This window comes from Macrotis lagotis, chromosome 7, assembly GCF_037893015.1.
Source record: "Macrotis lagotis isolate mMagLag1 chromosome 7, bilby.v1.9.chrom.fasta, whole genome shotgun sequence".
Classification (NCBI taxonomy): Eukaryota; Metazoa; Chordata; class Mammalia; order Peramelemorphia; family Peramelidae; genus Macrotis; species Macrotis lagotis.
In genome coordinates, this window is record NC_133664.1 from 76,636,000 (window position 1) to 76,708,088 (window position 72,089).

A 72,089-nucleotide genomic window follows, 5' to 3' on the forward strand; every position below is an offset into this window, starting at 1 on the left:
TCAGAGTAAGTTCTAGATCCAAATAACATAAGAAGAACTCTGTTCACGTCTCAAAGAACTGTTTAGAACATACCCTTTTCTAATTAATCAAAAGCAAGTTATCAAAAGCTTAAAGTTTTATAAGTACTTTATAATATATTCACTGACTTATCTACTTGCTTTTTACAATGGAGAATTATTTCCGCACAGACTCTCTCAAAGTCTATTAATATTTCAGTTGATTTTGAAAGACAGTACATTCTGCTTTTTCCTTGTGTGACTGGGGTTGATCTATTTGACTGGGAGATAGGTGGATATATATATATATATATATATATATATATATATATATATATATATATATATGCAACAGTAGAGTTTCTTATTCATGATTTTAAAAGGGATATAGTGAAACAGAGATTCCAGGCCTCAATAAAAACATAAATAAGTGTAACTGGCACACATGAAAGATAACAGAAAGGTAACTATTTACCAAAATTCTTCACTGTTAAGGCTCAGTGATTTTTATCAGGAACAATATACCTTGAGTGAAAACATATCTTCTATACCTTAGAAACATGATTTGAAGTTGCTATTTACAGAAAATTAATCACTTTGAATCCTTGAACTTAGGTTAGTGCTAGGACTACTAGCTCACACTACTGCATATGGATTGAAACCTTTTTAATTTGACAGAACTTACTATGATTTCAGGGCCATTGGTGCAAGCTTTTAGCACTCATATTCAATTCTAAAAAGAATTTTTAAAAAAGGATAAGAATATGAGTATATAAAAATATTTGGACCAGTTGTTTTTGTGGGGGCCCAGAAGTGGAAAATAAATAACATGATACAGAAGCAAGAAAATAATTGAAAATTTCATTTAATATGACAATGGAATTTATAGAGATATAATTAACAAATATGACTGTGGTAAAATCCTGTAGGATAATTGTAAAGTAATACACTTCCAAGTACAAGTCAGAAAGAAGTAGACAGGGCTAGGAAATTCAAGCTAAAAAAAAGATCAAGGAATGGTAGTAGAAGATAAGCTCAAAATGAGCAAGTCAATAGTTTAATTTGGCAGCCAAGAATAGCTAATTAACTCTTAAAAGTAAATAGAAAGGCCTAATATCTTAAAGGAAAGAGTTGGCAGTCCTTTTGTACTCTGTACTTGAGTCCACTTCTGAGAGACAGGTTTTAGGAAAGGCATCAATAAACATTTGAGAAACCAGACAAAGACATCAAGCGAAATGAAGGGCCTCAAGAGCATGTCATGAAGAATGACTGAAGGAATTGTGGATATTTATTCCGGAAAAGTAAAATTTTAGAAGGCATGTGACAATTGCCTTCAAGTCTTTGAAAGATTGCCACATGGAAAAGGGCCTAGACTTTTTTTTTTCTTTTTCACACAGAGAGAAGAACTAGGAACAAAATGTATAAATTTCAGATTAAAATTTGATGCTCGAAATAAGAAAATATTTGTGATGAGATGAACCATAAAATAATAATGGTAAAGTTTGCCTTATAGACAGTGAGTTCCCTGTCATTTCACATATATTCCCTTAAAAGAAGGGTGATTAGTTATTATATAAGTTGTAGGTGGGTTTTTGTTAGGTATTGGTCACTAAACTCCTTGTGACTTCCATTCCAATTCTGAAATTCTATTAAATGTAACTTGACCAAGGTCATAAAACTAGTAAATGGCCTTGAAATCAGATCTCTTGCCTCCAGGACAAGGTTTTTTCCTTCAATAGAACCAGAGGATCTCTGAAATTATAAAGTTAAAAACTCACATCTTCATTTCAATATAATTGATTTCTTTAAAGTCCTGTATGTTTTGTTTTATGCATTTTGAAACATTATTAAGAAAAAGAATTTATATGATTAGTCACACTGCCAAAAGGACCTATAATACCCAGAAAAGGTCAAGAATATCTACAAGATAGACTATCATAATTCTCATGCCCAGATTTTGTATTATCCTATGGGCAATTTTCAGTTTTTAGCTGACTTCCTCTGCCTCACAACATTTCAACATTTGACCTGATCATAATAAAGTGTGCCAGATTTCCTTACTGTAAGAAAATATAAAGAAGGAAGCATCCCACTAATGGTACTTTCTTAGAGGATGAGTTAGTTCCATAGAGGTCATCTCCCCCTACAAACCCATCTTATTCAAATGTCTGACTCAAGGGTTAGTGATGGCGTATTAATATGGGAGACAAATCCCTATGGACATTCTATAATCCTTACTATTCCATGTGGACCATTCCAGAGGAGCTCATGCTATAGATGAATAAAAAGGAAAAGATGATGGTTGCTCTGGTGGCAATGAAACTCTATATTAAAAGCAAGATACAATTGTGGGATTTGACTCAAAGAAACTTGTCAGATTTCTTTGCATGCTCTCAGCTTGTTGATTAATATTCTCTCTTAAAAGTGGTTCTAAGAACTTAGTTTCATATTTCAGCTTGGATCTGTTGAGATTAGAATATACTAGGATAAAACCTTGATAATTCTGTGCATAATATTCATGTTAATACAGCCTCTGCTCAAGTTACCTGTGAAATTCTTGGGAATAACAAGGGTCTTCTTCTTTTCTTTCTCTACCCCTTTACAATGAAGATAGCTCTTGGAATAAACAGATGTTTAATAAAGTTTTATTTACTTACTGATGGACACACTCTTGACTTGTGTTGAAATCATATGCCTTTAAAACCTGGTACTTTTTTCTATATGACTTTTTTTCTCTCACTCTCTACTTCTGCCTATTTGTGCCTAAGTATAGAACTTTTTAAAAAATCTTTATTGTTTTAAATTGTTAGATAAAAATCTTCATCCTAGCTTTTCAAGATTTTGATTATGATATGTTATAGGTTGGTTATCATTTTGACTGTAGCTGCCATTAGCATAAGACAAAAAGTTGAGTCAGGAACCCACTTGGTATAAGCCACCTAAACTACCTCAACACAACTTAGGTCATGTATGATTTCATTTCTATAAAGTGAGAACAGAAGGCCAGGCCTGCTTCCAAGTCAGTTATGATTGAGCAGATTTTTATAGAGGGTAAGGACTCTTGATACCCAAGTAATCATAGAAATGAACTAATAAAAAAAATATAACTCAAAGATTTGATAATTCAACAGGAGTTATACAAATGATCAGATCATTGCTACTCACTGAATTTTTGTTTCCTCATCAGGTATTTCATCACTCTGATACATTGCTTCTGAAATTGTTTCCCATTCACCTCTGTATCTTAGGTCTCAGTTTTCTGAAGATGCCTTCATGCTAAACCAGTTTAGCTTCATCAGGTTATATTTTCTCTCCTTGGATTCTGTTTGCTGGGTAGGGATGAGGAACAAGTAGCATTGACTTTTCTTTACATATAAATTTCCTTAATCATTAGCAAATGTTGGCTTTGTTCAAGCTACTCTGAATTCACTAACTTTTACCACATCTCTTATATTGAACAATTTCTTTCTAAAGGAGTTCTAAAATTTTGACTTTCATTCATTCATTTATTAAATATTTATTGAGGAACTACTCTATATACCTAAAAAGATATGTCTACTGCAGTGTCTGGATAACCTGGAAGCCCTGCCTGGGGCAAATTCTATCCATGTAACTCTGTTCAAACTATTTTAACTTCTGAGTGTCACTAGCAAATTTCTAGGATTATACAATGTGGAGCATTTGTTGATCTGTACTAGTAAAGAGAATTTCTTTATCAAGAAAATTATAGGGCCAGATACATACTTTATTCATGATACTCTTATGTGCCTTTTTAATAGGAATAAGTTCAGAAACTTTGGCATGTCAGATATTTAATTTAATATAGGAGATTATGAATCCTAATTTATTCCTAATGTTCTGTAGAACTTTGAGAAAGTAAATGAACTTTACTTCCTATATTAGTTTTTCAAAAAGAGAGGAATTTGGGGTAAGGGTGACAAACAAAGTAATAGACCTTAGTAGATATGATGAAAGCTTCCTTTGAAGATGCCCCTTATGAACCCTTGATAGATCAGATATTTGTACCTAGCAGTCCAGGAACTTGATTTGTATAAAAATGTAATTAATGATAACTGAATTTTAATATAATTGGTTTTATTAGAAATCCTATATATATTTTGTTTTCTGTTTTTAAATGTTTCAATTCTTAGAAGGGGTCCACAGGTTTCATTAGATTCCCAAAGCAATTTGTAGCACAATAAAGATTAAAAACTCTCTTTATTAGTCCCTGAAAGGGAATTGTTCTAAGTTATTCCTGTTATTTCCAGTTGAGGTTCTTTACTGATGTCTTTCCCTTATTTGGATTGTGACACTGGGGCTATTACTAACTTTTCTGTGAATAGTAAAATGATAAACTTATTAATGTTATTGGCCTGATGGAATAAAACTGGCATGCCCTTATTAAAATCTTTCAAATGAACTTGGTTAGTTCCCAGCTGATTTAGTGGATGCAAATGAAAGAGACTTCTCTATTACATGGTCAACTGCCTGTTCACCCTCAATTGCTTAAACAGTATAAAGCAATGAATCAGAGCAGTGGACAATTAAAAAATCTTTACTTGATATAGGTAAACCCATATTTGGGTTTGAGAAGTGGGCAGGGAATTACTACTGCAAATCATTTTTTTAAAAGGGAAAAACATCCATTTAGATTCTTAGGCAGCTATGTGTTTTAAGTCTTATCAGTATTATCAAGCAAAGAGTTCAAGTAAAACCAAAGGCTTGTAATGCTAGAAAGAACAAAGGTCAACAATCAGTAACAGAGCATATAAATGTGAAAAGTGAAGGCACAAGTAGGATTCATGTCATTACAGAATATGGTGTGTGTGTGTGTGTGTGTGTGTGGTGTGTGGGGGGGGGTTAGAGAGAGAGAGGAGAGACACAGAAACAGAGACATCTTCTTTTAGTAATTATTTTCAAAGTAACTGTACATACGAAGCCAAAACTAGGTCTTATAAATAATGGATTAAGTTTTAAGTGGTATTCAGTAAACTGCAGGCCTGAGGAAGACAAATGGATTTTCAAGATCATTTAAAAGCCAAATAGTCTTCTTCACTGTGTTCTAAACACAACAGACAAAATAACAAAGAATTTATAATATATTTCAAGAAAGATTGCAGTAGAAGAATTAGGTTAGAAGGATAAACTAAGAAAGAAAAAATACAAATAATGGATTTTTTTCTTTCTTATTTAAAATTTTTCTCTATTTTTAAGACAAAAAGTTAGATTTGAACAAGTCTTTCTGAAATTCCCCCATTTCACTTACTTTGATTTTATAGTTCCTCTGATTTTATATGTCAGAACAAATACTTCCTGGATACAAAAAAGACATTAATTTCTTTTTTTTTTTAAAACAAGAACATACTATTTTGTTCACTAAGTAAAAAAAGAGCAAATTTATAATGTTACATTTGTATGAAATATTTTTAACTTCTATAAGACGATTGACCAGATGTCCTTGAGTTTAATTTATTGAAGCTGCCTGTCTTGTGACTGTTCAATAATTTATATGGACTCCACTGTGGAATTTTGCATTCAATGACTTATCGAATCATTTCTTATTAATATGGAATTTTAAATATTAAAATCTTTGTAACCACGGACAACTTCTCTTGATAAAAATATAATGTAATCAATATGTTCAGTAAATTCTTTTCGTAATCAATACCTAAAACACAAGTAATGAATGTGATGTCCATTATGGTTTCTGCCAGGTTTCAAAATGTAGAGAGATCATTTAAGTAATATTAAAATAGGAAAGATTTTATTAACTAAAAATATAAATTTGGTTCATTTAGTTAATATATGTAAGAAATATAAAATATTGAGACCTGAAAATAAAGTTGAAAAACTTTTATTTTTGACAGTAAAATGAAAGAAGAATTCTTAAGAATAAAAAATAGGGACACTTAGGTAGCACAGTGCATTAGATAGAGCACTAGTCCTGGAATCAGGAGGTTCTGAAGTTCAAATCCTTGACTGTGTGACTTTGGGCAAGTCACTTAATCCCATTTCCTTGAAAAAAAAGAAAAGAAAAGATAAAAGAAATAAGATTAAAATAAAGAAGATAGAAGAATTAAAAAGGACCTTTCTTAATGTATGAAGAAATATACAGAAAGTTAGAATGATTAAAAACGTTGAAAAAATGAATATGAATCCTCTAGAAGATTAAGCAGAAAGCAATTATGAACATTAGACAAAGTTTGACAAGTGACAAACAGTTTTTCTCACTGAAAGTCCACTAAACTCACCATGCTATTCTGCCAGCCTTGTGTTTTTTTATTTTGAGACTGTGTCTTCTTAGATGACAGAGAAAAGTTAGGGACTTGCCAGAACTTTCCCACAAACCACTCCAAATGCTTTAAATAATGAGTCAAATCAGATTCTAGAGTGGTAGAACCCACAAAAAAGACAGAGTGAAGCAATTTCCAGCCCAAGACAACTTAGAAGATCAGATGGGAAGGGTCTTCTGCAGCAGGGTGAGAGAGCACAGAGCAATGTGCCCACACCAGAATGAACCTGCTCCAGCAATCCAGGAACAGACCCCAAGGCTCCTGGGACAGTGACAGAAGGGGCAGTTGCCAGACCTCTCAGTCCAGAGTTTGCCAAGGAAAACTCTGCTGCATAGGGATGAGAGGGGAGTACAGTCCAGTGCATGTCTCAACAGCATAGACCTAAACCCAGCAGATGAGAAACAGCTTCAGTAGACATTGATTCAGCAGCAGCAGCTACTTACAGAGCTCTCAGCTCAGGGGCATCACTATCTACTGAGGTAGCACTTTGCTTGCTACTTTGCCCATACATAGATTTGGACTGCACTGTGGGACCCCAGTTCCAGGAAGAGGAGTTAAAAGCTAGGATAGAGTTTCTTGCCTTAGCAGGGCAGGGATCCTCCTTACAGTTCAGGGCAGAAACGAATACTTGTGGTCACCCAAAGAACAGAGCCCAGGCCAGAAGAGTAGCACACATTTTTCTTTAGATCAGAAAATTTTGGAAGAATTGAAAAATTGCAGGTCCCTAGAAGTATCTCTGAAAACATCTGCAAAAACTCCCCAAAACTTGGGACAGTGGGTTCTCCACCCAGGAAATAGAGCTCAAACTAAACAAAGAGTTAAGAACAAGTCATAGGATGTAGAAATGAGCAAACACAGAAGGAAAAAATATCTGACCATAGACTTCTGTGGTCATGAAAAAAAATTCAAAAAGACAGTCAGAGGAAGAAAACAAAGTGAAAGTTTTTATATACAAAGTATTTAAGAAAAATATGAATTGGCTTCAAGCCATGGAAGAGGTCAAAAAAGAATTTGAAAATCAAGTAAGGGAGGATTTTGAAAATCAAGCAAGAGGGAAAATTGCAAAGAGAAATGAGAATGATGTGGTAAAATCATGAAAACTGTGTCAGCAGCTAGATGAAGGAGAGACAAAAAAAGTGAATAAAATAACATTTTAAAAAACCAGATTGGATCAAATGGGAAGTGCAGTTCAAAAAGAAGAATAATGATTTCCCCAACTGATAAGTGTTTAAAGGATATAAATAGTTATCTAATGAAGAAATTACAGTTAAATATAATCATATGAAAAAGTTTCAAATTATTATTGATTAGAGAAATGTAAATGAAAAAAACTATGATGAATCAACTCATACTTATATTGACTAAGATGAGAAAAAAGGAAAATGATCAATGTTGGAGAGGTTGTGGGAGAACTGGGACATAGATGCATTGCGGGTGGAATTGTGAACAGAACCAACTATTCTAGAGCAATATGGAACTATGCCCAAAGAGCAATAAAACTGTACATACCCTTTCACTGAGCAATTACAATTCTAGGCCTTTATCAAGAAGAAAACATAAAAAATAGGAAACTCCCACATGTTCCAAAATATTCATAGCAGCTCTTTTTGTAGAAGCAAAAAACACTGGAAATTAAGGGAATGCTTATCAATTGAGGAATGGCTAAACAAATTACGTTATATGAATAGTATGGAACATTATTGTTCTATAAGAAACCAAAAATGGTTGGTCTCTAGAGAAGCATGGAATGACTTATGGGATCTGATGCTGGGAGAAGGGAGCAGAACCAAGAAAACAAAATACACATTAACAACAACATTGTGAGACAATCAACCCTGATGGAAGCAGCTCCTTTCAGCAGTCCAGAGAGCTAGGACAACTGTATGAGACTGGCTGTGGACAATTTTATCCCTATCCAAAGGAGGAAAAGCAAAATAAAACAAATCAAAAGAAAAATCCTTCAGTATATGATGAACACTTTGTAAAAATTACCTCTTATATATCTCTTTTCCTTAATCCTAATTCCTCATACCAAAAGTGACTAATCTGTAAGCATGTATATCAAAAATATGTTTGGGGGTGGCTAGGTTGCACAGTAGATAAAGCACCAGCTCTGGATTCAGGAGTACCTGGGTTCAAATCCGGTCTCAAACATTTAATAATTACCCAGCTGTGTGGCCTTGGGCAAGTCACTTAAACCCCATTTGCCTTGCAAAAAAACCCTAAAAACAAATTAAAAAAATATGTTTGTATAATGTTAACCACTGAGGGGAGGGTGGATGGAAATTTTGTAGCTTAAACAGAAAAATTAAATATCAATTACAGAGAAATAAGAACAAACAACAATAAAGCATGAAGAAATTGTTGGATGTTAAAAAAAAGAAGAATGCCTTAATAGCAGAATTGGTCAAATGAAAATGAAGTTTCAAAAGAAAATAATTCCTTAAAATCAAGAAACAATATAACAATGTGAGGAATCAAGAAACAATATCACAAAAGCAAAATAAAGAAAAACTAGAAAATAATATGAAATATTTCATTGGAAAAACAACTGACCTGGAAAACAGATCCAGGAATGATAATTTTAAAATTAGAGGACTATCTGATCAGGGTCAAAAAAACAAAATGAAACAAAGCTCTAGACTCATCTTTCAAGAATTTATAAAGGTAAATTGTCCTGATGGTTTAGAAGAAGAAGAGAACATATAAATTGGTAGACTCCACTAATCACCTCCTGAAAGAGATCCCAAAATGTAAACTGCCAGGAATGTTAAAGACAAATTTCAGAGCTCCTAGATCAAAGAGAAAATATTGCAAGTAGCTAGAAAGAAACAATTCAAATATGGAGCCACAGTCAGTATAACATAAGATTTAGCAGCTTGTACATTAAAGGATCATAGATCTTGGAATATGATATCCCAGAAGGCACAAGAGAATGGCTTTCAACAAATCAACTACTCAACAAAACAAAGTACTCTTTCAGTGCAAAAGATAGACATTCAATAAAATAGGGGACTTTTGAACTTTCCTAATGAAATGATAAGTGTTGTTCAGAAAATTTGATCTTCAAATATGAGACTCAAGTGAAGCATAAAAAGACAAACAAGGAAAGGCACATCATAAGGGACTTAATGATGTTGAATTATATATTCCTGTATGGGAAGATTATGTTGATAATTCATATGAACTTTATTATTTATTAGGAAAGTTAGAAAGCACATATATTAACAAAGCATAGAAGGAAGTTGAATTTACAGGAATAATATATCAAAAAGGGAATTAAAGGAAGAGAGAGGAATGAACTGGGAGAAAGGAGAAGAAGAAGGTAGAATGGCATAAGTTATTTTATATAAAAGAGACAAGAAAATGCTTTTGCAGTGCAGTAGAAGAGGGAGTTAAGGGAAAGTGAATGATCCTTGTTCTCATCAAAATTGGCTCAGAGAGAGAAAACAACATACAAACTCAAATGGGAATAGAAATCTATTTTAACCTAGAGCAAAGTAGGAGAGGAAAGTGTTGGGTGGAGGGAGGTGATAGAAGGGAGGGAAGATTGTGGGGGGTGTAGTCACGCTTTTGAACAGAAACAGGGTGAAAAAAAGAGAGAGTATAAATGTGGGTGGGGGAATAGGATGGAAGGAAATAAAGTTAGCAAGAGAAGCTGTGGGAAAAATATTGAAACTAGTTTCTCTGATAAAGATCTCATTTTTCTTTTTTTAATTTAAATTTATTTTTATTAAAGATATTATTCGAGTTTTGCATTTTTCCCCCAATCTTGCTTCCCTCCCCCCTCCCCCCCACAGAGAGCACTTTACTTTGTTTCCATGTTGTACCTTGATCCAAATTGGGTGTGATAAAGAGAAATCATATCCTTAAAGAGAAGAGAAGTCTAAGGGATAACAAGATCAGACAATAAGCTGTTTTTTTCTAAATTAAAAGAAATAGTCCTTGCACTTTGTTCAAACTCCATAGCTCCTTATCTGGATACAGATGGCACTCTCCTTTGCAGACAGCCCAAAATTGTTTCTGATTGGTGCACTGATGGAATGAGCGAGTCCTTCAAGGTTGATCATCACTCCCATGTTGCTGTTAGGGTGTACAGTGTTTTTCTGGTTCTGCTCATCTCACTCAGCATCAGTTCATGCAAATCCCTCCAGGTTTCCCTGAAATCCTGTCCCTCCTGGTTTCTAATAGAACAATAGTGTTCCATGACATACATATACCACAGTTTGCTAAGCCATTCCACAATTGAAGGACATTTACTGGATTTCCAATTCTTTGCCACCACAAACAGGGCTGCTATAAATATTTTTGTACAAGTAATTTTTTTACCCCTTTTCCTCATCTCTTCAGGTTATAGACCCAGTAGTGGTATTGCTGGGTCAAAGGGTATGCACATTTTTATTGACCTTTGCGCATAGTTTGAAATAGCTCTCCAGAAGGGTTGGATGGGTTCACAGCTCCACCAACAGTGTAATAGTGTTCCATATTTCCCACATCCCTTCCAACAATGATCATTATCCTTCCTGGTCATACTGGCCAGTCTGAGAGTTATGAGGTGGTACCTCAGAGAAGCTTTCATTTGCATTTCTTTAATAATTAATGATTTAGAACATTTTTTCATATGGCTATAGATTACGTTGATCTCCTCATCTGTAAATTGCCTTTGCATATCCTTTGACCATTTGTCAATTGGGGAATGGCTTTTTGTTTTAACAATATGACTCAGTTCTCTGTATATTTTCGAAATGAGTCCTTTGTCAAAATCATTAGTTGTAAAGATTGTTTCCCAATTTACTACATTTCTTTTGTTCTTGGTTACATTGGTTTTATCTGTGCAATAACCTTTTAATTTAATGTAATTGAAATCATCTAATTGGATTTTCGTGATGTTCTCCAACTCTTCCTTAGTCATAAACTATTCCCCTTTCCATAGATCTGACAGGAAGACGAGTCCTCGATCTTATAATAAGATCTCATTTTTCAAACATAGAGAAGTGAGTCAAATTTATAAAAAAATAAAAGCCATTCCACAATTGATAAATGAACAAAAGATATAAACAATTTTCAGATGTAGTAATCAATGTTATCTATTTAAATCATTTTTAAATGTCCTAAGTCACTCTTGATAAGAGAAATGTGGATTGGAACAATTCTGAGACACTACTTTATTCCTATTATTTTTGTAATAGGTCAGAAAGAGGTGATAAATTGGTGGATGGGAAGGGAAAATGATATTAATTTACTATTGGGGGGGCAGCTAGGTGGTGCAGTGGATAAGAGCACTGGTCTTGTAGTCAGGAATACCTGAGTTCAAATCCAACCTCAGACACTTGATAATTACCTAGCCGCGTGGCCTTGGGCAAGCCACTTAGCCCTATTGCCTTGAAAAATCTAAAAAAAAAAATTACTATTGGAGGAGGGCAATTAATTCAATGTAGTGATACACAATTTTGTAGATCAATTTGGAACTACGCCAAAAATTTGTCAAACAATGGCTACCTTTGATCTAGGCAATGCCACTACTAGATATATGTACCATAAAAGATAAAAAGCAGGAAGGAAAAATATCTATATGTATAAGGATATTTATAGCAGCTCTTTTCTAGTGACAGAGAACAGAGTTGAAGGGGATGGCCATCTGTTTAGAAATGGCTAAATAAATTGTTGTATGTGATTATGATGAAATGTTATTCAGTTATAAGAAATGATGAACAGCATGTCCCCAGTAAAACATTTATGTGAGAAGATTCAATGGGAAATGTACTATATACAAAGTAAAAGAAATATTGTAGGAAGGTCATTTATGAATGACTTACCTTTTCTGAACAATGCTGTGACCCAAAACAAATCTGATGGACTTATGGTAAAGAATACCATCCATCCCAAACACAGAACTCGTGGTATGTGAATACAGATTGAAACATATCTTTTTTTGTATTATTCTTATGGGTTTTTTTAGGGTTTTTTTGGAAGGTAAATGGGGTTAAGTGGCTTGCTCAAGACCACGCGGCTAGGTAATTACTAAGTGTCTGAGACCGGATTTGAACCCAGGTACTCCTCACTCCAAGGCCGGTGCTTTATCCACTACACCACCTAGCCTCCCCTTTTTTGTATTATTCTTGAATTTTCTTTTTAACTGGAGTGTTATGTTTACTCCAACAGCAAGATAATTGTGGAATTGTTTTTCATATGAAATATGAAATAACTTGCTTTCTAAGTGAGGGGGAGTGTGGTGGGAGGAAGGGAGAGAGTTGGGAAATCAAACTTTTAAAAAGTGGATGTTGAAGCTTGTTTTTTGCATATAACTGGAGAAAGTAAAATTAAATTGAGAAAAAAGAAAGAAAGAGTCTTAGTCTTCTTCCCTTTTTCAAGTTGGAAGTAAAGCAGCCCTTTATGGAATCATTGTACCATGCATAGAAGAGGAGCTTTTATCTGTTATATTTCTGAATTGGGATAGTTTGCACTTCCTCTGGAAACACTTTGTTCCTATGCCCCAAGGGTTTGCCACATCGATGCTAGGGCTATTGCAGACACATTATCATTATAGTTGACTGCATCTAAGTACCTTAGCTTAACGAATTCACTAGTTTCAGCATCATAAACAGCAGAGATTAGAGTTATGTGAAACCATACCTAATAACTACCAGAGGTTTTATTCCTTCCATAAATCATGATTTTAATAAAGACACATAAATTTTAGTACCCTGGAATCAAAATAGGTGAATGTAAAGAAAACTTATTAACAGATGAAATCTTGTGTTCAGTAGGATGTTGTGATCTATGTGGTAGCTTGTCTAGGTCTAGTTCTGGTTTTGATCTTAAATTTATTTTTCAATTACTTTAAAACTTTTAAGTATAGATCCTTCCTCCAACATGGGATATCAGTACCTCTCAAACATTTAATAGAGGATATTTGAGATAACCTTGGTCCAAAATTTCATCATTAAGCTACTATCCTAATCATGGGTCTCTATATTTACCTCAGCTGCTTCTCAGATGATAGGTAATATATAGCTAATCCCTCAAAACACTGCTAACTTGTTAGACCAGGCAAAAGCTTACATTCCACATGCTCCTGTCATGATGAATTCTGACTTAGATCTAAACCTCAATAATGCTTTTAGAAAATTTTTAGTTTTACAGCAGTCACACCTGGATAAAACTAAAGAGATGAACTAAAGTAGATTGAGAGTATCTGGCAGACCTCAAATGTTCTTGTGGGATAGATGGATATCTATCTCAAACCAGTGATCATTCCTGGTGGAATAGGTTGATTAGAACAATTTGTTCCAACAGTCAAGTTCCTTGGCATGCTCAAAGCTTATTCAGATATGTAAGACACCAATCATGTACCCATGTCACTGCCAGTCTTTTACTGACTTTTGTCTTGCCACTGATCATGGATGACTCTGGAAGAAATATTAAGGTTGATGACTTTGTACAGTTATGCATCATTTAAATCTAGTCTATCACCATGTGATGTTATTGATCCTTTTCAAACAATGAAAACGGAACAACAAAATTTGTAATATTTTTCATTGCATAGTTTGGAGATTATGCATATTTGATATTGCAGCGTCAATTAAAAATATTTTCTTAAGTTTATAGAGGTGTTATGCCAAGGCATTTGTAAATGAACTCTATACAATAATGGTTTCAGTATTTCTTATAGGCTGAGATGTGAGGATATTTTTTAGGCCTGTATCTGTAGTATTGGGGAATTGTAATCTGTCAGTCTCCAAACAATATTGACCATCTGATGTATAATTCTAGCCACTAAGTCATTTATAGCTAGGAATTCAATATTTATTGAATTTTTTCACCCAACAGGGATGTGTGACACTTTCTAACATTTCTTTACCTAATCGAATGTATGAACTTAGTCAGGAGTACTAAGGTGTTGACCTAGAATACCTTCACAAAACCCTATCATTTTTACAAAGAAATAAAAAACGTGACTAGATACAAATATAGATAACTATATATGCAAATAGCTTTATTTTTATATATCCACAAGGACACATGTAGATATATTTATATATAAAAATATGCAAATTCACCCGTGTGTGTGTGTATATGTGTGTGTGTGTGTGTGTGTGTGTATGCACCCTGCATACAAATAAATACAAAGTTGTTGAATAAAAAGTATTGGAAGGGAGGCACTTGTTTTTGGTGAATCAAGAAAAGTTTCCTGTAGTTCATTCATTTTAGTTGGTTGTTGTTAAATTTAGAATTTAAAAAAAAATAGTAAAACAACAGGAAAAGAGAAAGAACTCTCAAGTTGAAGGGAAACAAAGCAACAAAGCAGTGAGATGACTGACAATTTGCCATGTTATGCTTGAAACTAAGAGGATTCCATTATTCTGGACTGTCATATGTTGGCCATGTGCCTGGAAGAGGTGACACTGTCAGATCTAGTACACAAAGACCGGTCAGGAGGGACTTGAAGCAGAGATAAAAGCAAAAGAATTTGCTGACCAATTTGCTGTGCGCGACAAGAAAGACTAATTCCAACATTAGCAGATGAGTGATAAAGAAAATGAAGGAGGGGGGGGTACCTTTACATATAAGTTAGCTATTTGTGGCTAAAGTAGATAGACTGTTTGTCAGGTTAACATCTCAAAATCATTTATTCTTACATTGTGGAAATCTCATTTTATCTAAAGAAAATTCAAGAGACCTAATTCAAGTTAGTATAGAAATGAACAAAAAAAATAGAATTTTGTCCCATTAACTATTAAGAATTTGATAGTTAACTTTACATTCACCTATTTTGATGCCAGGATACTAAAATTCATGTGTCTTTATTAAAATCATGATTTATGAAAGGAATAAATTACCTTAGGTAGTTTGCTTTTATAATGAGTAGGATTATTTCATCAGTGTGAAGCTATTCTAGCTATGTATCTCCATATGTTTAGCCAGGCTGTTTCTTGGATTATAGGTAATATGCAGCTAATCCCTCAGAACACTGCTAACTTGGTAGAACAGGTAAAAGCTTGCATTCCACATTATCTTATCATGATGAATTTTGACTTTGATCCTTATTCAGTGAACCTAGGCAAGTGATGTATTCTTTCTGAGCCTCAATTTCCTTTTATGAAAAAAATAATATGAAGAATAACACCTATGGACTGTTTTGCAGGGTTGTTTTAGGGAATGAATGCCATAATATACTTTAAATACTTTGCACTCCAAAACGTATCAGCTATTTTCACTATTTTCTTTTCATTCAGTATAAAAATTGGCATTTACTACAAAATAATCACCAAGATTATTTTGTAAAATAATAGTTTGGAGAATCAGAGAACTATTCCATTTTTGCTTTTATTATTGTATTGTTTCATCTAATTATCATTTTCCTTGCCTCTTTTTTGCAACTCTTAATTTTCCTGTTTGATTATTTATCTTATCTGATTATTTTTTCTTTGTTTTTTCTTATATGCCATTCTTAAATGACTCTTCAAATCCCTTCTTCACTTTCTTTTATCTTCCCAGATACCTAGTTTTCTATTTTCAAATTCCTTCCTAAAACATATTTATTTCATTTAGTTGTTTTTGTCTTTTTTCTTTTTTTGTAAGATGGTCCCCACTCCGAAATGACCTATTTAAAAAAAAAGGAGGAAAAAAATCCAACTCAGATCTCTGATGTTTTAAACTTTGTGCTATTATCTTCAAAGTGTCTTCTTGTTAGTTATTTTAAAATAACGTATAACAACAATGACAGCAGAGTATTTTTCACTCATTGTTATTAATCTTGGAAAAAGAGTCCAGAGAAAATAAAATAGACAACAAATGAAAGTACATTTGTATTTAGGTTAAGACAGACTCTTTTGATATTACATATCTGAAATATGACTAATTTTCTTTTTTTGTTTCCTTCTTGTATAACATCATAGGCTTGGCAATGTCTTTTATCCTTATACTTGGAATTCATTCCAACTTGCCTGCCTATTAAAAACCATTCTCTTCTTTTGGGTACTAAACTTGAGTACTGATTCTCCAATAGTACATAAACTTATTGAAGGCAAGTATTATTGTTTTGGTCCTAGAGTCTAGAACAGTTTATGCATAAAGTATATTCTTAATAAAAGTTGGCTGATTGAATTATTATTCTGCCTCATACATATTTCTTTCATCTTTACAGGTACTCCATGTTTTCTGAATCTCTATGTTCCTTTTAATTTATGCCTTTCATCCTTTTATTCTCCTTTATTATCCAACTGGATTGTAAAATACTTGATGAAATGCTTTTTAACCTGTGTATACTTGCCATTTATCAAGTCATCTTTCATTGAGTAGGTATTTAATGCCAATTGAACTGAACCTTTTTAGCTTATGAAGATTGATAATTAATTACCATTGTTTTGATGCTCCTTAGTTCTTTTCACTCCACCCTTAAGATATATCTGATATATCTATCTATATGTATATATATACATATATATATATGTATATATATATACATACACATATATGTATGTGTGTATATATATATATGTACATATATATATATATATATGTACATATATATATATATATATGTATCCCCATACACTCCCTTGGTCTTCAGAAGGAACATCATCAAACCTTCCTTTATTGCACAAGTTAGAAAGCAAGACAAAGGAAAAATGACCAGCTTTAATGTAATTTTATTTCCTTATGCACTGGTCAAACTGAATGAAAGTACAAACATTTCAGTGCATCTGCCCTAAAATTGATTCAGGCACATATTGAGTATTCAACAAACTGTCAGCAGATTATTGCTTCAAGGATGGTTCATGAATAACTGGTTCATGAATTGACTAATAGTCCTTTCCTCATGGAACTTACTGGAGAATAATCTTTTTGTTCATTACTATCACCATTGTTCAGAAAGACTGTCTCTCCTAGAGATATTTTATTAGATTCATAAACCTAACAGACCAAACAAGAAACACCCTATAATGACACAGTTACACTCTAGAACTGGAAATAACCTCTAATTATTCTGATTCTACCCATGAACCAATTGTTTGAATTTGAGGAGGTTGTTTAAATTTCCTGGCTAAAGATTTCTTCATCCATTTATCTGGGGGGGTAGAAAAAGGTTCCCATTATTATTAAGGTTATATATGATAATATATGGAAGTTAGGTGGATACAGTGTTGAGCCTGGAGTCAGAATGATCTGGACAAGTCATTCAATTTTATTTTCCTCCGTTTCCTAATCTTTAAAATAAGCAAGAGAAGGCTATTCTAAACCACTTCAGTATCTTTGCCAAGAAAACCCCAAAAGGGTTCATAAAGAGTTGGACTCAGTTGAAACATGACTAAACAACAAAAGGGGGTTCAGTGGTCAGATATGGGGTCAGGAAGATTCATCTTCCTGGGTTAAAATCTGACTTCAGATATTTGCAAGCTAAGTGACCCTAGGCAAGTTCACTTAACCCTGTTATCCTCAGTTCTTCATCTTTAAAAAGAGCAGGAGGAAGAAATGATACAAAAAGCATTACAAAGAGTCAGATATCATAAAACCACTAAACAACAGGATTATAATATGATTGAGGTTTTGTATGACATTCTATTCACCCTTTCGTTTTTCAACATTTTATATGAATTGTAAAATATTTTGCAATAACTCACTTATTTTTAACCTTACAGCTTTTATAGTAATGAAAAATTTTACTGAATAGTACTGGATCTTTTATAGGCTCTTCTCCCTCTTTATCTAACATCTTTTAAACCTGAAAATATGCACTTATTTTCAATCACTTCCAGGGTTTTAGGTGTAGAGTTTATTGGTCTTTAGTGGAATGTTTACCTAGGTCATAATCTTTTGTTTTGTTTTGTTTTTTTCGATCATCTCCAAATCAGATTGATTCTCACACACCTATAAAGTTTAGGATTGAACCTTTTGATTTTTCTGATAAATGATGTTATAAACACACCTTTTTATTCTCCTGATAACTATGATGTTTTCTATAATTATTCAGATTTAATTATGATAACTTCTTTGAATATAACATCACATCTCCTGAGAAGGATGCTATCTGTAAAAGTTTTTATTATATATATATATATATTATTTATATATATTTATATTATAAATATTATTTATAATATTCTCATATACATTTTTGGATATCAGATAGTCTTCAAATCTCTTTTTTGCATTCAAAATGTCCAGCTCACTTTTTCATTTCCTTATTATTTCCCACTTTTAAAATTCCCATATTATAACTATTTACCCTTTTCTATTACTCATTCATTAATAGGTTAAGTATGATTTTTTTCTTTCACATCTAGTTGCCCCTATGTCTTTTGTCTATTAGTTCCATACTTAAATCATCACCTCTAACAAATCTCTGGTGTTAAATACATGTTAAGAATTTAATAACAAAAATAATAACTACTGTAATTATAGGAAGTTTTCCATCTACTTTTTCTTTTGTCAGTTTTAATTGATTATCCAAATAGACCCTTCCTATTCCTCCCCTTCTCTTTTGTATTTCTCCATTTTCCTCTCCTAGAAAAGAACATGAATAGCACTATTAGGGCACCTTCATTACTTTGTGATTACTTTACACTTGTCTAGCTCCTTCCATGAGGCTCTGAAGGTATTAAAAGTATACAAGGAATATGAATTACTTTATAAATACAAATTAATTCCCATAATACCTTATGAAACAGAATATTATTATTCTCTTATTATCATTCAATAATATTCAGTTTTAATTCTCATAATAGGAAATACAGTTCTTGATTCCTACTATCTAAAAGGAGATCACAGTTGGTTGTATACACATCTTGATCATTAGTTCTAAGTAAATTTTTCTCAAGTGTACTATTTAAATGTTGTAAATGCATACATCTTGAGTATAGAACAAAATAATTTTATAAAAGTTGCTTTGCAATCAATAAAACAGCAAATTTTAAAATGGTTTGAAAAAACCATAGAGAATTTTGGAGATAACTACAACCAAATTCTATTATTGACTTCACCATCTTCCAAAAGAGGCAGTAGTGTGCTAGACTGAGGTCAGGGGAAAACAACAGTTACAATAATAAAATCTCTGGATTTGAGAACTACATTTCCTTCCACCCCAAGCAGCTTGTTACAGTTCTATTGCCCCTTCTGCTTGGCAATCTTCTGAAAAATTCCTATATCTAGGTTAATCTTTGCCCGAAACCTATGAAAACTATAAACATCTACATTTGATTAACTCCTACCTTTGATATCAGAGGTGTGAAACCAAAATTGAAGACAATCTCTGATAAATTTCTCATAAGTTACCTTATAAATCATATGATCTTTGTAAGTTTCCCAAAACTATTCTGATGTAAGTAGTGAAAATGGATCTAAGAATCATACAGAAGGGCCAATTCCTAAAAGTGGTCTCTCTAAATGTCATTGTGTAGATCCCCTCCTGAAGACTATTGAACTTAAAATCACTGGTGAGATCAATGATTATGTCATTTCCCTATCCTTCCCCTATCAATCTCAACAAGTCATGCTCATGATGAGGGGAAGAGAATGGATGGGCTGCTGTTGTTTTGTGTGTTAATGCCCCAGTGAGGCACTTGCCTCTCTACTAGCTTTCCCTTATTCATTCTATCTTACAATCTTTTCTTCCTTGGGAGTGTTCAAGTCAACCAAATGGACTTCCCTGAAATATGGTAATTAAAGAACTTTCTGGGTCATCTGGAAATTTCCTGTAAGTCCCAGAAAAAATAGCACAGCAATCATGGACAAAAAATGAATTAAACTGACTACCTTAGCTTTTGCAGTTTCTACTATTTGATTGACAGCATATTATATTAATAGACAGAGTTAGAAAAACACCTCAAAAAACATTGAACCAGTCAATTTGAATGTAGGGCAATATCCACTAAGTCTTGACTGAGAGGGCTGTAGTAAAAATGAAAAGGAAGGGGTATATTTTTTCCCTCTGTATTTACCAACAACAAGTTTTTAATGAAGGGAGAAGGCAAAAGAACTTTCTCAGATTGTATTTGTATTTGAATTCCAATGGACAGAAAACTATAAAGAGGCTGCTCTGAGAATTCTTCTAAGGAAGAATATTATTATAGTGTCTCTGTCCTCATTGTTGGAATCTTTATATAATCATTTTAGCTATACTTGAGTTGACCATGGGTCATTCAAGGTAACATGGTTGAGTGTTATGTGAGGGTTGAACCAGCAGAGCAAGTTTACATACGGTCTGATTTGTATTTTATCTAGTGATGTTACCCCCCTTACTCATGAAACTTCAGTGGCTACTCATTACCACAGTGATAAAATGCAAACCCTCCAGGGTCACACTTCAGATTCTCCATGGTCTGGCTCCAGGGTATTATTGTAGATAAATTTCAAATTATTCTTCTGAACATAATTCTTAGACTTGAAAATGTTTGCTTGCTGTTTCAAAATTTGTCAGTCTACTTCTCAACTTCATTTCATAATAGAGGCTGTAATGAAATCTAGAACATACTCTCATATCATATTTTGCCTCTCAGAATCTTGGCTCCTAAGGGTTTCTGAAGGTCCTATTTCCTAATGAAGGTCTTTCCTGATGAACCAAATTGTTAAAGCTTTCTCTCAATAAGAATTGTCCTATCAAATGCTGCTGTTGCTGCTGCTGCTACTCCCATCACCATGGGATTTATAAATCATTTAAGGGTTACATGTATTTTACATGTTTAAATATACTTTACATATTATTTGATTTTCTTAAAACCCTGTGAGAGACAAGCTAGCCATTTTACAGGTAACAAAACTGAGAAAGAGAGGTTCAAAGGTCACTCAGCTAATAAGGATCTGAGGTTGCATTTGATCTCAAGTCTTCTGAATGTCAAGTCCTCTACTGTACCAGCTGTGCTACCTAGGGATCTGAGAAAATGTTGAATTTCCTCCCTGGCTCTCAGAAGCAAATAAGTCATTTAGGATAAGACAGACATCAATTTGTTTGCTTATGTTTTGGTCTTTGGATCTTAAGTATATAACCCAGTACTTTTTTTTCTTGCATTTAATAGATGCTTAACAAAATTTGGTTGAATTGTTTTTGGGATGATCCATGTGAAATTTCAATGTTTTAAAGAAATTCAAGAGAGAGGATGGTAAGGCTGAAATCTCTTCAACATTAAAAGAAAAAAAAATGTGTGGGGCAATACCAAGTTTAAAGGTTGCATTTTATATCAATCAATTGACAGGCACTTTTCAAAAGCTACTGTGGGCCAAGAATTATGCTGTATGTTGGGAATAAAAACAGAAAAAAATGAAACAATTCCTAAATCCAAAGTGCTAATATTGTATTAGGGGAAAAAATGACAATAGGATTAGGAGGAGGAGAGAGGAAGACAGAGAAAAAAAAAGAAGAGAAAGAGGAGGAGGACAAAGAAATACAAAAGCCATTTCCCAATAGTTTAAGTGGTCAATGGGCATAAACAAATAGTTCTCAATATGAGAATTTCAAACTATTAACAACCTTTTAAAAGAATATTTAAAATATTTAAAATCACTAATAATAAATGCAAACTAAAAACTCTGGAAGTTTCACCTCATGAACATTAAATGAACCTAAAAAATGACAAAGGACAGAAGCTCAATCAATGTTGGAGGGCTTCTGGGAAGACTGAATTAATGATACTTTGACAACAGAGCTATTGATCTGCTAAACCATTAAAAATGGAATCATGCATCTAGTGACTCCATTACTAGGATTATATCAAGAGACATCTAGGTGCTGCAGTGCGTAGATTCCATTGTCAGGCAGGGAGTCAAGAAGACATGAGTTTGAGTCTGGACTCAGACACTTAGCAGTTGACTCTGGTTAAGTCACTTCACTCTGTCTCCATTTATCATTTGTAAAAAGAGCTAGAGAAGGAAATTTAAACAACTCCAGTACCTTTACAACAAAAACTCCAGGGGTCATGAACAGTTGGACACCACTGAAAAATGATTAAGCAACAAACCTCAAAGTTCTCATTTATAAGAAGAAAGCCATTATACTAATATACTGTGTGTGTGTGTGTGTGTATGAGCACCATTTATGATAGAAAATAATGAGAAATAAAATTGACATCCAATGATTAAGGAAAGGCTAATCAAATTATGATACATGAATGTAATAGATATTTGCTTCACACTAAGAAATGAGAAATGTGATGAATACAGAGAATCATGAAAAATTCCACATGAATTGATGCAGAATAAAATCATTAGAACCAAGGAAACAAAATATACAGTTATAACAATAATATGAATGTCAAGGAAACTACATATACATAAATCAGAAAATACTATTATAAAATTACAAAGAAGACATATGATATTTTCATCTATGTTTGAACAGATAGGATTTATTTAAATATTGTACCTTGCAACATTTTCTGACTTTTGACATACTAATCAATTATGTTCCCTTCTTTTTCATTTTTATTTAAAAATACTTAATAGGAAAATTATCTGGAAATTGAAGCAATAGGGATAATGAAAGAAAATACATTGATATTTTAAAAAGATGTTGATAAAAGCTTATTTTAAAAAAATAAAAAATCAAAAACAATATTTGTCTTCAGTAAGTCACACACATGTTAAACATATTATTCTAAGGATAATAAGTAGTCCAAATATGACTGAAAATCAAGAGTAGATAAATCAACAAGTCACTAAGTATGTAATGTGACTATGCACTGTACTAAGCACTGATATTACCTGGCAGAGCAATATAAAAATACAGCTTAATGGTTCTACATTCTAATAGAACCTTGAATCTCATAATGAAGTTAAAAGGCAACAGTTTGATAATTAAGAGTTTCAGACCAGATATATAAGTAAAGAAGAAAATTATCATCATAAAGGTCATTTTGGAGAATGATCACTAAGTATGTGAAAGGACTCATTTCCAAACTCTTATAATAATTCTGATAGGTGAAAGTAAGACTCACAATAGAGTAATAAATATGAGCACAATATATGAATGGAGGTTGAATAAAAAGAAAACTCCATTTCTAGAACTATGACACTTGAATGGCATTCCAGGTTGAGATGTCCTGGATTAAAATGATTGTCAGATTTTGACAAGGCTAATGAGTAGCAGTCAGACTTTTCCTAGTATTTGTCTTTTTTTGCTAAACTGTCAAAATAAGCTATTCTTTATCTCTTATTTGGAAATGGCACTATATTCTAATTTTGCAAATAATGATCCTTTCCTGGACCAATGATGTGATCTTAAGGAGAAATGACAGTTAATTGCCTGACCAAATTCAGAGAAGTGCAACCAAAAAGTGAAAAATGTTAACTAAAAGAAATGCTGAATACAAGAATCCTCATTTAAATAAAAACAATAAAGAATCTGGAAACAGTGGTAGTAACAGTTTAGAAAGAAACTACGTCAAACTATCCTTTTGAGGGACATTATTTTCATTGATCAACTCTTCCTTGTAGATGTGTTCTTTCTCTTTTCTAGCTTCTCCTCTCAGTTAACAAGGGAATAGATTTTCATCGTGAATATTTCATGGGAATCTGACTTTTTTTTGGACTTCGACCTATTTTTTTTCCCTCACTGATTCATAGCTTGTGCTAGTGGTAAAGTATGTCAGGGCTTGGGGAGATAATACATGAAATCCATTTCTTCCCCCCCGCCTATCCTTTTGGCAGTTTGACAAAATTAGTACAATTTTTCAACTGACTCCCATCTCTGGAGATATGCAGTGTGTTCCATTGTTTCCTCCAAATACGACAGCAACTGCAACAGAAAGAACTGGTCAGCCATGGTTATGATAAACAAAGAGACAGTATAAACAATAGTATAGAGAACATTTATCATGGCGCCTCTGAGCATCAGGCCAGACTATATTGTCATCACATTTAATGGAAGAATTAGACAGTCCAATAGCTCAATAATGGTTCATTGTTCCCCTTAAATATATAAAACGAAGAAAAAATTCAATGTCCTTGCAGTTAAATTTTAAAGGGAATCAAATAAGCTTTCTGTGCGGAAAGAGATTCATAGCAATGGAGGTCAAACAAAATTTGTAAAGTGCTAAAAATATAGGTATAAATGATTTTCTTATCATTTAGCCCATATGTTATGTAGGGATCACAAGAGTTCTATACCCTTTAGTGGCATACATGTATCCTATACGAGACCAACTGTGAAGTGGTTATTGTAGTGTGGTTTTGTCACAGGAGCTTAGCAACGAGATAGAAATAACAGCTGTATATTTTCTAGAGAAGTTTGCTTAGGAAGGCAGTTACCATAGAAACGCCTGGCAGTTGGGATTTGATTCAACCCTGTATAAAACTGATGAGTTTACTTTGTCTCCGTTATTTTTCATGCATACAAAACTTTGGAAAAGCAGTAGTATTTTTGCTATTTGCATTTGGAAAAAGAATTACTCTGAAAAGCAAAACAAAGGGGGGAAAAAATCTCCAAAATATTTAGCTTTGCAATGAAATGGAAATGACTTTACTGACAAGCTTCACTGCCAGTGAATCATGTAGATTCACCAAAGACTACCCAAAGAAATATAGTGCAAATTAACTATAGTTGAAAACAGCTTTGGCGGCATGATCTCTGTACTGTAGCTCATACTTGGGAAGGATATGAGTCACAATAAATTATAAGGCCCATTCAGAGTTTTACTTAAAATAGTTGCAGCTGGGAGATGTAGCATTCTCATGAATGAGCAAAAAGGAACTGAATTATCCTCCATCGGGAAGTCTCTCAATGAAAAAAAAAAATCTGGTAAACAGGCTTGAGGAGAGAGAGACAGAGGGAAAAAAAGGAAGCAGATGCTGACTGATAGGAATGTGTCTGTTCTGATGGGGGAATACCAGCATCTGTGTACAGTGATTTAGATGAGAATTCACTCACTTGGTTCTTCCTTGCTTGTGGTGCTAGAATACTGAGCAGACAGGATCTGATCAAAAGAACACTGCAATTTCTTTTTTTTTTTGAAGAATTTCTGAATAATAAAGGCATTGTTCCTTTAGTCCAGCTCCAATGGCTCAAGAGTGCCAAGATTCACAAAAGCATAAGGTATTTGGGAGTATCAACAAAGGTAGATGATCATACAAAGTGAAAGGATTACATTTGAACAACTGGCAGATGCAAGCTTTGGCTCACCATCCCAAACATCTTTTCCTTAAATGATGAAGAGTCTCATAGAGAATCTTTGGACAAAATTGATTTGGAGTACCTGTATGCTAAAATTGTTTGCTATGTTCTATGTGCTTTTCTGGAGAACCATCACAATCCCATCTCTGTTAAATGTCTAATCTGGGAAAATAGCCGAAGAAAAGAAGAGAGAAATGTCTTGGGAATTACATAGCTATGCAAGGACCAAAAAAGGAAATGAGCCAGGCTTGATACATAATTTTGTAAAATTAAAAAGGTAAAAAATGCAAAAACATTTATCTTTCCTTCATTTTTGCTAACACTTTAATTCTACTTATAAGGATTGATTCTTGGCTTTGAAGTTGGTGAATGTTCTGGCCCTTTTACTTCTATTTAGACATAAAACTCACTAAAACTTAGTTCAATTCATGTCTGTGTGTGTGTTTGTGTGTGTGTGTGTGTGTGTGTGTGTGTGTGTTTGTGTGTGTATGTGTGTGTGTGTGTGTGTGTGTGTGTGTGTGTGTGTGAAAAGGAGTGATATTCAGAAAACTCTCCCTCTTCTACCACAGATTTGTATGTACCAGGAAGGGTGATCTATAAATTACTAAATTCTGCAATTTCCTTGTCCTTGTAGATTTGGTATTAGAATTCATGCATCCAAAGTAGGCTTCTATGGGTCCAAGACCCAAGGGGTTGTGATGGTGGGTCTATTTGTCATTATACCTTTTGCTAATGAAGGACCTGGAGGAGAAATTCAAGTAAGACAGCCACAATGAGGAGGGAAGTGCACCCCCTAAAATCTCAGCGTTCAAGCACAAATGTTTCCCTCATGTGAATTATAGGTCTTATAAAAGTTTCCTTTTAAGGTCAAGTTCATATGAGTCTGGAATAGAAGACAATTGAGAGATGCTAATATTCCTTAACCTACCATCAAATAATAGGCAAGTTATGTCCTATATGCAGGTGGGAAGACAAGTAAGAAACATTTATTTAAGTATTATCATGTGTTAATCATTGTTCTAAGATCTAAGGATAGAAATATTTTTTTTTAGTTTTTGCAAGGTAAATGGGTTTTAAGTGGCTTGCCCAAGGCCACACAGCGAGGTGTCTGAGACCGGATTTGAACCCAGGTACTCCTGACTCCAGGGCTGGTGCTTTATCCAACTGCACCACCTAGCCGCCCAATAGAAATAAATTTAAACAGAAATAAAGACACTATCTGCCTTCAAGCAGCTTAAATTCCAATGGGATAAGAAAACATATACAAGCGCGCATATTTACCCAGAAACATTTTTTACAGTTCAAATCAGAAGAATAAAGACTTATTGATCATGGCTTCTTGTTTTATGGAGATATGTTGATGTTGTTTTTCCCTGATTTGCTACATTTACTGAGTGAGATCAAGCAGGAACCTAGATGAAGAATAGATATACATAAATATTTTAGCCCAATATCATCAGGACTTGAATGGAGTAGGGAAAGATCTATTTTCTCACCAAAAAACTAGAAAAATCTGCTTTCTGTCTCTGGATGCATGAGATAATTTTAAATTATAATACAGGATACTAGAATATTCTGCCACATCTCACCACTCATGGAAGATAGAATTCATACATTCATGCTTTCATTCATTCATTCAAGGAACATTTGTTAAATGCCTCTATTGACTTTCATGCATCTCCCTTGGCTCACACTACAAGCTTCATGGTTTACAGATTTAATATCAGCCTAGTGTCTACTCAAACACAGCTAATTGGAAAGTGTTGGAAGTCATCACGAATGCATAGTATCAATCACAAAACTTAAACTTAATGAAGCATTATGACCTCTTTTTAGGACTGTGACCTATGGCATTTCCCCAGCTTAAATAGGGCACACATGATCCAAGTGTTCTGTTCAATGAAATTGTCTGGGAAGGAGGTGAGAGAGATGAAGGCAGGATAGAAAGGAAAGAAGGAGGTAGAATGATGGTAGGAAGGGGAAGATGGGGGGGAGAAATGGAGAGAGGGAGAGACAAAGAGAGACAGAGAGACAGACACACAGAGAGAGAGAGGGAGAGAGAGAAATAACAAAGAAATTCAATATTATGCTTTTCAAGTCTGGAAGGTTTTATGGAGAATCTGGTAACCAGCTGTTCATCAACTTTACTAAGTATAGCATGAGAGGAAATGTGTTCACCTTGGGGCAAAAAGGACACTAGCTAGAAGAATAAAAAAAAATGTGTCTTGATGTTATGGATCTTGAGTCACTGGACTCTGCCAAGAATGAGGAAGTAAAGTCTCTGTCTATGGAGATAATTCTGGAAAGAGACTGTTGAACACTGGAATTTCTATATTCTGTACTATGTAAAGATGATAGTATAGAGATAGACTTTCAAGTATCTCATGAGTATGAGCTATTATTTTCATTATTACTGTGGATGTTAGGATGGGAGCACTTGAGGACTCTCGAATTTCAAAAAATTGTTATTGATTAAGTGTTTTTACATACAATATACTGATGTTTTCATATTTTTTTTAAAAAAGGGCACCAATGACATTAAAGAGTGATATCTTGACTCATGCATGAATTGGATTAAAATGAGATAGAGTTGACAAAAGTTATCACCCTCAATCTATTCCAGGGTCATAAAAGTTCAGTGACAAGATGACCTTGGTATCCATGATGTTTGACCAAGCAATCAGTGCTCCATGCAACTGATTCAGGTGCCTTGTTGGCCACTGGAACAAATTGTTCTCAACTGCCTATTCAACCAGGGGGTCTTCATATGCTTCACATGCCTTCCTAACTCACACCCTATGGTTTTAAGACTTGTCATTACCCTCAACCTGGTTTATCCAGTCTCCTGGGACAGTTTTGTAGGGGTGTAGCCATTGCTTATACTATAGATCCTGGGAGTCACAGGTGACAGTTGTATGACAGGTGGAAAGTGAAGGTGGATAACCAGCCCTGAAAAGAGCCCAGCACAGCAAGCCCTTATACCAAGGGTGCCAGGCTTCCCTGAACATACTATACATCCTACAAAATATTATGCTACATATTGAGGATGAGAAGAAATGTTTCTGTTCATGATTCACATCCTTCCAAGGGAGAAAGGATAGGTATGTATGTATTTATGTATGTATGTATGAATAAATGACTAAATGGATGAATGAATGAATGAATAAATGAACAACTCTCTCTCTCTCTCTCTCTCTCTCTCTGTGTCTCTCTCTTTCTCCTTTTCAAGGGCCCTCAGGAACTGGGGATTTTAGTTGTGGTTTCATGTCAAAGGAGGTTTTTAAATCAGAGTTTGCAAGAAGCAAGGAATTTGATGAGATATGGTGAAGTGGGAAAGTACAATTTCAATGAGGTGCATCCCATTACAAAAGTACAAAGATAGGAGATTATATCCAAAGGTAAGTTCTCTCTTGAATGATGTTATTCATCTTCTAGGGTGAAATTTCAACTCTTTTTACAAAACAAACTTACAATATTATAAGATTTTACTGGACTTCCAAATTCATGAAAGCTAAAGCTAAGTATGTGGCAACCAGTTGTTTCAATGGAAAATATCCTTCTGAGTTTTGACATCCAAGATATTTGACAAGTAGCAGGAATAAATAAGACAAAATACCATTCCTCAAAAGAATATATGTAAGAGGATATAAACAAAAATATATAAAAAAGAATTGTAAGCTTTTAATAACCAAGTGGTAAAAGTTTTGAAATGAATTGAGAATTATTAACAATCAAATCAAAGTGTTCAATATCATTAATTAAAAATAATTGTAAAGCAAAACATACCCATAGTCCTCGATACCCAGAAAATTTGTAAGAGTGACAAAGGATGAGAATAGTCAATGTAAGTAGGGTTGAAGAAAGATGGGCACATTAATACATTGTTGGTGGAATTGTGAATTAGTAAAATCATTTTAAAAAACTAGAAATCTGCAAATAAATTAGCTAGGATGTCTATAACATTTTGCACGGCAATTCAATTACTAACTTATGCCCCAAAGGGAACAGTTAAATAGTTTCATATATATTTTTATTAATAAGAATACTTCTATTGCAATAAAAAAACTTCAAACAAAGTAGACCCCCCCATGAGATATTTATACATGGTGTACATTCTTCATAATATTTTGCTAAAAACTGAAAACTAATCTGATAAGGACCAATGAAGGTTACTATCTTTATGGTGGTTCTTTAGGTCATGGGTAGCATTCAGAGGATCATTGTTATGTGTGGGTATATATATATATATATATATATATATATATATATATATACATATATATATATATGTGTGTGTGTGTTTGTGTGTGTGTGTGTGTGTGTGTTTGTGTGTGTGTGTGTGTGTGTGTGTGTGTGTGTGTGTGTGTGAAGCATGTTTAGGTTATATCAATATGCAGTTCAGTAGAGGAAAAAAATTCCTAACAATTAGAGCAGTCCAAAAACAAAATGGTTTGTCTCAAGAGGTAGAAAACTTCAGTGGTCATCATCAAGAAGAAGCTGTATGACTACTTGTCAGCAATGTCAGAGAGGAGACTTTTGCTTAGATTTTGGACTCCACAACCTCTTGAGGTACCATTTCATTCAGTGAATTTATGATTCGGTGAAACAGCTGAGTGATTTTCTCTCCAACCTTGACCTAATGAAAAAGCCCAGATGATTTTTAAGCCCCCTGAGGCACCACATCAAGACATGCCTAAAGAAAAATAAAATGAAACAGAGGAGATGATGGGAGTCTTTTGCAAGAACCCATTTGATAGACATGTCTTTGGAATTACTAAACTCAAACCATTTGCCTTACAGGGTTGTTGTTTTTTTCCCCCTTCTTTCTTCAAGTGACTTCATATTTCTAAGAAAAAAAAGAAGCCTTAAAAAGCTTATAAGCAAAACTCAAAATGTTTCTTGGACATAAAATTGCCCTAATTTATCAAAACATCATGAGTGCAAATTACACGTAAACTAATCAGTAAGTAGTGCTACAGTTTAAATTGCCCTTGAAACACACATGGATTTAATAATTAACAACAACAACCAAAAAAGTGGTTGGAAAAAGATACTTAGCAAGGAGCCAAGACATCTGAACAACTACTCAGTAACTTCAAAATGTGACTCACTTTGCTCAAGCCACTGGAAAGTCTGCAAAAAAAAAAAAAAAAAGTTCTATCAATGTTTTCTTCTATTCAGTCAAAACACTAATAGCTTTAGAAACCTGAATAACAACACATTTACAAGGACCTAAACGCTGTTATTGTTAAAAATATTTCTGCCTTTTGATGGTGGAAAATGGTGTGTCTATCAGGAAAGTTCTCATCATGCATAACTTCAGGAGCTCTCAAGCTATTCCCGTTTTGAAATATGACTCATGTAGTTAAACTGCTAAATTTCCCCAGTGTTTGTTGCATGAGATAATCTATGACCAGCAATGACATAACTCTGAAGAACAAAATAATTCTTCCCTTTTATCCCCTAAAATTTCCTTAGGATTTTAAGAGAATGTGTCTTTGTGTCCTTCCTTACCTAGGACCATTATCAAAAAATAATCAAAAAGAAAGAATTTTCTGTTTGTATTAATAGCACTTTGATTTTTTACACTAATTCTCCAGAAAAGTGTAAGATAGAATAAACAATGTGATCAGGATGAGGAATTTGCATTCATAAGCTAATGTTAAAAATATAGTTCAGAAGGGAATTTGCTTAGCAGGAAAAAAAAAATTGGCAAGGATAAGATTCTGTTCTAGGTCTGTCTGATGTTCAGGGTATTGAAATACTTGGAAATATTTCACAGTCAATATTGACATGACACTGTGTAGAAGTATCACTCTTAGAAAGAAAACTGAATGTCCCAAGCCAATCCCTTTTTCCTCTCTTTTGGAACTTCCTGTCTACTTAGTATAGTTGAAAACCAGTGAGTGTGTTTATGGACTCAGCAGACCTACAGGTGTTAAATCGTACTGACTATAGTTCGTGTATTATCAACAGTCTTTTATTACACATGATACCACCAAAATAAATAAATAATTGAAATACAATTATATATATTATATATATTTAAACTATATCTATATATAATCTATAGTCATCAAGGAAACATATAAGTTAAAACTTCAGGAATGTTTCTTTATGGGGGTGGCTAGGTGGCTCTGGGGATAGAGAACCAGCCCTGGAGTCAAGAGTACCTGAGTTTGAATCTGGACTCACTTAATAATTACCTTGATGTGTGGCCTTGGGCAAGCCAGTTAACCCCATTGCCTTGCAAAAACCTAAAAAAAAATATTAAATTAAAGGAAATAGTCTTTGGTCTTTTTTTTTAAACTCCACAATTCTTTCTTTGGATCTTTTATAGAGGTGAATTCTCCATTGCAGATACCCCAAAATCGTCCCTGATTGTTGGCCTGAAGAAATGAGCAAGTCCTATTAAGGTTGATCATTACGCCCGTGTAGCTGTTAGGGTGTACAATGTTCTCATTCTGCTCATCTCACTCAGCATCAGCTCAGTTCATGCAGATCCTTCCAGGCTTCCCTGAATTCCCATCCCTCCTGATTTCTAATTGAACAATAATGTTCCATAGCATACATATACCATTGGGGTGGCTAGGTGGTGCAGTAGGGGGAGGCTAGATGGGCAGTGGATAGAGCACCAGCCCGGGACTCAGGAGTGCCTGAGTTCAAATCTGGCCTCAGACACTTAATAATTACCTAACTGTGTTGCCTTGGGCAAGCCACTTAACCCCATTGCCTTGCAAAAACCTAAAAAAATGTTTCTTTGTAAGATGAGAGTAGCTACATCATTGTTTTTAAGACTGAGGAAGAATTATTTTGTTCTTTAGAGATATATCATTGCTGGTCATGTTACAAAATTTCCTTCTACCATCTCTTCTCACCTCTCTCCCCTCAGTGGCAAAGAGTCAGGTTAGCATTATATAATACATATTTTTGATAAACATGTTCATCAATTAGTTATTTTCGGTACAAGGAATTAATCCACAAAAAATAGAGATTATTTCCTGGTATACTCTCTTTTCCCCCATTGCTACACTGCAAAATTCTTTTTGACATTATTCCTTCTAATCTTCCACCATTCTTGTTTATGCCCTCATTATCACTCATTTGGACTATTAAAATAACCTCTTTTTTCATCATCTTGACTAACTTTACCCTTTGCATCTTCTCCAAAGGTACCAAATAATTCTTCTAAACAACAAGTTTTAGTGAGAAATTGTCCTCAATAAACTTCAGTGACTCTCATTACCTATAGAAACAACCAAAAATTCTTCTCTATTGACACTCACAACTTGCATTCAATCTTTCTATCTTTCCAGCCTTAGTCTACATTATTACCATTCATGAACTCCTTTCTGTTCATCACATGATATTTTCCATTTTCCTTATCATTGACGATGTCAGAGATATACAACTTTTCCGTTTCTACCTCTTTGAATGCTACCAAAATCTACATGCAACCTTTAATGGTCCCCTGGCTCCTGGTGCTTACCATTTCTTTATATAAAAAGGTACATATTATATGTACCAATAAGTTATTTAAGGCCAAGTACAATTTTATTTGCTTCTTTTGTATCTGAACATATTAGTACCAAGTTTAGGCAATAGCAAGCATTTTTGCATAAATGTTATTGATTGATTAATTAAATTTGTTACCTTCTCTTAACATCTAAGGATGGGGTTTCATTGGGGAATTTCCTGTCTTTTTTTAGGTTTTTTTGCAAGGAAAATAGGGTTAGGTGGCTTGCCCAAGGTCACATAGCTAGGTAATTACTAAGTGTCTGAGGTCTGTAAGTGTCTCAGGTACTCCTGACTCCAGGACTGGTGCTCCATCTACTGTGACACCTAGCCACCCCAATTTCCTGTCTTTGACATAAATTTTTATGATCACACACCCTGACCTTGTAACTGTAAGTGGACACAAAAAGTGGTTCATTTTCATTAACCTTTCTCTTCTACTCTTTATTCATACCTGTTCTTGGAAATCAAATATCATGGAAATCATCACTCTTCTGTTAATAAGCATTAGATTTATTCACAGTATAATTAACCTCCCATTCATCTGAATATTACAGTGAGTGAAAAGTCAGTATATAGTAGTAAATATAGGGATAAATTCACATTTCAATCAATATAGGACCTCCTTAAAATGAAAATTATGTGAGCCTAAAGAAGATACTTTATCTCTTAGTGCCACAAGAAAATTTCTAACAATGTAAATATTAGAATAACCTTAGAATTCCATTGATGAAGGAACTTTCTTCATCGTGTATTAAAAGTCTTCAAACACAAATACACACACAAAGTCCATTGGTATCCTGGTTTTGCTTAGTTATTTCACTGAAAATTAAGACAGACCTTGGTCACTTAGACAGATCAATACCCCATTTAACTGATAGACAAACAGTTCAGACTGCTTTACTTTTCAAAATGTGCAAATTGATGCTGAGAGAGTCTTACTTGACTCTTAAACATTGCTGAGAAATAGACTTGAGGTTACCTGAAATTATATTTTGCCAGGCTTAGAGTCAGGAAGACCTGAGTACAAATCTGGGCTCAGACACTACTGTATGACCTTGGGCAAGTCAATTAACCCTGTTTGCCTGTTTTCCCATCTGTAAAATAAACTGGAGAAAGATATGACAAATCACTCCAGTATCTTTGGCCAAGAAAATCCCAAAAGGGATCATGAACACTTGGACACTACTGAAAAATGATAAAACTACTACAAAAGCAAATGATATTATACCTTTTAGTTTTCAACCATAGAAAAAAGTCGATGCTGAAATTTCCTGATAAATGTAAGATACTTCAGACCTAGCAGTTAGATTTGTCTCACTAGTTTCCACAAGTACAGAAAAATAAAGAGAATTAATCAAAAGATTTAGGTTCTACCCAGCCTTGCACTGAACTGATGGAAAATTCAATTTTTTTCACTAGTTCTTTTAAAATGATGTCATTGATTAACTTGAAAAGGCCAAAAACTAGCATTTAGATATTATCTAGCTGAATAAAATACTAATATAGTTTATGTAACTATATATTTATAGAAATATCTATATCTTAATATCTAGATATAGATTTATATTTTGGTATCTAGTTACGGATCTGGGGCAGCTGAACTCATCTTCCTGAGTTAAATACAGCCTCCGTACTTATTAGATGTATGAACCTGAATCTCAGACACTTATTAGCTGTATGAGTTATTTAACTCTATTTGCCTTAAGTTCCTCATATGTAAGATGAGCTACAAAAAAAGAAATGTCAAATTACTTCAGTATTTTTCCCAAGAAAACCACAAAAAATGATAATGTTAGCTATGACTGAAAAATGACTAAACAGTAAAGATTTATTAGGTCTTTGGGTAATTTTTAGATATTCATTTTCAAATTATATAAAATACTTCATAATCAGCATCAGCAAATAGATAATATTACAAAGAAGATATAAAGTAACATTAAGTATAAGATATAAATATAAATATATTTATTTATGTTTATTCATGTATGATGTTTATGTAATTAAATTTATATATTTATATATCTATATTTATATTTATCTATATATTTTATATATTTGAGAGAGAGAAAGATAAAATTATTAAACTTGTATTGGGTTTTTCTGAGTTTAATATTTTTGAGTTATTATTTTACATGGTATATGAGATTCAACCCATTTCAGAGAAACACCAAGAGCAAAGTTTGCAAACTGGTTAAGGGGGGGGTCATATTATTAACTTCTTCCTCATAACTATTTAGGCATTATATTAGGACTTAGTTCTTTAATAGAAGACTCTTTGAAACACTCTGCACAATACTAAAATTTAATAGTCATCATTAACATTTATTAGGTCACTCTAATACTAGATCAACAACACAAGATAAATCAAGCCTGTATCTATAGTGTTGATTCATTTCTGAGTTGTAAATACTCACACTGAAAATTTAAAAATCAGCTCTCAGAAGTTGGTGTCATCTGGTTCCAACACACTCTAATAACATGGAGGATTTTAGTTCCATTTTATGCATAAGAAAACTATCTCACAGAAATGGATTGGGCCACGAACATACAACTAGGAAATATTCAAAGCAGAATTTGAACTCATTTCTTCTCAGTTTTTGAGTCCAGAAAACTGTTCTTCATATCTTATCTTTTCTAAGTAATATGTTCTTAAATTGAAGTGCAAAAACTTGAATGCAGAAAAAGATATGGATAAATAGATAGATAGATATTTTATTTATTTTTGCTACCTTGGTAACAGAAATTTAACATTTCACCTAGTTATGGATACATACATACACACACATATACATACACACACATAAACAAACATTATTCAGGGAAAGGGAGGGGTCTATCACACACACACACACACACACACACACACACACACACACACACATAGTCCATGCTCTATGTAACTTTCTTCTGAAGAGAAATTATAGCTCTTTTATAGATTCATAGGAGTTGCTATCATAAGGCAAATAACAGAATTCTACTAACAATCTTTATAAAAGGCAATTTTTCAAACTTAAGAAAAGCAAATATTTTAGGGGTATATAGATGGATAGAGTCAGCAAGGTGATGCACATTTAAGGCTTTCTTATCAGCCATTGTTTGGAAATGTTATGCTTACTTTGATAAGAAACATAATTAAGATAAGGACTCCTAGAATAGAGATATTTTCTTCTCTGGACTCATGATACAGGATTCTGAAAGCTCTGTTGTACTTCAGGTTAATTTAGATTTGTGGTGTTGGAGGAACAGTTCAATCGGCATCTGTAAAGCATCAGTTTAAAGGGAGAATACTTGATAAAAGATGGGCAATTACCTTTAAATCTAATTCAGCAGGTTTTGGCAGTTGTGAGTAGGGGAAAATGGAGTTTCCTGATTTTTTGTGAACTTGGTCTGGTGAAAGTTTGCTTCTTATGTTACATACCTTAGAAAATATTTTTTTTTTATCTTTCATGTATTATTTCTTTATGAAAGCTATTTCCATGCACCCATGAGTCCATGTAAGCAAATAAATGACATGAATTTTGACAAACTCTGGAGGAATTAAAAAAAAAGTTTGGGACAGTTTTGCTCACTTAAAAGAATAATTGGATATTGTGAGAGTCCTCTTAGAAAGATATAATACTTTTCAACTAAAATTAAATAGAAGAATGTGCTGTGGGTTATGGAAGGATCATCCCAAAGGAAATAAGTATCTGGGATTCAAATTCTTTAATTATTCCAATTAAAATATGAGTTAAGTATTTTAATAATGGCCAACATGGAGCATATTTTAAACACTGCACCATTCTTAAAATCTAGATTTATATAGCAAATATCACACATTAAATGCCTATACATATTTGTAAAATAGTTTGATTTCAGTTTAATAGAATATAAGCTTCCTGAAGTCAGAGATATCTTTGTGAGATGCACAAAGTAGATAAAGTATGTTAGCAATAATCAGAAAGACCTGACTTTTGCAAACCTTAAAGCACTTCAGACATGTTATCTATTATTATTCTTTTTCTGTCTCCACAGCATTTGACAATTTATTGAACTAAACTAAACTACACTGAACTGAATTGATTTTATTTACTTTAAGAAGAACTGTGAGACACAAATAGGATATTTAATGCCTTTATCTAGGTTTCTATGTAAAAAATGTCAACCCCCTTCATCACACAAGTGCATTCTTTTTGTCAAAATTGTTGACCACCTTTTTAAACCTCAACCTTCCATTTCTGTCTTCCTGGTAGTACTCAGTTATCTGCTTCTTTTAGACTACATTGTTGTTGTTCATCTTTTGTTCTTGAAGAGGACCAGATACATCACAATGCTACTGTCTTGATTTGCCCTTGGATTGGATTGAAGTGAGGCAGAGCTATTCAGAGTCATCCACCTCACTCTCTCCAGCATAGTTATCTAATTCTAGTGGTGAGACAAAGGTAATGGCATTGCACTATGATGTTAAAGGATAAACAATTGACACATCATGCAATGCATATGAGTACTCAACAGCAACTTCTAGATTTTTCTTACTGTTGTTAGAAGAAAAAAAGCAAACAAAAAAAAAAGCCAAAAGCCCAAAAAAAGCAACTGCTTGTAGTTTCACATAGCCTTTGGCTAACTTAAAAGTGCCAAATGGAGGTCTCAGGTTCAAAGTTCAGGCATACAATTTGTTGTCACCAAAGGTAGAGGAAGGGTATATGGGCTTTACATTTGGGAAGTCATGATCAGTTAGACCTGAATTTTCTCCCCAAAAGACAATTAGCCTAACTGTGTGCACCACATCTAAATGAAGTGAAAGTAGATTTTTTAGTCTATTTCCTTCAGTTTCTAATGCGCCTGGTAAGTATTCTTGTGTTTATATATAGATATGTAGATATAGATCTATAAACACGCATACACACAAAACATGTAGTTTTCAAAGTCAGATAACATGAGGCTAACCTTTACAAGTCCAAGTTCACAAATAATCAGAAAACTCATCCCCCCCTCACATGGCTGAAACATGTTGAATTAGACTTCAAGGCAATTGCCAATCTTTTATCAAGTCTTATTCCTTTAAACTGATGCTTCCTAGATAATGATTAAACTATTCCTCCACAAATCTAAATATATATATATATATATATATGTCTATATAATATCTGTAATATGTTATATCATTCTCTGTATAATATAAAATACCATATATGTATATATATATAATTTATATAATATATAACAATCATATATTATGTACTTATCTGTTCCCCCCCACAAACAAGGACTATTTTATTTTTCTCCTTGATTTGATTCTAGAGTTCAGCATATAATAAGCATTTAATAAATGCTTGTTGGATGAGTGAAAACATGACTTCCTTATTCTTCCCTATACTGTATACGATTGAGAAGGATCTGATGTATACGATTGAGAAGGATCTGATACTCATTGCTGGGTTATTGCTTTCTCTTTGTTTTTCTTCCTTTCCCTAGAACGTTACAGAATCTCTGGGCACATAATGGGCATATAATACATTCTATTACTTGATTGTTGATTGATTGAATTCTAGTATGCCTAGAAAATGACTTTAATTAGGCTTCTAGTTAAATTGCCCATCAATCAAATGTTCTATTTTTTTTTCTGAACTCAAGAATCAACATTAGTCTTGATGATTGGTGGAACCATTATGTAAAACCTAACTTTCTAACAATAAATGGAAAAAAAGTGCATGAATCTATTCAATGGGTAACCCAATTGGTCCAATAAATATACTATTGGACTATATTAAGAAGGTCTTATTCTATAATACAAACAGCACAAATCAATAGTTGAAATGTCTTTACTCCTAATTCAAGGGGCAATTAAATAATTGCTACTTTCAAATGTATATTATTTATGTATATAGAAATATAAAATGTGCCTATCTAGAGAATTTTATCTTTGGTTTCACAGTTTTTTTTCCATTTTAAATATATTTGTCAGTGCAAATAATAAGAGTGGCAAGGTGTAGGTCTTTGAGAACCATAGCTGTCAGAGATGCTATGCTTTTCCACAGTAGCACTGGCATGAATATATAACCAGGCTTTGTTCTATTCGTGGAAATCTAACAACATATATTCAGTCAGAGAAGGAAATTTTAACTTTCCACACTCCCTTTTCCTCACCAGGAAATATTATTTCCTACCTTTTTCTTTTCATTTGCCTTATAATAACATGCTGGTTCTAACTGTGAAATGAAACTCTGTGACTCCAATTAAGATGCAATCACAGAATCTTAAGGGTTTTCTTTTTTTTTTAAATGCCTGCAAATAGGGGCTCATTTTTATAGTTTCACAATATGGCTTTAATTATAATGACCTTTTCTAGTTCATGTCTAAAAATGGAAATCATGAACTAGAATTAATGATTTTTAAAGTTTAAATTCAGTGTAGTTACATTTTAAAAATTCTTTCTGTGATAAATGGGACACGAATTTAAAAACTATTGTTGAGAAGAAATATTATGTTTTAATAAGATGTTAATGCAGCTTTGAAAATTCTTTGTTCTGTTCATTCCTTGATAAGTCAATTCACCAAAAAATTTTCTGTAGTCAATTATATTCTATGATACATACAAATATTTAAATTGGCATATTAGATTTAATTTATTAGGTCTTTGGATAATTTGTAGATACTCTTCTTCAAATTATATAAAAGACTTTATATTCAACATGAGCAAAACTTTATTTCCTCTTAAATCTGCCCTTCCTTGAAACTATTTTTAAGTTCACTAGCTCTTTCCTCACTTGTGTTTTAAATCTCAAATTTATCTTTGTCTATTTCATCATCTTTACCGTTTGCTTTCAATCAGTGGTCAAATCATTTCATTTCATCTCTCATCGATACTCTGCTACCCAAACATGAAAACCCAATCTTTTCCAAAACATTTTATCTACTCATATTTACTATTATAATAACTTCCTGTTTTGTGTCCTTGCTTTCACCCTGTCTCTTCTCTAATCCATCTTTCACGCAGTTGCCAAAATAATCTTAACAGTGATTTCAAGTTGCCTCCTTTGTTCAAAAATCATTAAGTGGCTCCCCATTACATCTAGGAACAAAATTAAAAATACTTTAGGCCTCATAATGTTATCTACTTCAGTACTTCACATTGTTTTTCTTTACAATTCAAACAAAGTGATCTACTGCTTGCTTTTAAAATTCAACTTGTTTTCTACGATCTCTGTGGGATTCTCAATGTCTTTAATATATTCTCATCCAGCCTAAGCTTTAATAACAATTCTTATTTTCTTACAAAGTAGGGGATATATGTTACCTTTACCTCAATTTGTAATTTTACTGTGACACTTTTACAAATCCATTTTTAATGATTCATCTTATATAATACCTATTTAGTTGTATTATTAGATTAGAATATTCACCACACACATCCAGCAAAAGGTTAGTTCCTTGAGAGCAAAGACTGTTTCACTTCTTATGGTGTGTATAACATAATAGCTGGAATATAGCAAACATAATTAATGCTTACTGAATTGAAGAAATTATTCTTTATTTATAATATTAATAACTGTTAAAATTCTAATAGACTGTAATTTCCAGACCTGAGGTCTGGAAGATATGCTCCTGAGTTCAAATCTAGTCTTAAGAACTTACTAGCTGTGTGACCTTAGTAAAGTCACTTTACCCTATTTGCCTTGATTTCCTCATCTGTTAAATGAGCTAAAGGATATTATAAACCACTTCAGTATCTTTGCAAAGAAAACCCTAAATAGGATAAATAAGTCAGATACAACTAAAATAAGTAACTGTGTTTCATAAATTATTCCCATCATCAAAATTTGAAAGACAAAATTACAAACGTGTGACTACTTCATGTAGACCAGCCAGTCTAATTTAGAAGAATTATAATTTGAATGACACATATTGTTATTCAGTCATTTTAGTCATATTTTACTCTTTTATGAGCCCATTTGAGGTTTCCTTGGCAAAGATCTTGCTGTTGTGTGCCATTTACTTCTCCAGATCATTTGACAGATAAAGAAACTGAGGGAGTCAGGGTTAAGTGACTTACCCAGTGTCTCACAGTGAGCAAATGACTGAGATCACATTTGAACTCGGATCTTCCACACTCCAGGCAGAACACTCTCTTCACCCTGCCACCTAGCCGCTCAAGACCCACAATACTCTGAGTCCAATCTGGTTAAAGGCCTATCCAAACAAAGCAAAGTCAACTTTTTTAATAATAACTTTTTTTAAATTTGGGAAGACTTGCTGGAACCTGTATATTGCCATCCACCATAGTTTTTGAAGACCAACAATAACCTCAGTGCTGACTGCAATGAGCCATCTAATTAGAAACTAGGTAGAGAAAACTGTTGGTTGGATGGATGTAGTCCTTCATTTTTTTTAAAAGAACCAAAATGACATCACTATGTTGGAGTCAAGGCATAGTGTGTCTGACTGTGGTGGATCAGACCAATACGAGTTCAGAAGTCTCTACTACAGAAAGTTTGGACATAAACATTTCATATGAACCTCTGGAGTGGAGTTGCCTCTAAATTTGTGCATCTAATGTTTTTTTTTTTGAGATACTATAATTTGGCTTAGCTCATAGAACACAGTGTCTTCTTTGCTGCAAGCACATCATGCTCAGTGATCCTTTGCCACTATCCCCCATGTAAGGCAATCAGTTCCAAAGTTCTTCAGAGAGACCTTACTGTCTTTTTAGTACTTCTTCTCACCACCCTGCTTTGAGTGATTTCTTTGTAAAATTGTCTTTTGGGGGGGCAGCTAGGTGGTGTAGTGGATAAAGCACCAGCCTTGGAGTCAGGAGTACCTGGGTTCAAATCCAGCCTCAAACACTTAATAATTACCTAGCCGTGTGGCCTTGGGCAAGCCACTTAACCCCATTTGCCTTGCAAAGAAAATTGTCTTTTAGGTAAATGTCCTTTTGGTGGTCAGACAATGTGGTCAGTCCAGAGGAGTTACACTCTCTGTAGCAGAGACTGGATGAATTGCAGTTTAGCTTGAGCAGGATCTCAACGTCAGGTACCCCATCTCGCCATATAATCTTCAGGATCTTCCTATGACAAAATGGAAGTAATTCAGTTTCCTGGAATGGTATACGATCCAGGTTTCACAGGCATGCAATACTGAGGTCAGCACAACGGCCCTGTAGACTTTTAGTTTTGTTAGTAACCTAATACTTCATCTCACCCACACATTTATTTGGATCTTTCCAGAGCTTGGGTTAGCTGTGGCAATGTGTACACCAACCTCATCATGTGTGCATTCCTGGAAAGTATACTTTCAAGGTAAATGAACTTCTCCACAATAAAGCATCCTTTAAAAATCACCATATAAATGATGACTATCAATACAAACATTCATTTTCAGATGTTGAAATCAGATGATCAATCAAATGAAGTAGCATTAAAACACCTACTCTGTCTCATTCACGGGCTAGACCCATGGGAGAATAATGGCCAAAATATGAACAATCCTGGTTCTCAAGCAGCTCCCAGTATAACAATTATGTACAAATAAGATAAATGAGATAATCAACACAGCAAAAGTAATTGACATCAAGAGGAAGTAAGAAAGTTGTTTAAAGAGGTATTAGGGGTTAAAGGAAACCTGTAAATAATATTACATATTCTGTGTTTAGCACTGGGAAAACCAAGCTAAAACTAACACATCTTTCAAGGAATCTTCATTCCAAAGAGGGAGTAAACCTAGAGACACTCACATGTGTACATGAATGATATGAGAACTTAACTTAAAAAAACATTAGCAGCTGGGAAAACTTTGAAAAGAATCCATTAGAAGATATTGGAATGGAGACTTGAGGAAAACCAGGGCTCCTGAGATGAAGGTGAAGAGATAGTGAATTCCTTAGATGGGAGCTATCCAGTGCAAGCATAGTATTAATGAGCTGTGGTACTGTGTGCAATGAATATCAAATAGTTCAATGGACCGGGATCAAGAATTGATTATGAACTATTCCATTTCAAAATTATTTCAGAATTTCTTATGTAGAAAGCACTCAGTGGTCTACCAGCCCTTCTCTTTTTTCCTGAGCTCAAATTTACATAAGCATAATGGAATCATTTGACTGAAAGAAAACTCAAAACCCTGTAGGACCAGATGTCTGTCTTTTGTCTTCTGATAGGTAGATTTTTTTTTTAAGAACTAGACCAGCTTACTCCAATATTTGCTTTAAAAATGCTACATATCATCATGGGCAACTTTGTCTCATTTTTCCATTTTTTGAGGAAGTTAGATGACAAGAGTACTGAGTTTTGAGTTAGGAAAGACTGCATTTAAACCTTGTCCTTACTAGCTAGGGCAGTTAGGTGGCACTGTGTTTTGGGATTCCAGTCAGGAATACTCATCTTCCTGAGTTCAAATCTGACTTCAGACACTTATTAGCTCTGAGACACTGGGCAAATCACTAAACCTTGTTTGTGTTAGTTTCCTCATCTGTAAAATGAAGTTAGAGAAGGAAATAGCAAACCATGCCAGGATCTTTGCCAAAAATGCACCAGATGAGGTCACCAAGTATTGGAAACAAATGAAAACAAACCTTACTATGTAAGTATCTTGGACAAGTCACTTTGTGGGTCTTGGTTTCCTCACTTATAAAATGGGAATAAGAATAGTATTTGCTTTCCACAGTTTTTGTAAGAATTAAATGGAATGATATATTTGAAGCACTTAGTAAACCATAGTTATTTGCTAGTTGTTGCTTTGATTTTCTTCTTCTTTATTATTATTATTATATCTTTTATTTTCTAACTGTACCTTCACACAAGAATTCTCCACAATAGTCTTTAGTTTATAGCATCTCTCTCCTTTTAGTAATCGCCTAAACTCAAACATCTTGAGCATTTTTGGCTTATCCCCAGAAATTAACGAAAGGTGCCATTTTTACCAGTCAGTACATTTAAGACCTGTCCCTTTCCAGAATGTTCCTTTTTGGCATTAGATTTATCATCACTCAGAGATGGAGTATGACAAGTCTGTTCATTTATCTATCTTTAGGTGTCTATATCTCATAAAACAATACTAACTGTTCCCACTCCCTACTAATTCTTAGAAAACAACTTCTAAGTGGTACAATGTTTTGGATTAAAAAGCTTTGTAGGCAGGACATTTTTCTTCATGATTAAGCTAAACATATTTTCATCATCATCATCTATCCTCACCATCATCATCCTCATCCTCATCCTCATCCTCATCATCCTCATCACTTAATAGTCAAAATAAACAACTCTCAGGAAGAAATGTAATGATCCTTTATGAACTGAAATATTATATAATATTTCTGATTAAATTAAAGTTATTTCACTCTCCTTTCATTGTTTTCTCCTGGAAACACACTATATATATATATGTATATATATATATATATATATGTGCATATATATATATACACAAACATATATATATATATATAAAATATCTGATAAGTGCATATATACATATAAATGATATCTGGTCTTTTCAGTCATCATATTCCTATTAATATCAGTTTATAGAAAATCTATAATGATTTTTCAAATATATATGTAGGTGATATAAATATGATACATTTTATTTTGCTATTATATTCATTTTTATCACTACTTTCAGTTTCCTTACCTACTACCAAACATGAACTTTTTTTATAACAAAAGAGAAAAACAGCAAAAATATCAAAATAGAGAGGCCTTATCTGACCATATAGACAGAATTTTACCATAATAGTCTTCCACCTCAATACTTATTTATTCAGATATTTTTATTAAAGAATTATTTTTACAACATACCCTCTTATATTTTCTCCCAGCTCTCCTTCTAATTCTAATACTAAGGCATTCAAAGTCAATTATAAAACATGAAATCTTAATATAGAAACAACAGCAAAACAATAGGACTTCTCTTTGTGCTTAAATCTCTAAATATCTCATTGATTATCCACTAAGTTAAAAGCATATTCCAAACATAAAAATCAGCCTTATAATTTATCATTTCTTGTTTCTTAGTAGTCAAAGAACCCTGTCATAGAAAGAAATTAGATTAGTCTGATAGAATTTGTTTTCCACAAATTCGTATTAGCAAATATTTGCTCAAAGAATTAGAAGTTCAAAAACAGATGTCTAGTCTGTTATTGAGTCTTTCTCAATGGGGCATAATATACACAAAGATGTGACCATATTACAAATGTGTTAGCTTTAGTATCAAAGAATTTATATATGGAATGTGCTTTCATACAATAGCAAAATAACAACAGATTGCTATCTTTATGAGCATGTGAAAACTCCATGATTTACTTAACAAAAGAGACTCTTGATATAGTAATTTTTTTTCACCACAAGATAACAATCCATCTTTGACTCAATATATTATAGGACCCTGTGTTAAGAGCTGGAAGAATAATGAAAGGTCATTTAGTCCCACCTCCTGATTTTATATACAATGATACTAAGGCACAGAAAGAAGAAATAATCTGTCTAAAGTCACACAAGCTAAACAGTAAAAAATAGATTTGAAACCAGCCCTCAACTTTTAAGTGTATCCAGTAAGTCTACCACCCAATGAGAAATGATTTTTGTTTTTGTTTTGCTTTTTCTATTCCCACATCCTATTAAAAGTAATTTAATTAACTTCCATACCATATAATTAAGAAGATAAAAGACTTAATTTTGCTTTTGTTTTTCCTTAAACCTCATTACTAATCAAATATCTCCAAAATAGAAAAATTGTTGCTTGGTTATGACATCTGTGTGCAACTCTTTGTGACCTCATTTGAGATTTTCTTGGCAAAGGTACTAGAGAGGATTAGAATTTCTTCTCCAGCTAATTTTACAGATGAAAAAACAGAGGCAAACAGGTTTAAATTATTTGCCCGTGTTTACATAGTTAATACACATATTAGTTCAGATTTGATTTCAAGTCTTCATGACTGAAGGTCTGGCACTCTATCCACATCACCACCTAGTTACTCCAGAAAATAGGAAGTAGGCACCAGAAATAAATCAAAATTTACTGTCTTCACTGTATTCGACATAAGAAATCATCCCAAGGTAAGAACTCAGTGAAATAACAGAAAGAACACTAATTCCTAGTAAGTTTATTCAGTTCCCATCTCCTTTACCTGCTACTACCTCTTAGAGAGTTGGAGAATAGAATTAACTAAGATCTCCAAAGAAGAAAAAAAACCCAGTTAAAGAATTAAGATGAAATATCAATATCAGAAGGGGAATGTGGTCTCCAAATAGTCTGAATAAGGCTAGCTATCACTAAATAAATCTAACAAATAAAAGGGAATTGAATTATTGAATTATAAGAGATAATGGAAGCACTGCACAATGCTCTTGAATGGACCAAGAGTGAAATAATTTTCATGAAAGAAAAATTTTAGTAGACACAGCAGAAATATCTTCAAAATGGAAAAAAAATAAATCCTGGTGTTAGGTCTTTCTTAAGAAACAAAAGATAGAATAGATGATGATGAAATAAAGGCACTGAAATGAAGGTTAATCTGAAAGAAACAAAAGAACTCAAAATAAATACAATATGACATGTTTTACAAACCTGAATCTAATAATGAATTTCATAATGAATTATCAATAACAGAAGTATTCAAAGAATTTCTACTAAGAAAATCGGACATGGAGAGATGTTTTGTATTACAATTACTACAGAAAACAGATATTAAATAAAATTAGATAATTACCAAGGAAGGCATTAACTAACAAAATGAGTGAGAATAGAATTTCATTAAATGAGGTTAAGCACAAATATGTGGAGGGACAAATACTGTCTTTTTTAATAAAAGAAAGATTTTATTTATTTTGAATTTTACAATTTTCCCCTAGTCTTGTTTCCCCCCACACACAGAAGGCAATCTGTTAGTATTTACAATGTTTCAATGGTATACATTGATCTAAGTTGAATGTAATGAGAGAGAAATCATATCCTTAAAGAAGAAAAATAAAGCATAAGAGATAGCAAAATTACATAATAAGATAACTTTTTTTAAAATTAAAGATGATAGTCTTTGGTCTTTGTTCAAACTCAAAATTCTTTCTCTGGATACAGATGGTATTCTCCATCACAGATACCCCCCAAATTTATCCTTTCCTACTAAAAAGCACTAGAGAGCATAGGAATAAATGGATTGTTTTTTAGAATTAATAAGCAGTATATATCTTAAAACATCAACAAGCATTATATGTAATGGGGATAGGCTAGAGGCATTCCCAGTAAGATCAGGAGTGAAAAAAGGATGCCCATTATCACCACTATTATTCAATAATATATTAGAAATGTTAGTTTCAGTAATAAGAGAAGTAAAAGAAATTGAAGGATTAAGAACTGAGAAGAAAAAGACAAAACTCTCACTCTTTGCAGATAATATGATGGCATATGTAGAGAATCACACTGGCAAGATGTAGCAGAAAGAGCTAGAAAGAGAAATCCCATTTGAAGAGAACTCAGACAATATAAAATACCTGGGAGTCTACCTGCAAGGCAGGCTCAGAAACTTTTGGAAAACAATTACAAAACACTTCTCACACAAATAAAATCAGATTTAAATAACGGGACAAATATAAACTGTTCCTGGATAGGCCAAACTAATATAATAAAAATGACAATTCTACAAAATTAAACTACCTGTTTAGTGCCCTACAATTAAAATTCCAAACAATTATTTTAATGAATTAGAGAAATTATAAGTAAATTCATACAAAAAATAAAAAGTCATGAATTTATGTATTTATTTATGAAGGAAAAATTCCAATTAAAAAATAAACAATAAATGAAGAAAATATAAGCCAAACATAACTTTAAATGTGAATGTTCTAAGCAATCAATTTAAATGCAAAATAAGTTAAAGACTGGGCAAAATATAAAATCCTACAATATGTTACTTTTGAAAAAATGCCTAAAAATAAGTAGTACGATAAGTATATAGAAAAATATTTACTATGCATGAGATGATTAAAAAGAAAAAGTTAATAATATCACTCACACTATTAGATAAAACAAAAACCTTCATAACATAGAGAGCAATAAAGGAAATTATATTATGCTACAAAGAACCATAGACAAAAGGTAATGTCAATATTAAATACATATGCCCTAAATTCCTTAATATATAGATGAAGAAAGGAAAAAGTAGCTGAATTACAGGAATACATAAACAAAAGAGTCAGGAGATTCAGTATTCCTTGATTTGTTTTGTACAACTCTTAAAAGAAATTTAAACAAAGTGGAAAATATATCATTTTCCTAATAGTTGAGAAAACTAGAGCAAAAAGATATATCATCTATAATGGGTTACCAAAGAATATACATATTTATCAGAACGTCATAGAAATTTCAAGGGGGGGGGAGACTTGTATTTGGTCACAGATTTTAGAAATAAATATAAAAGACAAAAATAGAAAAGATATGTTATAGATCATAACAAAAGAAAAAATTCAGTACAGGGAGCACAAACAAGAGAAATTAAATCCAATAGAGATTAAAAATGAAACCCTAAATAGATCAAAGGACAAATTATAGAAAGAATAACTATGTGAAAACAAAACAAATGATAATGAAGTAACAAATATTTTGGATACAGCAAAGATTTCAAAAAAAGATATCCTACTATCACAATAGATAAGGAGATGATAAAATATATAAAAAATTAAAATTATTTAATGAAAGTAAATGTCTAAGGGTGTAGTGATTTTTTGAGATATATATATATATATATATATATATATATATATATATAATTTCCTTTAGTTAGTTATAATTTTATTGAGAGGAAACAAAACATTATATTTATCTTGTTATCCCAACACTTAGCACAGTGATTTCCCACATAGGAAATGGTAATTTTTTTATTTTAAATACTTTTTGGTCTCATCATGTAGCCAGAACAGAAATCTCTATCTTTTAAAAGTATTTATTCCAGTTTATGTTAAACAGTCTACATTTATTTAATGCATAAGTCAGAATGCTATAACACTGTGAGAAAATGAATGATTCCTTGAGAATATTAATTTCTGAACCAGAAATCTTTTAATTTGATCTCTTTTGATAAATATAATTTTCTTCCCAGAATGTGTTTAAGGTCATCCTATTCTTAAAAACAAGTGGTAATTTACTTTTCAACAAAATAGTTTAATAAACTTTTTTTTTCCTATTGGATACTATCCATGTAAGCCTAACTTCAAATTGTTGAATGCTGTGTTTTCACTGAGTCCTCAGTCGGTCCTCAGTGTACAGAATTGCTTGTCTGTGTTTGTATGTGGTCATCAAATTCCATACACATCTCAAAAACAGCAGCAGCAATCAACTAATTATAGATCCAATCAACCACCTGCGCCTTTAGAAGCTTAGGCAAGTGTGATCCCAATTAACCAAATGTTGGTGCAATTATTTGCACAAGCAAGTGGACCCTTGCAGGTGAATAAATGACAATTTCAAATCTTAGCCCTGAAAACTAACTTGAAAAAAGGAAGATAAAGCTTCTGAAAATATGCCTCTGTCTGTTCTACAAAACTATTTACTGGGAGCTATAAGCCGAAAACTGCTCCTAAAAGCAGACAAAGCTTCTCCATAACACACTATGTGAATGAGACTTTAAAAAGAAGTTATTGATTTTTCTTTAAAGATATGTGTAATAACCTATGTCAAATTGCTTACCATTTCATGGAGGGTGAGAGCAAAGAATAAAAGTGGGAACTCAAAGTTTTTTTTAATGAATTTTAAAATTATTCTTTTATACAATCAGGAAAAGTAAATTATTTTTAAAAGAAAAAAGCAAAATAATATATTTGTAACTAGAGAGAAAAAAGAAGTTGTTGATAATAACTTCTTACACAAATAAAAAAAATTCTGCAGTGTAAATATAATTTTGTGAATAATTCTTCAGAAAACAAATGAAATAAAATTATAAATCAGGGCTGCAATAGAAGACAGAGATTAATAAAAAAGACAATGAGGTGTAGAGAAGGTTAGATTTGCAGTGTGACATAGATGACATAGATGACAAACCTGAATCTCACCTCTGATTCCCCCCCCCCCACTAATCAGTGAATAAGTAAGCCATCTCCCATTTAAGGACTTGTTTTTCTAATCTGTACATGGGGGAGTTGTATTAAATATACTCCAAGATCTGTTTGAATCTAAAACTATAGTCATATTAAAAAAGAAGTTAGAGAAAAATTCAGAATCAATACAACTTAATTGAAGCATCCTACATCATCCTCAGATGTTGCTTTAAATGGGTGATTTTTCTAATGTTCTAATGAGCTTGAAGTAATTTAGTAGATTCAGTCATTTAATTAAACTGAGTATGTGATTAACGAAAATAATTTTGGACTAGCATGAGCTATTCAATACAAGGTTTTTCTATTGAAAAGTTATACATTGCAGCAAAATTTGTGGTTGCATAATATTTTAAAAATAATTTAATCAAGATAGACATACTTGACAGAAAGTAGTATCTTAAATGTTTCTTACCCTAGCCAGCAGATGTGGTAAATATTTGGGGTGGGGGCAGTCTGTTGGTTTTTCTTTTCATCTGCAAACAACAACCTGAGTCAGCCACAGGAAGACATGAGTTCAAGTTCTACCTGTGACATATATGGGCTTTATATCTCTGTGAAATCCAGTTAACTTCTCTGTAGCCCAGGCAACTCTCCAATTCTGTAGAACAGGGACTCACCTGCATTACTACAGCAAGTTCACCACACCTGATGTTCCCTACAGTGCGGCTATCACAAGCATGATTCAACTTGATTGAATTTGTCATCTATCATAAAGTCAAAACTGTATTCACAATGTGGATATGCCTTTGTTGGAGGATCTAGAGTAAGTCTCCAGTATAATTCATTTTTTCCCCTGGATCTAAAGTTTTCTCAAACAACAAAATTTGCACTTTTCTTTATTAATTTATATAGCAGCTGTTCTTTGAGGGGGCAGCAAAAATTCAAGAATCTCAGTGAAATTTCATTAAGATTCTTGAATTTTATCCTTTATAAAATATCTTTCCATGAAGTAATCTGTAAAAAAATTGTTTTATATAGTATGTTACAATATATATTTTGAACGATCAAAACAGTTTAGAAATTCTATAGTTTTACAAAGTTTTAAGCCTAAGCTAGATAACCACAACTAGACAGAGTATTTAAATTCTTCCCAGGTGGGGTAGAATGATGATTTAGGTCACTGAGGGAAGGGATGCCTTACACCCAAAGTACCATGGTTTCTTTGTATCTGCAAAAGAAATGTGGGACCTCGGAATGATGCTTATATTCAAAAGGAAATCCACAGTGAGGTGTTCAGTTTTTCCACTATGGAATGATGAAGAGTTGAGTGAACACAGCTGGGATGGAAACCAGTGATTCCAGATGGCACAGATATTTCAAACCTGATGCTTCCTGAGGCAATTGCATTACACAATTTCATCTGCTGGAAGCAATAATGCATTCATGAATGCAATAGTTAAGACTTTTGCAAGTCTCCATAAACAATGCCAGTTCTAGACAGTGCCTGATTATATGCAAAAGGGAGTGGAGAATAAAGGGAAGTCTGAATAATCAAGCTAAAAAGTCTGTCTTTGCTTCAGTGATCTTATTTTCTGTGTGGGCAGCCAAAGACTCTTTTGGCCTCAGTTATCTGCCTATATCTCCCAAATGTCCAATTTTCTGAGCATATATAAACACAGCTCAAGTATCGACTTTAAAATTTGAGATGGCTATGTATAGAGATATAGCCAGATTGCAGTCTGCAGAAAATGTGACTAGAAGAGATCAGAGGGTTCTACATCAGAGGGAAATCAAAGACCATCTCAAATAATACAGTGCCTTCCTTTTAGATGTTAAAAAAAAAAAACCCTGAAGTCCAATAAAACTGATTTGCCAACAATCATATTAGAACTTACCCATCCAAGGGATCATTAAACTTCCTGAAGTAATCATTTTGCAAGTCTTAATTTTTTTCTGGAGAGGCTGACACTTTTCAGCATATTTTCTGAAACTCCTCTCTTGGAATTACGAACAAGGATCAGAAACTTGCAACAAGCTAGAGCAAGCCTGAGGTTGCCTGAGAACCAGTTTTTGCTAACCCAATCAAATCTTATCCAATCAAAATGTGGTGAGCAATGGAGAAACTGGGAGAGAACCTAGGAATTTAGGTCCCAGATGAATTGCATGACTGACTGAAAAACTTCAAAACCGAGATTACTCAACTACTATTAGACTTATGTTTTAGGATTATGGTGAGTAAGAGAGAGACTGTGGATTTGAGGAGAACCAGAATTGTATTGATTTTCTTTAGTTCATATATATCTATATCTATCTATCTATCATCTATCTATCTATCTATCTATCTATCTATCTATCTATCTATCTATATAATATTAGGGTTTATTTTGCAAAGATATGAGGTTAAGTGACTTGCCCAAGGCTATACATCCAGGTAATTATTATGTATCTGAGACAAAATTTGAACTCAGAGATCCTGACTCCAGGGCCCATGCTCTATTCAGTGTTCCACCTAGTTGCCCCCGTATTGATTTTCAAAAGGCAAAGAAACAAATTTGAAAATGATAGAGAAACATCATGGAAAATATTTAAACTATATTGGGAAAAGAGATACTATAAAACAGAAAAGAAGAGGAGGATGATATACAGAGAAAGCTCAGTTGCATCAAAATCATACCATTCTCATTTTATTTCCTTTTTAAAATAGGATAGTAGACTGATAGATAATTTAAATGAATAATATATAATTAACTTGGGATTTAGAAAAAAACATTTGATCAAGTCCTATAGAAAAATTGATAGATATGTCAGTAATTCAATAAATATTTATGATGGTTCTACTATTTGCTAGGTGATAGGAATGCAAAGAAAGATAAAAGACAGTTCTTGCTTTCAAGATCACACTCTAAAGTAGATGAAGATGCAGACAGTTATATTCATATACATGTTAAATTGGAAATAATCAATAGAGGGAAGGCATTAGAATTAAGGAGAAGAGGGAAATATTTCCTTTCAGAGGGAAATATTTCCTTTGAAGACAAGATTTTAGTTAGAACCTGTAGGAAGCCAGGGAATTCAACCACAGATAAGAAGGCTGACATTACAGACATGGGGGACATATATTGAAAATGTTTGGTACTGAGATATGGAAGTTCTTGGTCAAGGAACAGTACAGATACCAGAGTACCTGGATCACTTACTATTTCTGGGTATGGGAGGTGTGGTATATAGTAAATGAAGATAGGAAGATGAGGGGTGGAATATGAAGGACTTTGAAATGCAAACAAAGGATATTATACTTGATTCTAATGGGGATTTTAGTGAGTAGATAAATAACAGAGTCACAACTAGGGATTAGGACAACCTTTTTTTATAGCTTACTGGAGGATGGATCAGAGTGGAGAAAGACATTATGACTATTTTCTAGTCAACTCCACTTAATTAAGACTGTTCAATTGCTGAACTGAGAGAGTAGTAACTAATGATGTAATGCCAACTCAGAAGGTAGTTTTTGCAGAAAGTCTCACTTGTCGATGCCTAACCCTAATCTAACATTTCTATTGGTTATTTAGAGGAGATGGTATTTTTATGAAATTTTCAAATCATGTTAAGCTAGGAAGAGTAGATTACACATTCGATGATAGCTTGGAATAAAAAAAAACTAGTAATAGTCTCGACTTAATCCAATAAAATGGTATGCAATGGAGATAAATGTAAAGTTGTTATTAATTAATCATGTCTTTCCTAGGTTTATTTTTTATTCTTGGAGAAGCAGGAGGAGTTATAGTTTGGAGGAACTCTGCTAATGTAATAAGGCAACCTCTTCTAGGCAGCCCTCATTGTTCATAGTGGAGTTTTAGGCAATCCTTGGATTTCCTAGAGGAAGGATAGGGCAACTTTAATATTCTGCTTAAAATGAGAAGTCTGTTGTTTTTTTTAAGATCTTATTGAATACTAGTGGCTTCTAGATTTGTGATATTGGGAGAAGATGTTGATAAAGATTTTTAAGAGATGTTCATATAAAACTCTGAAGAATAACGTAGCAGGGCATCCAGAGGAACAGGATGTAGCAGGACAAGAACACCTGATATATAAAGCACTGACTGATTATTTTTGCCAGAGAAATCATAAGTGAGGTAGAGAAAACAAGGTCAGAACCACGGCAACTGGATTAGATGCCAGGCAGAGATCCCAGCCTCCCTGTCTATGAAAGTACAGACCACAACACTGTCTTTGTTTAAGAATCAGTGAACCTAATAACTTATCTCAGCAGTGTGCAGCTAGTAGAGGAAGAAGGAAATAAACCTAGATAGGACTGTTGTGAAAATTCCCATCTATGGGGCAGAAACAATCAGAAATCAAATGGTAAACTTTGGAAAACCAACAGGACACTTTCAAGAAAAATGTTTCAGAGTCCAACATTATAAAATCAAAAAGAAACATTTTAGAAAATTCTTCAGTGTCCAACTTTGTAAAACCAAAAGGATGCGTTTAAGGAAAATGCTTCAGTCCTAGCCAGGAAAAGAGTGTAAAGTACTGCGTCCTGATCAAATTTGGATGTAAGAAATACTATTGCCCTGTATATGTTGGGAAAATGAGGATTCCATGACCCTTTAAAGACAAAACGAAATATGGAATGAATGTAGAAGATGAAGCACAGAGACTTCTGAACTCATTTTTTAAAGTATCAGCAGTGTCAAAGGACAAATAGTTGAGGGGACAATTTAGATGAAAGGAATTGGGATGATTTTTTAAATATTAGAATAAAAATGATTTGAAAAGCATTAATATCTATTATATTCCAAGCACTGTACTATGCACTAGTGATACAAGTAAAATAAAGATACTCTTGTTACAAAAGTATAACTCCATATGGAAAAGCAATAACCATACACTATAGGAAATATATATATATATATATATCTATATATATATATATCAGTGTTATGAAAATAAATTCAATGATTTTAGAAAAAATGAAAAGACTTACATGATATAACGAAGAGTAGAATGAGTAAAATCAAGAGACTGTTGTATACAGTAATAGCAGTACTGTTTTAAAAATGACGGAGCAATAACTTATTTTGACTACAATAAATACCCAAATTACTCATAAGACATATGAAGAAATTTTCTATCTGCATCCAGAGAAAGAACTTACAAAAGAAGCATGTAGAGAATAATTTTTCATATTTGCAGCTATTCGTGTCTGATGGTAGCCATATATATGTTGTGGGGTTGAGGGAGGGAAGGAGGAAGAAAGGGAAAAAATTTACATGATAATTTTGTTTTATATTTGAATGGAATAGCAAGTTATGCATAGTAGATTATCCATTTCATGTGGCATCATGTTTTTATTGTATTAAGTTATGGAAATGCTTGTTTATTCCATAAATAATAATATTAAAAAGAAAGGAGATAAGAATTTGCCTAGTTTCCCAATGCAGGAACCCTCTTTGATAGAGTCACTGTAGTAACCTACCTAAGGGCTTTTATTTTTCATTGAGAGAGAGAGAGAAGACAGTATACTTTTGGAATAATGAGATTATAAAGTATATTGAGAAAAGATTCCAGTTGCCCTGGAGTTCTGAGATACCACAATTCTATAAACTGATTGACATCCTAAATGAGTAAGAGAGGTGAACCTTGAGAATAGATATTTAGGAAAATGTGAAAATTATCCCCACCATTAACTGCAACACACTCATTACTTCTGATTTATGTATGCATAAATAAACTTATGACTAGGCTTTGATTGCAGTAGGCAACCAGCTGAAATTTGAGGTTGCTCACAACAAGGCAAAGTTGAAAAGAACTAGTTTTGCTGTCAGATGACCTATATTCAAAACTCAATTCCTATGCTCACTACCTATGTAAACTCATATCTCTGGGCCTCCAATTCCTTGCTAATTAAATGGTGTAAATCCAGATCTAGGTTTATGATGCAATGGAAATATTTTCTATACCTGGGGAAGGATAATGGAAGACTATCATTAAGATTATTTTGATTTTATTTAATATTAAGATAAATTTGATATGTAAGTCTTATATTGTTATAAGAATAAAGAATGAGGAGAGGTAGAAAATAGCCTTTTGTATGTATTTTGAATCTGAGGCTATGTTTTTGGATGGCCAGTGGCTCAAAAACCTTTTGAGCATAACACTCTTGTCACATGGACTGATAAAATCTTGATAATTTTAGATCATGAGTCACAATGTTGTTGTTGAATATAGAAGTGTTAAATTGCTTTTGGGGTAAAATAGAGCTATGTTTTTTCCATCAGCCTCAGATAACTTCCTTGGAATATGTCTGAATATTGATGGACAGGAAATGAGTCTTGAATATGTGGACATTTCACAGAAATAGGACAGGGGCAACTTTAAGCATTTCAGAGTAAATACACATTATTATTATTATTATCATTATTATTATTAGCAATTTATACTGAGATATAAAAGGCATTCTCTTACAAATATTTTCCCCATAGTACACATTAAAAATTGACTGAAACTTGTAAACAATTCAAAAATCCCAACTGGCTTAATATTTGTTGAATAACAAAATGGATCTAGTAGGGAAAAATAAAATTTTAAATACTTTCTTCTGCAAAGGTATTTCCCAAAGAAGGTTAAAAATATACAAACTACCTTATCAGCTACAACAGCAGAGATGAGTATTCAAAAATGTCAGCCTTCTAGAATCTAGATAGTTCTTAGGATACCAGGAAGGAAGTGACCTAAAACTTTAAAACATTTATCTGCTTAGCACCTATTATTTGTGATAATGAGCCCCCCATGAAAAGTTTTGTTAGAGTAGATAGGCAATAATTAGCAAATTAAATTGCTCTGAAGATTATGGCACTATTTCTTCTTCACCATTCATAAAACTTTATTAAATTTTACAGAAAATTTATCTGTTTTAGGCATTATATAAAATGAAGAGTATCCACTTTTTACTTATTTCTCCTTTCATGTGAAGTATCAATAATTATCTGATGGACACATGGCACTGAGGCATGAACTTAGAATAACCTATCGTAGGAGTAAAAAGCAGATGTATTTTTTTTTTTTTGTCTCAGTTACTGGTTTAGTAACTTGGAAAAATGGAAACCATAATATTTTAAGTCAAGGGTAGTGCTTTCCCCACCATGTTGAAAGGTCATATGGATTCAGCATTATCCTCTGTTACCAAGGGAATTGTAAAAAAAATCAGATACAAATATTAATCTACTACCGATTAATTAAAGACTAGATTGTAGAGATGCTAAAAATTACGTGAAGGGAAATAATAATTTTCAACAGATTAGGAAGCTCTACTTCACTGAAAGTTTTATGATCCATTACAATTTTTTTTCAGTTTCTTTAAAGATTAATTCTGAGATCAGAATAGATATGTCTTATCTGCACAAACTTGTTATTCTTTGACATCTAAAGGAAAGGTTGTTCTTTAGCATAGGGATGCAAAATGGGAGAAATATGCAGTCAAAAAATTCTAGGTTGCAAAATTACATTATGATCCTGACTAGTATTACCTAACAGCATGTCATAATATTATATTAGACATGGTCCTGAAGACCGTGACTTCCTTTATTGGATATAAGGGCAAGATAAGAAGTAAGAGAACAAGAGCATCAATATTGTAGACAAAAGACTTCAGGAGAAGTGTTGCATCACAGGATACAAGAATTCATATGTCATAGGGAAGAAGAAGATATTTAACTTATCTCAATATTAATTCAGCATTGATGCAGGATGATCATATTTACTGCCTTTATACATTCAGATGAGAAAATCCCAATCCAGATTATGAGAGAAGTAAAAAAAATGATCTCTCCTTTGAATTTCTTCAATGATAGTGGTAGAGTTTGAGAAAAGATGGCAAAGATGACTAAGAATCACAGTTTTTAGTCATACATTTAACTTAACTCTAAATTGGGATATATATATATATATATATATATATATATATATATATATATCTACAATGACTATGGGAATTCTATTGCACTGGAGGAATCAATCAAATCCACACTGCCATTTTTACCATTAGAAATAAAGGATTGCAGGTAATAGGAATGAAGAGTAAATTTTCAATAATGCAGCTAGGATATCTTCAGACTCTAGTTCTCAAGATCTCTGCTTCACCACAAAATTGCAATAAATCAGTCAAAGAAAGCAAAGAAATGGCAAACAATAGTGGACAGAAAAGAAAACGTTCCAAGGAAAACCCCACAGAAAATCAGTGTGAAAAAATGTGTAAAAAAAAGGAAAAGAATCTCTAAGACAATGAACAATATTATAAAGTAAAAGGAAGCAAGGAAACATGTCCAGCATAAAGGAGCAATATTGAAGCAACAAAACCCTACTCCATCTAAAATGGCTGTATTTCACAAACTAGAAAAATGTAGTAGATAAAAGAAATAACAAAGAAAATGAATAACATTTTCTTATAAAATTTATTTTTTTCAAAATTAATAATAAAAGTAGAGTCAAAGGAAATAACTAACCCAGAAAATGATAGGAAAACTAAAACAGTAGATTTCTAAAATAAATCAGCACATTTATTACTGAAAATAAGTTCTGGGTTAAAAAAATAGAAGTAAAAAAAATGAAAAAACAAAAGTTCTTTGTAAACTAAGCATATGGTTTTGAAGATAGAAAAATCTGAGAATTATTTATTTCAAAGAAAAAATTCCTAATAAAATTTAAAAAATGAAATATTATACTTTGGGAAGTTGTATTCCCCCAAACTACATAGAGGTTTCACAAATGAAAGGAAAATTTTAAATAGATCATAAGAATCCACAAAGTATCAATAGAGAAACTCCAATTCAAGACAGAGACTAAAAGTAGAATTAAGGGACTGAAGTTTTTTGTGATTGGATAATGGAAAAGTTGAAGAAAAGTAGAGCCTAGGAAAGCTAGGCAACAGCAAAAGTAAACTAAAATAATCAAAGACTTAGTGCTGATGTCAAAGTAAAAGGAAACAGAATTTGGAGGATGAAGAAAAAAGCTTGATAATGAACAGAATTAACCCATTATTTCAGAAGGAATAGGAAAAAATGAAAACAATTGATTGCATTTGAAATATACAAATTACAAATAAGGGAGAAGAATATGCATTATCTCTTTCAGACAACTGCAAAAAAAATTGAAGGAATAGCAACCACAACTTTTTTAAAGACAACATGGAAAATATACATTGTAAACATACATTTTTGTGTGTATAAGAATTATATTGTAATTAAATTTCCAAAGATTATAAAATGATATCATTTTGGGATATATTTGCATAAATGAATATATGTTTGTATATTTACCTAATGTTACATTGCAGTTAAGAAAGTTAATCTGACAAGAATTTTAATGTTCCTCTTCTAATAGAATTTTTAAAATTTAGATTTGAACAAAATATTACAAACATTAGAATTGTTTTAATTGATTTCTGAGTGAATTTTGTTTTGGAAGACCAATACAATTTTTTCAGCATCACAAGATAACTTTTATAAAATTTGATCATTTAAAAGCATATAAATTATGAATAAATGTTTGAAGAATTAAATTATTAAATTCATATCTTCTTATCATAAATCAAGAAAATATCAGTTAATAAAGAAAATAGATATTAAATATATGGAACTAAATGGAGATTAAGTGAATACCTTCTAAATAATGAGCTGGCAAATGAACACAGAAATTAGAATTATTTAAAGCAAATAATAACAAAATAAAGAAGACCATTGATTCTAAATTACTACAAAAATAGCAAAAATATGAAGCTTGCATTTCAATATAATTCAAAAAACATTAATTAATTAATTGAAGCATTAATAGGAAAGCTAGTTACCATAAGATGTAATTACAAATAATATAAAAACAACAACAAGAAAAAACAATATAAAAAGCAGTTCTTAAATTCAAGCAATAGATGAAACATGAGGTATGGAGTCAGGGATACCTGAATTCAAATTCAATTTCAGACACTAACTAGCTGCATGACTTTGGGAAAGTCACTTAACTTATGTTTATTTCTGTTTCTTCATTTGTAAATTGGAGATAATTAGATCACCTACCTCCAGGTGCTGTTGTGAGAAACAAATGAGATATTAGAAAAATGCTGTGGTCAGAGTCTGGTATAACAGTGAGCTCTACATTAATATAAGTTATTACTATTATTTGTTAAATACATTAAATAAATGAATATCAATGAATAATAATGAATTATTATTAAAACAGAGATTTTTCCCCCTGAAGATTTTATCTTACAGACAGAAAATCTTCACAGTCTCAGTATTGAAAAGACACATAGAAAATATAAAATCCTACTGAATTTATTTCTTCTGGATTACTGAGTCAAAAAAATTGACTTAGACAAATACAGACCTATTGTTTTCTTATCTTTTTTTGTTCCAGTGAGGATTTTTTTTTTGATCAGGTCTATGATTTCATCAGTAAAAGATACTCTTGAAAAGGACACTTACTATGTTACCATATCAGATCTCCAGAGAATTGAATGGAACACTAAGAGGTGAACTAGTATGCAGAGTCCCATGAGCAATTTGGGACAGCGACAGAAATCATATTTCATAACCATTCTCTAAAGTCATATAGGATTCTTTGATTGATGCAATACAATAAATCATTCTATTCATTAACTATTTGAAGGAAAGTTTAAATAGAAAAGATATTTTTGAGAAGTGAGTTAGGATCGTGATGAAGTCCCTCTGCAAAATCTGAATGCAGGAGTGATTCCTTACCTAAGATAAGGTTTTCCAAATATTCTTCTTTTAGGGTAAAATTGTGTTAATTTTGGGTGGAAAATGTATATTATAAAAAGATTAAGAAGTCAATAGCATAAAAATGTATATTTAACAAACATTTGTCATGGTGCATGATTCGTTTTTCCTAGTTTTACATTTTCATGACAATTAATGTTTGTGAAAGCAATTAAATATCCCATCAAGGTGTACATATAGTGTCCCTAAAATCCTAGATTAAACTCTAAAAGAATTTAAATTTAAAAATTCTAGTTCCTACATGTTAGTCCATTAGGAGCATTCCCTTTACCACATAGTGTTTAATGTCATCAGAGGAGTCTTTCTCCCTCAGAAAACTGACAATTGTGTTCAACTAGGCATCGTTAAAGATACGGACAATTCTCATGACAGAGTCAATGGAAGAAGGCTGCCCTCAACTATGTGGTACAACAATTGTAGTTCATCCATGCATGTATCAATTTTCTAGTGTTATGCAAACAAACATATTGTACTTTTGATCTAGCAGTGAACCAAACTGACATTACAACTGCCAAATCAATAGTTCTTCTTTTTCAGTCTTTATCCTTTTTGACCTTCTTGCCTCTACTGATCATTTTAAGTTTGTACTTTGACTGTTTTGTGGTATGACTCACTCCTAGTTCAGGCACTGCCTAATTCTGCCTTTATCACCTCTTACCTGAAATCCTGAAGATTTCCTCTTAATTTGCCTCCCTACCTATAGTAACTCCCTTCTCAAATCTAACCCTCAGACAGCAGCCAAATTCATATTCCTTAAACTTTAGTCTGACAAGGTCACTGTCTTATTTAAGAATCCAATGACTCCCTCTTGCCTCTAAAATAAAATACAAATTCCAAAGTCTGCCTACCTCTGGAGCAAATTATTGACCTATTTACCATTAAGCAAACAAGACATTCCTTCCCCAGTCTCTATGATGTTTCACTGCCTATCTCCCATGCCCAGAAAGCAATCTGTCCTCATTTTTACCTATCAAATTTCTAGCTTCTTTCAAATGTCAACTCAAGTTATTCTCTCTTTTGGAGGCCAATCTATATAGATCAGTCATCTCACATCCTCTGACTCCTAACCTGCACTAGACTTTTGTACTGATCTTTCTGCATTCATGCTATTTTCTCCCCCAAATAATAAAAGACCTTTGGCCACTGGATTGTTTTGTTTTTATCTTTTTTATTCCCTATACCTAGTATATTTGCTGGCATAGAGTAGGCACTCAATAAATCCTTATTGACAAAAAGAACAAGCAAGAGATAAACCCAAGTATGTCAAGTGCCTGTAGTTCTAATTGCCCTAATTCAATGGAACCTTCTGGATTAAGACTTAATATCAATAGCTATAATTAGATTGCAGAATTTAGACTGAAAAATTATGTGCTGAAAGATGAAAGGGATTAGTGGACATAAACAATTTTATTCAGCAATATCAGGCCTTGGAAGAGAAATAAAATACAATATGAAAGTGGCAGGTATGGAATGGTATCTAAAGTGTCATGTGTTTGTTCAGTTTCTTTGTGAGTAATTATTTCCTTTTAAGTAGAAAATTGATTAAAATGAGTCTCCTGTGGTGTGACACAATCAATGTCTGGCAAAGCCAAATCCCTTTAACATCCTGGCAAGGAAGTAAATGAAAAGTGTTAATGTGGAGCCCATGGGAAACTATCCTTGGAGTCAAGAAAACTTAGTTTTAGTTTTGTTTTTTTGTTTGTTTTTTGACAACATACAGTCAAGGTGACTGAGTAAATCTAAACTCTTAAAGGAACAGAATTAGTTTGATAGGATTCTCTTCCAAAATTACACTAAGTAATAAGTTGAGCAGTCAATAAATATTTATATGAATTCATTCCATTCTCCAGGTACTATGTTAAATGCTGAAGGAAGGAGGTAAGGAAGGATTTATTAAGTCCCTTCAAAGTACCAGGAATTGTATGCATACTATTTCATTTGATCCTTATAATAAAAGTGGGAAAGTAGTTGCCATTATTAAATTCCCTTTCTAAGGTAGACAAGTGTCTTACATGTCAAATGTCACATAGCCAGTAGGTTTCTGAGGATGTATTTGAATTCAGGTCTTTCTGCCCCCAGGCACCTATTCACTATTTCATATATCTGCACCTGAAAAACCTCACTATCCTATACTATGGGGCTTTTTTAAAACTGTAGAAATGTCAATGTAATGTCCTACCTGGGAGACTGGTGTGTTGGGGGTAGGGTTGGGGAAGGGAATTAGACAATCTTCTAGGAAAAACTGTTGGGCAAAAGAGGCCATAATGACTTGTATATTTAAATAATTATACTCTCACATTTCATCTTTCAAAAGAAACAAAAATATCAATATCAAATAATCATGAATTTGTATTTCCATAGAGAAATCCAGGCAGAGAGAGGTTTAAAAAGATAATGGAAATTTTTACTAAAATTTCAGACTTGGAGATTCATACTTCCAAATTAGTCCTCTCTCCTGGGCTTTCTGGATAATTAGGTACAGATAACTCTTTTTGTTCCCTATGGTGAATATAAATGGCAATGGACTAATTTTAACTCATTTAGAACAAACAAATTGTTACAAAATAATATTCAAATAAAATTTTCTTAAATCTACAATGGTCATAATTTATGCATTCGATGTAAATTTTAGCAAATCTAAATGACAGTTCTTGTTCAAAGCTAATCATTCATTATGATATTGATGAAGATAACATTTTAATATAAAAGGAAACAAAAAATAGAAAATTCTTAGAATTTCACAATTTAACTGATAAGATAGGTTTATTCTAAGTAAAAGATTTTAATTAAAAAAAAACAAGAAAAGCAGTAGCACTACTCTAAGTAGTATACTAGATAGAAAAGCCCTAGACCTAGAGTTAGGAAGACCTGAGTTCAAATTTGGCCTCAGATATTTACTAGCTTTGTGACAATATGTACAGCATTTACCTTCTTCCTACCTCAATTTTCCGTATATGTTAAATAGGGCTAATAGTAGCTTCTATCTCTCAACCATTACAAGGATCAAATGAGAATAATTGTAAATTGTACTCAGCATATTCCTAGCACACTGTGTTGCTAAATAAATCTTAGTTATTACTTTTGGACAGCTGGTGGGGATGTGGATCTAGAACTGGGGTTGTAATAAGGAAGTCTCAGCTTTCTGAGTTCAAATCTGACCTCAGACATATATTATCTGCATGACCCAGGGCAAATCACTTAAATATGTTTGCTTCCTCATTCAAAAAAATGATTGAAAGAAGGAAAGTAAAATCAAGCCATTATCTATGCCAAGAAAACTCCCAAACAGGGTCATGGAGAGTGTGAAATTATTGACAAATGCTATTATTATTGTTTTTATTATTTTTTAGGGGTTTTTGCAAGGCAATGGGGTTAAGTGGCTTGCCCAAGGACACACAGCTAGGTAATTATCAAGTGTCTGAGGCCAGATTTGTATTTTCATTACTGTTAACACCATTATCTTCATTACCACATTATTATCATTATTATTACTATACAAAGAAAAAAGCAAAATAGTCCTTGCCCTCAAAAAAGTGCTTTCTATTGGAGGAAAAAAAGTTATATGGATAATTTTTTAATTACAGTTCAAACATGCAAATATGGTTTAGGGAAAATTCTAATACCTGGTAGAGAACCTTATTAAAATCTACCTATCAGGTGGTATCTGAATTGTATATTTTTATTAAGATTTTTAAATTTTATTTTTTCCAGCTACATGCAAAGATACTTTTCAATATCCATTCTTTTGCAAGGTACTGATTTCCATATTTTTCTACTACCCTACCTATCTTTTTCCCTCCCCATGACAATGAACAATCTGACATAGATTATATGTTATTAACCAATTTAACTTATTTCCATGTTACTCATGTTGTTAAAGAGAAATTAGAACTAAAGGGGGAAAAGATAAAAAGAATAAAAAAGAAGTTTTAAAAAAGTGAATATAGTATATTTTTCTCTGCATTCAGAATCCATAGATATTTCTCTGGATATGGATGACATTTTCCATAATAGATCTTTCAGGATTGTCCTTGATCACTGAACTGATGAGAGTAGCTGCATCTAACATAGTTGATCATTTCAAAATTTTTCTGTTAATCCTTACTACTGGTTGTGCCCATTCACTTAGCAGCAATTCATACAAATGTTTCCAGGCTTTTGTAAAGGCTGGTTCCTCACAATATCTTACAGAAGAATAATATTCGAAAATATTAACATACCATAACTTATTTAGTCATTCTCCAATTGATAGGCAATCTCTCAAGTTTCAATTCTTTGCTATTACAAATCTTTTTGTACATATGGATCTTCTCCCCTTTTTTACAGTCTATTTGCTGTATAGACCAAATAGTGATTTTTTTTGCCCTTTGAGTTTAGTTCCAAAGTGTTTTCTGGAATGACTGGATCAGTTCACAACTTCGTAAATAGTGCATTAGTGTTCCAGTTTTCCCACATTCTCTCCAATTTTGATCATTTTACTGTTTTTCATGTTAAGTTAATTTGACAAATAACAGGTGGTATGTCAGACTTGTTTTAATTTACATTTCCCTAATCAAAAATGTTTTGGAACATTTTTTCATATGACTATAGATAGCTTTAATTTCTCCATCTAAAAAAATATTTGTATCCTTTGATGATTTATCAATTGGAGAATGACATGCATTCTTATAAATTGGACTCAATTCTCTATTTTAGAAATGAATCCATTGTTAGAAAAAACAAGCTATAAAAATTACTTTCTAACTTTCTACATTCCTTCTTTTTTATTTGTTAACATTTTATTTGTTTTCCAATTATATACAATAGCAATATGGACCTATTATTTTTGTAAGGTTCTAAATTTTACAATTTTTCCCCCACCCTCTCTCCCCCCCCACAGAAGGCTGTCTAATAGTCTTTATATTGTTTTCATGCTAAATATTGATATACATTGAATGTGTTATAAGAGTAAACATTACCGCCCCCCACCCAGAAGATGAGAGACCTCAAGAATAGAGAAAGAGAAATTTAAAAAAAAAGTTTAAGTGTACTTCAGTCTGTGTTCAGATTCCAACGGCTCTGTCTCTGGGATTAGTTGCTTTCTTTATCATAAGTCCACCAGAGAAATTGCTTCAATATTTTTACCAGTTGCTACTAGCTGTACCTCTACTCTATTTCTCCCCACTCTCATTTATTCTAATCCCTCTTTCCTTTCATCCTAGCCCTGTCCAAAAGTTTGTTGAATCTGAGTACCCTCTCCCTTGATCTTCCCTCTCTTCTATCACTTATTCCGCCCCCCCTTCCCTCCCCCATTCTCCCTTATCTCATCCCTTTCTTCTTATTTTTTCTCTAGGGTCAGATAGATTTCCTCACCCTATTAAGTGTGTATGTTATTTCCTGTCTGAGACATTTCTGATGAAAATGAAGGCTCACTCATTTCCCCTTGCCTCCCCCCCCCCACTCCAATAAAAAATCTTTTTCTTGAATCTTATTTGAAATTTCTTAGCTTCTTCTTCCTCTCCTTTCCCTTCCTCCCAGTACTTTTCTTTATCACCCAGTGACTCCATCTTTTTACTATATTATACCATTATATTCCGCTCCTTCCTATGTCCTGTCTAAATATGCTCCTTCTAACAACTCTTATAAATGAGAAAATTCATATGAGTTATCAATATCTTCTTCCTGTGCAGGAATACAGACAGTTCAATATCATTAAGTTCCTCATAGTTAGTCCTTCTCTTCCACCTCCTCTATAGTTCACCAGAGTCCTGTACTTTGAGATCAAACTTTCTGTTCAGGATAGGAAAGTTTGAAAGTCCCCTGTTTCATTGAAAGTCCATCTTTTCTCCTGAAAGAGGATGTTCAGTTGCTGGGTAGTTGATTCTCAATTGTAAACAAAGATTTTTGCCTTCCAGAATATCATATTCCAATCCCTACGAGTCCTTAATGTAGATGCTACCAGATCCTGTGTAATCCTGACTGTGGAGCCTTGGTAGTTGAATTGTTTCTTTCTGGCAGCTTTTAGAATTTTCTCTTTCATTTGGGAGTTTTGGATTTTTGCTATAATATTCCTGGAAGGTTTTCTTTTGGGATCTCTTTCAGGAGGTGAATGGTAAATTCTCTGGATTTCTATTTTACCCTCAGCTTCTTGGATCTCAGGGCAATTTTAATGTATTGTTTCTTGAAAAATGAAGTCTAGGCTGGTCTCCTGATTGTGGCTTTCAGATAGCCCAATAATTTTTAAATTACTTCTTCTGGATCTGTTTTCAAGGTTGGTTGTTTTTTCCAATGAAATATTTTACATTTTCTTCTAATTTTTGACTTATTTGGAAGAGTTCTATTTCTTCCTGATTTCTTACAAAGTCATCAGCTTCTTTTAGTTCCATTCTACATTTGAAGGAGTTATTTTCTTCAGAGAGTTTTTTATCTACTTTTCCAGATGGCCAATTCTGCTTTCTAAGGAATTATTTTCCTCATTTGCCTTTTGCTTTGCTTTTCCATTAGGCCCAAACTGTTTTTTAATATATTATTTTCTTCAGTATATTTTGTATATCTTTTCACCAAGCTGTTGATTTGGTTTTCCTGATTTTTCTGCATTACTCTCATTTCTCCTCCCAGTTTTTCCTCCATCTCCCTTAATTGCTTTTCAAAGCCTTTTTTGAGCTCATCCATAGTCTGAGCCCATTTTCTATTTTTATTGGAGGTTTTGGATATGGAAGCTTTGATTTTGTCATCATCTGAGCATGTGTTTTGGTCTTCCATGTGACTTAAGTAATTCTCTATGGTCAGATTTTTCTTCTTTCTGTTGTTTATTCATTTCCAAGACAGCCCTTCCAAGGCTTTTATTTTTTTTGGGGGGACACTCCATGGGGACCTTTATTCCTCCAAGGTCTTATGCTCTCTTGCCTGTGCTTTGATATATAGATGACCGCAGCACTGCCTTCTGGTCTGGAGCTATAAGGAGGATCCTGCTATCTTAGTATGGAATCCCAAAGTGAAACCTGGATCTGCATGTAGGCTAGCAGCAGAGGGATAGCAGAAAAATTTCTGCAGTCTTCCCTGATCCCTTACCATCTTTGGGGTGCAGGCTGCTTTCTTTCTCACTGAAGATTCTGCGGCTGGTGCTCCTCACTCCACACTCATTCTGGTGTAACAGAGTTCTCTCTGCACCCCTTCAAACTGTTGCTGGTGACCTCTGGGATGGGCTGAACTGGGCTGCATTGTGACAGTGGGTTTTTTCCAAACCCCTGGTCCTGGTGAAACAAGCCTTTCCTGTGGCACCTCTAAATTATCTCGAACTGGGAAAAAATGTATCACTCAGTCTTTCTGTGGGTTCTGCCCCTCCCAATTTTGGTTAGAGTCATCATTTCTTGATTTTTGGAGTTTGGGGGGAAGGATGCTGGGAAATGCTGCCTTCATGCCACCATTTTGGCTCCGCCCCTCCCCCATTCCTTCTAATCTATTTGCATTGCTTTTGTTTGTGAACAAACTTTTTAAAATTCAATTTATTATATATAATATATTGTGTGACAAATACAAATATTTTATTTCTCTTTCTTTATTTTGCTGTTGTATTTTGTTGTAATACAAAGAAATGCTGATGATTTATTTGGGTTGATTTTATATACTGATATGATACTAAAATTGTTCATTGTTTTAAGAAGTTTAAGTTTATTTTTCTGTGATTTTCTATTATTATCTATTAAAGTTAATGCGTTTGAAAATTTTCAATTTGCACTTTATAATGTCCTTAATTTCTTGCTTGACCTTAAGCTGCTCCCTTCTCCATAGATCTGACAAATAGATTATTCCTTGTTCTCCTAATTAACTTATGGTATTACCCTTTTGTCTAAATCTGTACACATTTTGACATCATCTTACTTTTGAGTGTTAGATGTTGATCTATGCTTTTTTTTTGCCATAATATTCTACAATTTTTCAACAGTTTATGTCCAATAGTGAGTTCTTATTCCAAAAGCTTTTTTTCCAAAATTCTGTAGGCTGATCAAAGAAAAGATTACTACAGTCATTTACTACTGTTTCTTTTGTTTCTAATCTATTCAACTGATCCACTTCTTTATTTTTTAGCCAGTTCCAGACAGTTTTCATGAATGCAGATTTACAATACAGTTTTAGATATGGTGTGGTTAGGCCACTGTGCTTTCAATTATTCCCTATTAACTCCTTTGATATCTTGCTATTTTTGTTCCTCCATAGGATTTTTATTATGTTTTTTCCTAACTCTGTTAAATAGCTTTTTGGTTGTCTGATTGATGTGGCATTGAATGAGTAATTTAATTTAGATAGAATTGTCATTTTTATTAGATGAGTCTACCTATGAGTAATTGGAATTTTCCAATATTTAGATCTGACTTTATGCGAAAAACAATTTTGTTATTGTGGTTATAATTTCTGGGTTTGTCTTGGGAGGTAGATTCCAAATTATTTTATTTTTATTTACTGTAAATGAAATTTCTCTTTTTTATCTAGCTCATGGGCTTTGTTGATCATATATGGAATTGCTGATATTTAATTCCTTCAGTTTCTTTTTATTTTGTTTTCTTTTTTGTTTTTTTTTTTTTGCAAGGCAGTGGGGTTAAATGGCATGCCCAAGATCACACAGCTAGGTAATTATCAAATGTCTGAGGCCGGATTTGAACTCAGATTCTCCTGACTCCAGGAACAGTACTCTATCCACTATGCCACCAAGCTGCCTGAATTTCTTTATCTTATTGACTAAACAAATATTTCTAAAACCATATTGAAAAACAGTAGTAACAATTATCAACTGTTTCACTCCAATCTTACTGGGAATGCATCTATCTTATCCCCATTTCATATAATGCTTGTTGAAGGTTGGAGATAAAAACTGCTTATCATTCTAAGGAAAACTGTATTTATTCCTATAATTTCTAGCATTTTTTTTTAATTGGAATAGGTGCTATATTTTGTGAAAAGCTTTTTTAGCATCTATTGGTATAATCATACCATTTATGTTGTTTTTATTGTTGATATGATCATATATGCTGCTTGTTTTGCTAATGTTGAACAATCACTGTATACCTGGTTTAAATTCTTCCTGATCTTGGTGTATGATACTAGTGGTAAATGGTTGCAAATTCTTTAGTAAAATTTTATTTAAAAGTTTTGCATCAAAATTCATTAGGGAGAATTTTCAATAATTTTCTGCTAAATTGCTGCAATCTCTTTACTAAATTTTATTTAAGAGTTTTGCATTAATATTCATTAGAGAGATTGTTCTATTATTCTCTTTGTCTATTTTGACCCTTCCTGTTTTAGGGAGTAGCACCATGTTGGTGTAACAATAAGAAGTTTGCAGAACTCCTTTAATGTGTATTTTTTTTCAAATAGTTTATATAGAATTGGAATTAATTGTTCGTTAAATGTTTGGTAGAAGTCACTTTTAAATTCATCTGTCCTTAAAGATTTTTTTCTTAGGAATTTTATTGATAATTTGTTCAAATTATTTTTCTCAAATGGGGTTATTTAAGTATTCTATTTCCTCTTCTATTAATCTTGGCAGTTTATATTTTTAGAAATATTTATCCATTTCACTTTTGTTGTCAGATTCATTGGCATACATGCCATACATGGGCAAAATAGCTCTTCATTATTACTTTAATTTGTTCCTCATTGGTGGTGAGATCACACTTCATTTTTGATACTTGAAATTTGGTTTTCCTTCTTTCATTTTATAAAGTCAAATTAGGCAAAGGTTTATTTACCTTATTCATTTCATAAAATCAACTCTTAGCTTTATTTATTAGTTCAATAGTTTTCTTACTTTCAGTTTTATTAATTTCTCCTTTGATTTTCAGACTTTTGGGTTTGGTATTTAATTGGGAAGTTTAATAAGTTCTTTTTCTACCTTTTTTAGTTGCATGGCCAATTCACTGATCTCCTCTTTCTCTAATTCATTTAATTAAGCATTTAGAGTTATAAAAGTTTTGGTATGATATCTTATCATTGTCCTTGTCTTAGATGAAATTGTTGACTCTTTCTATGATTTGTTATGTCATTCATTCTTTAAAAATAGGTTTAAAATTGAATTTCTAATTAATTGTATTTTATCTTTTCATGATGCTTTATTACATGTAACTTTTATTGCATCATGATCTTAAATGAATGTATTTAAATTTTCTGCTTCTCTGCATTTGATTGTGAAGTTTGTAAATGCCCTAACACATGTTCAGTTTTTAAATAGATACTGTTAATTGAAGAGAAGAAGGTATCCCCATTGCTATCCCCATTCAATTTTCTCCCAAGTTCTGTCATATCCAACTTTTCTAAAATTCTATTCACTTTCTTAATTTCCTTTTTGTTTAGTTTGTGGTCAGATTTATCTAATTCTGAGAGAGAGAAATTGAGGTGATGCACTAATATCATGTTTCTATCTATATCTTCCTGTCACTCCTTTAGCTTCTCCTCTAAGATTCTGAATACTATACTACTTGGTCCATATATGTTTAATACTGATATTACTTCAATTTCTATGGTACCTTTTAATAGGATATAGTGTTCTTCCTTATCTCTTTTGATTACATTTTCTTTAGCTTTTGCTTTGACACAGCTGAATTGCTACTTCTGTTTTTTTTTTCTTTACTTCTGTTGATGCATAATTCATTCTGCTCTAGCCTTTTACTTTCAACTTGGTATATCTTATTGCATGAAAAGTGTTTTTTTCTCTTTAAAATAATAGGTCATTTGTGCCTCATTATGTGGTATTACTTAGACTCTAATAACTCTATCTTCTCCCAGTATAATCCTTTTTTTTTGGCCTGTTCTAGGATATTAAAGTGATTGTTCATGATGATTTCTTGAGAAATATTATCTAGTCTTTTTATTCTGATCATGGCTTTTGAGTAGATCAATAATTTGTAAGTCATCTGGCTTGCTTCTGTTCTCCAAATCAATCATTTTCTCTAATAGATACTTTACATTTTCCTCTATGTTTTATGCCTTTTGGTTGTATTTGATGGAATTTTGATGTCTCACAGATTCATTTCTCTCCAATTCTAATCTGCAGGCTTTTATTTTCTTTAGTTTTTTTTTTAAATTTCCTTTCCCATTTGCTTAATTTTAGTTTTAGATGAGTTGTTTGTCCTTACCTAGTTGGCCAATTTTAATATTAAAGATAGTTTTCTTTAGCCAATTTTTTCATATTTCTCCTGCATGACTAATTTCTCATTTTTTCCTCTTTCTTACTTTTTTCGTTTTAGGTCCTTTGTACTTCTTCTAAAATGTCTTTTTCGATTTGACAACAATTTATATTCCCTATTGAGGCTTTGCATGTAGGTATTTTGTCACTGTCATCCTCTTCTGAAATAACGTTTTTGTGATTCCTATAAAGAATAGTAGCTTTCTATGGTTGATGCCCTTTTTGGTTTTT

The 72,089-nt window shown here is 32.8% G+C and overlaps 1 long non-coding RNA gene across 1 annotated transcript; it reads right to left on the bottom strand.

The window, feature by feature from the left end:
- Positions 1 to 22,751: 22,751 nt before the first annotated feature.
- Positions 22,752 to 51,989, bottom strand: LOC141492649 (uncharacterized). Its single transcript, XR_012470012.1, has 3 exons — positions 51,803 to 51,989; positions 50,380 to 50,440; positions 22,752 to 24,018 (listed from the first exon to the last, which is right to left on the bottom strand). It is a non-coding gene; the product is annotated as an uncharacterized LOC141492649 (long non-coding RNA).
- Positions 51,990 to 72,089: the final 20,100 nt, after the last annotated feature.